At 41.8% G+C, this 72,089-nt stretch overlaps 3 protein-coding genes across 5 annotated transcripts in view; 2 read left to right on the top strand and 1 right to left on the bottom strand.

Annotated features, from left to right (window-relative positions):
• The window catches only part of LOC139420973 (CLN3 lysosomal/endosomal transmembrane protein, battenin), a 24,429-nt gene extending 14,829 nt beyond the window's left edge, over positions 1-9,600 (top strand). Inside the window, exons 12-15 of the mRNA XM_071171418.1 lie at positions 145-200; positions 3,187-3,280; positions 8,704-8,844; positions 9,008-9,600. Of these exons, the coding sequence (XP_071027519.1) occupies positions 145-200; positions 3,187-3,280; positions 8,704-8,844; positions 9,008-9,124 (408 nt within the window). The 3' untranslated portion in view covers positions 9,125-9,600. The remainder of the gene's footprint in view (positions 1-144; positions 201-3,186; positions 3,281-8,703; positions 8,845-9,007) is intronic.
• A 6,032-nt stretch (positions 9,601-15,632) lies between these two features.
• LOC139420986 (serine/threonine-protein phosphatase 4 catalytic subunit B) lies at positions 15,633-30,478 on the top strand. 3 transcript variants are annotated; one of them, XM_071171436.1, is made up of 9 exons: positions 15,633-15,768; positions 16,271-16,544; positions 16,629-16,680; positions 26,005-26,055; positions 26,260-26,361; positions 26,695-26,868; positions 28,350-28,476; positions 28,668-28,857; positions 29,066-30,478. In XM_071171436.1, the coding sequence occupies exons 2-9, from the start codon at positions 16,435-16,437 to the stop codon at positions 29,193-29,195; spliced, it is 936 nt and encodes a 311-aa protein (XP_071027537.1). In that variant the 5' UTR covers positions 15,633-15,768; positions 16,271-16,434; the 3' UTR covers positions 29,196-30,478. The 3 variants fall into 3 exon arrangements, with proteins under 3 accessions (XP_071027537.1, XP_071027538.1, XP_071027539.1); XM_071171437.1 differs by having other exon boundaries at positions 15,635-15,805; XM_071171438.1 differs by having other exon boundaries at positions 15,669-16,054.
• A 6,054-nt stretch (positions 30,479-36,532) lies between these two features.
• LOC139420957 (matrix metallopeptidase 25a) lies at positions 36,533-67,660 on the bottom strand. The gene is made up of 10 exons (XM_071171394.1): positions 67,256-67,660; positions 66,520-66,652; positions 65,736-65,883; positions 46,562-46,872; positions 45,905-46,084; positions 45,670-45,766; positions 45,469-45,551; positions 39,953-40,102; positions 39,451-39,732; positions 36,533-37,075 (listed from the first exon to the last, which is right to left on the bottom strand). The coding sequence occupies exons 1-10, from the start codon at positions 67,355-67,357 to the stop codon at positions 36,813-36,815; spliced, it is 1,749 nt and encodes a 582-aa protein (XP_071027495.1). The 5' UTR covers positions 67,358-67,660; the 3' UTR covers positions 36,533-36,812.
• Positions 67,661-72,089: the final 4,429 nt, after the last annotated feature.

The following is a 72,089-nucleotide window of genomic DNA, read 5'->3' as shown; positions in this document are numbered from 1 at the left end:
CTGTCGCCCCTTGGCAGTTTATAGTGTCACTGCAATTAGTTGATATTCTCACCATCACTTCCATTCTCATTGTATAGTATGGATGACCCCCAACTTCTTGTTACAGTTTGAACTCATTTCCTAATTTTTCAACTTTCTTTACAGTTGGAACTCCTATATTTCCCAAACTTCTATCTCTCCCATGCAGAGCAGTATCGCTGGTCAGTACCATTCAGAATATATACAGTTGAAGTTGGAAGTTTACATGCGCTTAGGTTGGAGTCATTAAAACTCATTTTTCAACCACTCCACAAATTTCTTGTTACAAACTATAGTTTTGGCAAGTCGGTTAGGACATCTACTTTGTGCAGGACACAAGTAATTTTTCCAACAATTGTTTACATACAGATTATTTCACTTAGTCACTGTATCACATTTCCAGTTGACTGTGCCTTTAAACAGCTCGGAAAATTCCAGAAAATGTCATCATTTGAGTCAGTTGGAGGTGTACATGTGGATGTATTTCAAGGCCTACCTTCAAACTCAGTGCCTCTTTGCTTGACATCATGGGAAAATCAAAAGAAATCAGCCAAGACCTCAGAAGAAATTGCCCACAAGTCTACAAGTCTGGTTCATCCTTGGAAGCAATTTCCAAACGCCTGAAGGGAACACGTTCATCTGTACAAGCAATAGTACGCAAGTATGAACACCATGGGACCACACAGCCGTCATACCGCTCAGGAAGGAGACGCGTTCTGTCTCCTAGAGATGAACGTACTTTGGTGCGAAAAGTGCAAATAAATCCCAGAACAACAGCAAAGGACCTTGTTAAGATGCTGGAGGAAACGGGTACAAAAGTATCTATATCCACAGTAAAACGAGTCCTATATCGACATAACCTGAAAGGCCGCTCAGCAAGGAATAAAAAAGCCAGACTACGGTTTGCAACTGCTCATGGGGACGAAGATTGTACTTTTTGGGGAAATGTCCTCTGGTCTGATGAAACAAAAATATAACTGTTTGGCCATAATGACCATCGATATGTTTGGAGGAGAAAGGGGGAGGCTTGCAAGCAAAATAACACCATCCCAACCGTGAAGCACGGGGGTGGCAGCATCATGTTGTGGGGGTGCTTTGCTTCTGGAGGGACTGGTGCACTTCACAAAAAAATGTTCCTCTGTCATGATGACATCTATATGGATATTTCGAAGCAACATTTCAAGACATCATTCAGGAAGTTAAAGCTTGGATGCAAATGGATCTTCCAAATGGACAATGACCCCAAGCATACTTCCAAAGTTTTGGCAAAATGGCTTAACCTTTCTAGGGCAGGCTAGCGGAACCCCCTCGACAACATTCTGCTGAAAAGGCAGTGTGCAAAATTCAAAAATATTTTTTTGAAATATGTAACTTTCACACATTAACAAGTCCAATACAACAAATCAAAGAAGCTTCTTGTTAATCTACCCATCGTGTCTGATTTCAAAAAGGCTTTACAGCGAAAGCACAACATATGATTGTTAGTGCATAGCCAAGTAAAAAAAAACAGCCATTTTTCCAGCCAAAGATAGGAGTCACAAAAAGCAGAAATATAGATAAAATTAATCACTAACCTTTGATCTTCATCATAGGACATCATGTTACACAATACATATATGTTTTGTTCAATAATGTGCATATTTATATCCAAAAATCTCAGTTTACATTGGCGCGTTACGTGAAGTAATGTTTTGATTCCAAAACATTCAGTGATTTTGCAGAAGTACTCAATAAACATTGATAAAAGATAGTGTTACTCACAGAATTAAAGATAGACATATCCTTAATGCAACCGCTGTGTCAGATTTTTTTTAAACTTTATGGAAAAAGCATAATCTGAGTACGGCGCTCAGTGCCCAATCCAGCCAAAGAAATATCCGCCATGTTGGAGTCAACAGAAGTTAGAAATAACATTATAAATATTCACTTACCTTTGATGATCTTCATCAGAAGGCACTCCCAGGAATCCCAGTTCAACAATAAATGACTGATTTGTTCCATGAAGTCCATTATTTATGTCCAAATAGAGACTTGTTGTTAGCATATTCAACCCAGTAATCCATCTTCATGAGGCACGAGCACTACGTCCAGACAAAAACTTGAAAGGTTACGTTACAGGTCGTATGAAACATGTCAAACGAAGTATAGAATCAATCTTTAGGATGTTTTTAACATAAATCTTTATTAATGTTCCAACTGGAGAATACCTTTGTCTGTAGAAAAGCAATGGAACGCGAGGTAACTCTCACATGAACGCGAAGTCACAAGCCCATGGCACTCTGCCACACACCTGGCTCATTCCCCTCTCATTCAGCCCCCCTTCACAGTAGAAGCCTCAAACAAGGTTCTAAAGACTGTTGATATCTAGTGGAAGCCTTAGGAAGTGCAAAATGACCCCACAGACACTGTATATTGGAAAAACTACAAACCTCAGATTTCCCACTTCCTGGTTGGATTTTTCCCAGGTTTTTGCCTGCCATAGGAGTTCTACTCAAACAGTTTTAGAAACTTCAGAGTGTTTTCTATCCAATACTAATAATAATATGCATATATTAACATCTGGGACAGAGTAGGAGGCAGTTCACTCTGGGCACGCTATTCATCCAAAAGTGAAAATGCCCCCTATCCCAAAAATGTTAAGGACAACAAAGTGGAGGTATTGGAGTGGCCATCACAAATCCCTGACCTCAACCCTATAGAAAATTTGTGGGCAGAACTGAAGAACCGTGTGCGAGCAAGGAGACCTACAAACCTGACTCAGTTACACCAGCTCTGTCAGGAGGAATGGGCCAACATTCACCCAACTTATTGTGGGAAGCTTATGGAAGGCTACCCAAAACATTTGACCCAAGTTAAACAATTTAAAGGCAATACTGCCAAATACTAATTGAGTATATATAAACTTCTGACTCACTGGGAATGTGATGAAAGAAATAAAAGTTGAAATAAATCACTGTACTATTATTCTGACATTTCACATTCTTAAAATAAAGTGGTGATCCTAACTGACCTAAAACAGGGAATTTTTACTAGGATTAAATGTCAGGAATTATGAAAATCTGAGTTAAAATGTATTTGGCTAAGGTGAATGTAAACTTCTCTGATTAAGTGGTGTAAAGCTATTAACTCACATTCTTTGTGTGTGTGTGTGTGTGTGTTTGTGTTCAGGTACCAGACACTGTACCAGGTGGGGGTGTTGGTCTCGCGATCCTCTCTCTGCTGTGTGAAGTTCAGGAGAATCTGGGCTCTCTCTCTGCTTCAGGTGAGTGAACAATAGATGAGATACAGTACCTGTCAGAAGTTTGGACACCTACTCATTCCAGGGTTTTTCTTTTCTTTTTACTATTTTCTACATTGTAGAATTATAGTGAAGAGATCAAAACTATGAAATAACACATGGAATCATGTAGTAAACAAAAGTGTTACACATATATAGATTTATATTTGAGAATCTTCTAAGTAGCCACCTTGATGACAGCTTTGCACACTCGTAGCATTCTCTGAACTAGCTTCACCTGGAATGATTTTCCAACAGTCTTGAAGTAGTTCCCACATATACTGAGCACTTGTTGGCTGCTTTTCCTTCACTCTGAGGTCCAACTCATCCCAAACCATCTCAATTGGGTTGAGGTCGGGTGATTGTGGAGGCCAGATCATCTGATGCAGCACTCCATCACTCTCCTTCTTGGTCAAATAGCCCTTGAAAAATGACAGTCCCAAACCAGATGGAATGGCGTATCGCTGCAGAATGCCGTTTTAGCCATGCTGGTTAAGTGTGCCTTGAATTCTAAATAAATCAGTGTCACCAGCAAGCGGTGATGAAATTGTCGGTCATTACATTTTATCAGCCGGTAACTGTTATGCAAATTACTGCCTGTCTCACGGTAATATTCCTTTTAAATAACAAAACGTTTAGCATCTTTGGGCTTCCACGCATAGCCTACAAGCCACTCTGATGCAGATCTTTGGAACATCTGCATTTTAAAAAGTCTAATAAATCCATTTAATATAGCCTACACCATCACAATAAATTAATTATTTTAAGTAGATCTAAAGAACCATTATATGAAGAAAATGTAGCCTATACCGAAGAACAGAACAGCATATTTTGAGTTGTCCTCATGTTAGGCCCTGATCTGGCTCTGCCATATGGCTGTGGGCTACACTAATTATTTTTACAGGATTTTCTTAGAATTCCGTGGCATTATTTGATAGGAAGAAGAATATAATAGAAAGGATATTGACTTCAGAGGGTGTGCCCACAAAATGGCTATTCTGTGTTGTGGTTAACAAAGTGATCATTTGAAACAGGTCCTTCTATATGCTGAATATGTAGTTATGTATGCAACTTTAGTTGAGTGACTAATGATGATTTGAAAAGAGTTGGATGAAAGGCATGCGCTCTGCTGTTTCTTGCTCAGGTTGCACACACTTCATCAGTCTCTCATCCACAATTTGACAAGTACTTGATAATATTCTCAACTATCTGACTATTCTCAATGTAATCTGGTGTTTACATATTTGTGCATTTTTTTTATTTTTAGAATGGCCCACACAAAAAAAAATCAGTAGCCTGCACTCAAATAGAAAGAACGTTACGTGCGATTACATTTTTTATATGCCAGGTAGGCTACACTGGTCATAAAGAGGATTAATGTGCTTAATTTTAAGAATTGAGCAATAAATATAGCATCACAAGAAAGCTGGGATCCTCTTTTAAATGGTGGCCAGTCAAAACTCTGTTCACACGCCATAGCGCAATGACTGGGCTTATAAGAACACGGTTCACCAAGTTCTGTTGGCTATGGGCTCTCCAACCCTGTTCCAGGGGTCCTAGGCTTATAGGCTACTTTTTGAGTAATTTGGCCATGATACAAACCTTATCAAAACGTATAGGCTTATGAGCTGAAAAAGTTTTAAAATAATGCATGCGCTGTTTTTCTTTAGACTGCACACACTGGGCATCATTCACAAGTGATAATATTCTCACCCATTAGACTATTCTCAATTTAATGTTGTCTTTACATACTAAATAATATACTGAACAAAAATAAACACAAAATGAAACAATTTCAAAGATTTACAGTTCAGTTCATGTAAGGAAATCCGTCAATTGATATGAGTTCACATGACTGAGAATACAGATACCTTTAAAAAAAAAGAGGCTGGATCAGAAAGCCAGTCAGTATCTGGTGTGACCACCATTTGCCTCATGCAGCGTGACACATCTACTTTGCATAGAGTCAATCAGGCTGTTGATTGTGGCCTGTGGAATGATGTCCAACTCCTCGTCAATGGCAGTGCAAAGTTGTTTGATATTGGCGGGGACTGGAACACGCTGTCGTACACGTCAATCCAGAGCATCCCAAACATGCTCTACGGGTAACATGTCTGACTATGCAGGCCACGGAAGAACTGGGATATTTTCAGCTTACAGTAATTGTGTACAGATCCTTGCGGCATGGAGCCGTGCACGACAATGGGCCTCGGGATCTCGTCACGGTATCTCTGCATTCAAATTGCCATCGATAAAATGCAATTGTATTTGTTGTCCGTAGCTTATGCCTCCCCATACCATAACCCCACCATGGGGCACTCTGTTCACAACGTTGATATCAGTAAACCGCTCGCCCACACGATGCCATACACATGGACTGCGGTTGTGAGGTCGGTTGGACGTATTGCCAAATTCTCTAAAACAATGGAGGTGGCTTATGGTACAGAAATTAACATTTAAATTATTTGACAACCGCTCTGGTGAACATTCCTGCAGTCATCATGCCAATTACATTCTCCCTAAAAATTTGAGACATGTGGCAACTGGCTCTAACCAGAATAGAAAGAGTGGGAGGCCCCGGTGCCCAACTGATCAAGAGGACAAGTACATTTAGTGTCTAGTTTGAGAAAGAAGCCTCACAAGTCCTGAACTGGCAGCTTCATTAAATAGTACCCGCAAAACACCAGTCTCAACGTCAACAGTGAAAAGGCGACTCCGGGATGCTGGCCTTCTAGGCCATTTTTATTTGGTACTATGCCTTAAATGTATTCACACCCCTTCGATTTTTCTACATTTTTATTGTGTTACAGCCTGAATTTAAAATGGATTCAATTGAGATTGTCACTGGCCTACACACAATACCCCATAATGTAAAAATTGAATTATGTTTAGAAATTTTTACAAATTAATTAAAAGCTGAAATGTCTTGAGTTAAGTATTCAACCCATTTGGAAGCATAGATAAGTTCAGAAGTAAACATTTGCTGAACAAGTCACACAAGTTGTATGGACTCACTCTGTGTACAATAAGTGTTTAACGACTACCTCATCTCTGTACCCCACACATACAGACAATTGTAAGATCCCTCAGTCAAGCAGTGAATTTCAAACAGATTTAACCACAAAGGTTTTCCAATGTCAAGGCAGCAGCTAATGGGGATCCATAATAAATACAAATTATGTTCTAACTTCTAAAAGTAACTGTATCCACTGGCAAATTGGGAGAGAGTGAGGTGATTGCCGTGTAAGATCCAACATAATATTTTGCGGCAGTGTTGCCTGTCAGCATTAATCAACTCTGATTGAGAGATTCAAGGAGCTATCATCGTTAAGTAACATAGATGCAAAGCATTGAATTTACATTCATGCACTTCTAAATTAAATTTGTATCTTTGCCAAGAAGCATTTAACTGCAGGGTACACCCACATATGGAGGAGTGTGCTTACCTGATTTTAGGAGTTGGGGTCAATTTAATCGTAAAACGATTCCTCAGTGTTAAATACAGTGTGTGAACAGACAATGTATAAATTGATGGTTCAGATTACGGGATGCCAAAGTCATGTTTTTCAATGTTCTGTTCCAGTTAAAGAGTTGTTCCGATTTCAATTTGATCTGTGGACCATTTTTTTATGACTAGCTCAGAATGAGCTTTCCAAAAGTGCTCTATATTATAGAGATCAGTCCTTTTCAGGAGCCCAGATCATTTATTTCTAAATCCCAGCATTGGATGGTTCGGTAGTTGGGTTTCCCAGGGGACTCCATAGGCCAGCAAAGCTGAACTAAATTGTAAATATAGAAAAAAGATTTGCCTGGTATGTATCTGTCTTTCAATTCTTGGAATGTTCACAAACCATTACTATCCATGACATCAGCAAGGGTATGGATTTCACATTTGGACCATTGGGAGGGATGCAAAAGGCTACCCTCCAGATCACAAGGCATTATTGTGAAATATTGGAGTATAGGCATGTCATTTTGAATCCCAGTTATATCGATTTTCAATTTGACACCATATAGACATTGTGTGATCAATAATAGGACCAAAGCGTAGTTTACATTTGTTTAAGGGTTATATCAGTGAAGACCACCTCTTCCAGGGCAATAGGAGACACACCATATTTCACTCTATACTCCGCAACGGGGCAGAAGATTCATGTCTAAACCAATTTATGATGGAACGAAATGCTAGTGCCTGGAAATACAATTTAAAGTTCGGTACGGATAGTCCTCCTACGTCTTTCCCTCTTAAAGTTTTTTTCATTTGATCCGGGCTCGCTTATCCTGCCATATATATTTAAAAACTGCATTATGATTTTATCCAAATAGCCAGAAGGGGAAGCATTGAACTCAGCCATGGAAATATATTCATTTGGACAGATATGCCATTTAAAGCTACTGAGATATTAGTCAGTCTCATCTCACTGTCAGAGCAGCTCACAGATTACTGCACCTGTACATAGCCCACCTATAATTTAGCCCAAACAACTACCTCTTTCCCAACTGTATTTAATTAATTCATTTATTTATTTTGCTCCTTTGCATTCCATAATTTTTATTTCTACTTTGCACATTCTTCCACTGCAAATCTACCATTCCAGTGTTTTACTTGCTATATTGTATTTACTTTGCCACCATGGCCTTTTTTTGCCTTTACCTCCCTTATCTCACCTCATTTGCTCACATCGTATATAGACTTGCTTATACTGTATTATTGACTGTATGTTTGTTTTACTCCATGTGTAACTTTGTGTCGTTGTATGTGTCGAACTGCTTTGCTTTATCTTGGCCAGGTCGCAGTTGTAAATGAGAACTTGTTCTCAACTTGCCTACCTGGTTAAATAAAGGTGAAATAAAAAAATTAAGTGTTTGATTAGATTTTTGGAATGCATTTGCATTGAAATAGAGGGACAATAGTGCTGAGTACCAGGTCATTAGCGACTGGCTGTTAGCAAGTTTGGTAGGCTACAAATGACCATCGGCACCATCAGAGTGCAGTTTTGGAGAAGCATAGTTACCGTGACTCAACTGTCATGTGGAATTTGACTGCGGTCATGACTCGTGATTGCAGGTGTGGTGGTAATACGGTCAGCGTAACAGACCTAGTGGTGGAGCTATAACTTTCTCTGATCTTTCTCTCTCTCCACCTGGCTTTATATTTTCTTCTTCCTCCCCTCTATCTCCCCCACCATCCCCACCACTACCTTTTGTACCCTTGTTCATAAAGCGTCTCAGTGTAGGCGTGTTGATCTAGGATCGGGTCCCCCCTGTCCATGTCATTTTATCGTCCTAGATCAGCACTCCTACTCTAAGATGCTTTGTGAATACGGGCCCTGGTCCCTCAGTGTGTGAACGCGGTGTTGCTCTGTCTCCCTCAGTGTGTGAACGCAGTGTTGCTCTGTCTCCCTCAGTGTGTGAACGCAGTGTTGCTGTTATTGTCGGTGTACTACCAGTTCCTGCCCAGTGCATGGCTGGTGTTTGTGATAGTCCTCTACGAGGGGTTGCTGGGAGGAGCTGCATACGTCAACACATTCTACTTCATCAGCAAGGAGGTCAGTCACCAGGGTGTGTGTGTGTGTGTGTTTGTTTGTTTGTCAGCCTGCATATAAGGTTGTGTTTATGTCAATATATAACATTAGCTGGAGGGTCAGCCATCGGACATGTTTGTGTGTGTTTGCGTGCCACACCCCTTACCTTTCCCCTCTCTCCCTGCAGACTGGAGACAGACAGAGGGAGTTTGCCATGGTGGCCGCCAGTGTAGGAGACAGTCTGGGCATCGCCATCTCCGGCCTCATAGCTTTCCCAGTCCACAGATACTTCTGCTCACTATGAGAGATAGTAGAGGGAGAAAGACTGGTGGGAAGTGCAAAAGAGGTAGTATCATGTTTTGAAGTGCTTGATATTTCCTTGGAGGTCTGAAGAAGAGACTCTCTGCAGCTGGGGTGGATGGAAATTGCTGATAATTATTGTTATGCTTAAATTAGAGGTTAGCCAACTAACTTTAATATTTCTGCCAACACCAAGGACATTTGTCAATGTGCCTTTGATAATTATCAGGATTGTATGTTTTAATATATTTATCTTTTCACTACATTCCAATGTCTAGTATCCTGCTAATATTTTTTTTTAATTTAACCACTAACTTTTTCTTTGCTGCTATTGTTGAGTTACTGTTATAAAATTGTGAATGCTCTAACTTAGCTCTACTTACAGTGTTTACATGTGGTGGGCTTGTATGATCAATGTTCAACTTTTGAAAAATGACCTGAGATTCTACAAGTGATTAAAAAAAAAAAAAAGATTTTGAATCAAATGTGTGGTTTATTGTTCTGTAGGCCTACTTTGTTTTTAAATAAGATAAATTGCATAATTAAAGCTAGAATCCTTAGTTGCTACATCCATTTTGACTTAAATACAATTATACAATTGAAGTCAGAAGTTTGCATACACCTTAACCAAATACATTTTAACTCAATTTTTCACAATTCCTGACATTTATTTCCTAGTAAAAAATTCCCTGTCTTAGGTCAGTTAGGTTCACCACTTTATTTTAAGAATTTGAAATGTCAGAATAATAGTAGAGAATTATTTATTTAAGCTTTTATTTCTTTCATCACATTCCCAGTGGGTCAGAAGTTTACATACACTCAATTAGTATTTGGCAGTATTGCCTTTAAATTGTTTAACTTGGGTCAAATGTTTTAGGTAGCCTTCCACAAGCTTCCCACAATAAGTTGGGTGAATTTTGGCCCATTCCTCCTGACAGAGCTGGTGTAACTGAGTCAGGTTTGTAGGGGTCCTTGCTCGCACACACTTTTTCAGTTCTGCCCACACATTTTCTATAGGATTGAGGTCAGGGCTTTGTGATGGCCACTCCAATACCTCGACTTTGTTGTCCTTAAGCCATTTTGCTTTGGAAGTATGCTTGGGGTCATTGTCCATTTGGAAGGCCCATTTGTGACCAAGCTTTAACTTCCTGACTGATGTCTTGAGATGTTGCTTCAATATATCCAGATAATTTTCCTCCCTCATGATGCCATCTATTTTGTGAAGTGCACCAGTCCCTCCTGCAGCAAAGCACCCCCACAACATGATGCTGCCACCCTGTGCTTCACGGTTGGGATGGTGTTCTTCTGCTTGCAAACCTCCCCCTTTTTCCTCCAAACATATTGATGGTCATTATGGCCAAACAGTTCTATTTTTGTTTCATCAGACCAGAGGACATTTCTCCAAAAAGTACAATCTTTATCCCCATGTATAGTTGCAACAAGTCTGGATTTTTTATGGCGGTTTTGGAGCAGTGGCTTCTCCCTTGCTGAGCGGCCTTTCAGGTTATGTCGATATGGGACTTGTTTTACTGTGGATATAGATACCTTTGTACCTGTTTCCTCCAGCATCTTCACAAGGTCCTTTGCTTTTTCTTTTGATTCTCCCATGATGTCAAGAAAAGAGGCACTGAGTTTGAAGGTAGGCCTTGAAATACATCCACAGGTACACCTCCAATTGACTCAAATGTTGTCAATTATCCTATCAGAAGCTTCTAAGGCCATGACATTTTCTAGAATTTTCCAAGCTGTTTAAAGGCACAGTCAATTTACCCACTGGAATTGTGATACAGTGAAATAATCTGTAAACAATTGTTGGAAAAATGTCTTGTGTCATGCACAAAGTAGATGTCCTAACCGACTTGCCAAAACTATAGTTTGTTAACAAGAATTTTGTGGGGTGGTTGAAAAATGAGATTTAATGACTCCAACCTGTGTGTAAACTTCCGACTTCAACTGTTTATACCCCTTGATTATTGAAGAATATAACTTATAAATGCCACATGAGCTAAGTTCAACTGTCGTACCAAGTCAGAACCCAAACTATAGGCTTGTTTACTCCCAATGTTTAAAAACAATGTAAATGTAAACAACCATTTCATAGCCTCAAAACATGGTTAAAACGATCATTTTGATATCGTGGATAGTTGGGCGTCTAAATCTGAGCGTGGTTACATTTCTCCAGGCCACTTTGTTATTGTTTCAATTAAGTAATCTAACTTTAAACAGACACAATGTGGATCGATGTCCACTTCGGTTCGCAAATTACATTCAGAGGTACTAAAGTAATCTCAGCCAGGGTTTCCCCTCCCATTTCATGACTAAGAGATGTGCTTCCCTGACATCGGAAGTTGACTGGTTCCCAAACTGTGGGTCGACCCAGCCCAACTGGGTCGTGGGATGACCAAAGATTTACAGTGCATTTGGAAAGTATTCAGACCCCTTGACTTTTTCCACATTTTCTTACGTTACAGCCTAATTCTAAAATGTATTAAATAGTTTTTTACCTCAACCCACACACACAATACCTCAATTTAATACATAAAAAAAATATATATACAGTGCCTTGCGAAAGTATTTGGCCCCCTTGAACTTTGCGAACTTTTGCCACATTTCAGGCTTCAAACATAAAGATATAAAACTGTATTTTCCCACAACAAGTGGGACACAATCATGAAGTGGAATAACATTTATTGGATATTTCAAACTTTTTTAACAAATCAAAAACTGAAAAATAGGGCGTGCAAAATTATTCAGCCCCTTTACTTTCAGTGCAGCAAACTCTCTCCAGAAGTTCAGTGAGGATCTCTGAATGATCCAATGTTGACCTAAATGACTAATGATGATAAATACAATCCACCTGTGTGTAATCAAGTCTCCGTATAAATGCACCTGCACTGTGATAGTCTCAGAGGTCCGTTAAAAGCGCAGAGAGCATCATGAAGAACAAGGAACACACCAGGCAGGTCCGAGATACTGTTGTGAAGAAGCTTAAAGCCGGATTTGGATACAAAAAGATTTCCCAAGCTTTAAACATCCCAAGGAGCACTGTGCAAGCGATAATATTGAAATGGAAGGAGTATCAGACCACTGCAAATCTACCAAGACCTGGCCGTCCCTCTAAACTTTCAGCTCCTACAAGGAGAAGACTGATCAGAGATGCAGCCAAGAGGCCCATGATCACTCTGGATGAACTGCAGAGATCTACAGCTGAGGTGGGAGACTCTGTCCATAGGACAACAATCAGTCGTATATTGCACAAATCTGGCCTTTATGGAAGAGTGGCAAGAAGAAAGCCATTTCTTAAAGATATCTATAAAAAGTGTTGTTTAAAGTTTGCCACAAGCCACCTGGGAGACACACCAAACATGTGGAAGAAGGTGCTCTGGTCAGATGAAACCAAAATTGAACTTTTTGGCAACAATGCAAAACGTTATGTTTGGCGTAAAAGCAACACACCATCCCCACTGTCAAACATGGTGGTGGCAGCATCATGGTTTGGGCCTGCTTTTCTTCAGCAGGGACAGGGAATATGTTAAAATTGATGGGAAGATGGATGGAGCCAAATACAGGACCATTCTGGAAGAAAACCTGATGGAGTCTGCAAAAGACCTGAGACTGGGACGGAGATTTGTCTTCCAACAAGACAATGATCCAAAACATAAAGCAAAATCTACAATGGAATGGTTCAAAAATAAACATATCCAGGTGTTAGAATGGCCAAGTCAAAGTCCAGACCTGAATCCAATCGAGAATCTGTGGAAAGAACTGAAAACTGCTGTTCACAAATGCTCTCCATCCAACCTCACTGAGCTCGAGTTGTTTTGCAAGGAGGAATGGGAAAATATTTCAGTCTCTCGATGTGCAAAACTGATAGAGACATACCCCAAGCGACTTACAGCTGTAATAGCAGCAAAAGGTGGCACTACAAAGTATTAACTTACGGGGGCTGAATAATTTTGCATGATTTGTTAAAAAAGTTTGAAATATCCAATAAATGTCGTTCCACTTCATGATTGTGTCCCACTTGTTGTTGATTCTTCACAAAAAAATACAGTTTTATATCTTTATGTTTGAAGCCTGAAATGTGGCAAAAGGTCGCAAAGTTCAAGGGGGCTTTCGCAAGGCACTGTAGTTGTCCTTCAGGAAGGTTTTCCCATCTCCACAGAAGAACTCTGGAGCTCTGTCAGAGTGACCATTGGGTTCTTGGTCACCTCCCTGACCAAGGCCCTTCTCCCTTGCTTGCACAGTTTGGCTGGGCAGACAGTCTTGGTGGGTCCAAACATCCATTTAAGAATGATGGAGGCCACTGTGTTCTTGAAGACCTTCAATGTGTCAGACATTTATTGGTACCCTTCCCCAGATCTGTGCCTCAACACGATCCTATCTGAGCTCTACGGACAATTCCTTTGACCTCATGGCTTCGTTTTTCCTCTGACATGCACTGTCAACTGTGGGACCTTATATAGACAGGTGTGAGCCTTTCCAAATCATGTCCAAATTTACCACAGGTGGACTCATCAAGTTGTAGAAACACCTCAAGGAGGACAAATGGAAACCGGATGCACCTGAGAGAATTTTGAATCTCTTAGAAAAGGGTCTGAATACTTGTAAATAAGGTATTTTCGTTTTTTGTTGTTAATGCATTGATATAATTTCACTTTGTCATTATGGGGTATTGTGTGTAGATAAGGATGTATTTTTATTTGATCAATTTTAGAATAAGGCTATAAAGTAACAACATTTGGAAAAAGGGAAGGGTCTGAATACTTTCCGAATGCACTATATATATATATATATATATATAAATATATATATATATATATATATATATATATATATATACATACATACACACACACACACACACATACATACATACATACATACATACATACACACTAGATGGCGAACAGGGGGCTTTGCCACTGCGCCTCCATGTTGGCACTCCCCCACAATGTAAAAAAATATTTTGGAAGCTATAGAAATGTATGTCTACATTTGTTTGTTCCACTTTTATTATATTACAGACACCTTAATGCATTCTTTTAAATAATACACTGAACAAAAATATAAACGTGACATGTAAAAGTGTTTCATGAGCTGAAATAAAAGATTCCAGAAATGTTCCATATGCACAAAAAGCTTATTTCTCTCAAATTACTGTTAGTGAGCATTTCTCATTTGCCAAGATAATCCATCCACCTGACAGGTGTGGCATATCAAGAAGCTGATTCAACAGCACGATCATTACACAGGTGCACCTTGTGCTGGGACCAATAAAATGCCACTAAAATGTGCAGTTTTGTCACACAACACAATGCCACAGAGCTGTTGCCAGAAAATATGTTAATTTCTCTACCATAAGCTGCCTCCAATATAATTTTAGAGAATTTGGCAGTACGTCCAACCGGCTTCACAACCGCATACCACTTGAATGGCGTTGTGTGGGGGCGAGTGGTTTGCTGATGTCAACGTTGTGAAGAAAGTGCTCCGTGGTGGTGGGGTTGTGGTATGAGCAGGTATAAGCTACGAATAACAAACACAATTAAATTTTATCGAGATGGGATTCTGAGGCCCATTGTCATGCCATTTATCTGCCGCCATCACCCCATGCTTCAGCATGATAATGCACGGCCCCAAGGATCTGTACACAATTCCTGGAAGCTGAAAATGTCCCAGTTCTTCCATGGCCTGCATACTCACCTGACAGGTCACCCATTGAGCATGTTTGTGATGCTCTGGATCGACGTGTATGACAGCGTGTTCCAGTTCCTGCCAATATCCAGCAACTTTGCACATCCATTGAAGAGGAGTCGGACAACATTCCACAGGCCACAATCAGCAGCCAGATCAACTCTATGCGAAGGAGATGTGTCACGCTGCATGAGGACAATGGTGGTCACACCAGATACTGACTGGATTTCTTATCCTTGCCCCTACCTTTTTTTTTTATGGTATCTGTGACCAACAGATGCATATCTGTCTGTATTCCCAGTCGTTAAATCCATAGATTAGGGCCTAATTTATTTATTTCAGTTGACTGATTTCCTTACATGAACTGTAACTCAGTAAAATCTTTTAAATTGTTGCATGTTAAATTTATATTTTATTATGTGTGCTAAACAAAAAAACTAAATATATATACATTTTCCTTAAAGTTTATATATATTTTTAAGTACTAATGTTAGTATCTGCACTACAACAACAAAAAATGCTTAAATACATGTAACATTGTCCTTACAACATTCAATTTAAATTCCGTAGAATTCCATCAATTCCTTCTGGGGAGTGCCAATGGCTTCAAAGCCTCCCATTGGCCAATACATAGAAAATGCAATCGGGGGTCCATATACATCAATGGGGATGAAATTGTTTGTGGATAGCAAATATATTGTTATTATTTGACATTTTCAGATGGGAAAAAATATTTCAGTGGCAACTTAAACGACTAAAACCAAATAGAAAGTATGTAGAAAATTTGCTTAAAAACTGAAAAATTCCCCTCCCGTTTCATGACTGCGAAATGCGCGTTCCCGACAGCGGAAGTTGCAGACAGAGCCCGTCCGGCTGTGGTTTGGTGAACCGGTGAAAAAAGATAACCGTGGTGGAACGGAAAAATTGCTTTTACGTGGAATAAAACAGCTATATGTATGTATCTCGAGTTCTTCTTCCCCAATATTCAAAGGTATTTATGTTAGTTTTGGATTACGCCGTTTCGACTAGAACACATTGGTAACAGCTAGCTAGCAAGCTAAATTAGCTAGCTAAGCAACGTTAGCATGTTGTAAGTACCTGATAAACAGGCCAAGATTGTTAGCTAATCCTAACAACGCAGTTCTCTTTTCTACCACAAACTATCTGAGTATTACATATGAATACAAATATAGCCATAATACCAACCTTAATGAAAAGACCAGCCAACTAGCAGACTGAGGTAACGTTACCAATTAACTAACGTTATTTATTATGTTAATGTTTAACTCACTTCATGCTAACTAACTCGCAAACTTCGCTAGTAACGCTAACTATTACGCTAGTTGGTTTATTGGGGTTTACACTATTTGAAGCCCTCACATTGAACAGGACAGACATATAACAATGTCTACATGTTACCATGCTCTAAAAAATGTATTTTCTTACTCTTCCATAGATCCCTCTATCTGCCGCTCTCTCTTTGTAACTGCCTGAACAGCGAGTGTGTGTGTTCCGGACCAGGGTGACTGTGTGTGAAGAATACACTCTGTGTTTGCGAGGCCCTGTAGGTGACTCCTCCAGACCCCAGAGTGAGGATTGTGTGTGAGCCTCTCGCTCCATATGTGTGTGACAATGGGGGACATCAGTGATCTGGACAGACAGATAGAACAACTTAGGCGTTGTGAACTTATCAAGGAAAATGAAGTCAAAGCACTGTGTGCCAAGGCCAGGTAATTAAACACAAATGCCATATTACTATAAAATTTCTGATACTATCTAAATCTTCATCACTATCTTAATCGTTTGTGTTACAGGGAGATTCTGGTAGAGGAGAGTAACGTACAGAGGGTGGATTCTCCCGTTACTGTGAGTATTTTCAGAATAGAAGACACCTTGGTTACTTCGTAGATCTGCCTAGACTGCCATTATTTGCACTTCCCAATCTGAGCCCTCGTGTTACGTGTAATGTTGGATGGCTGAATACATTAAGGGAGAATGGAAACACTAGGCTTTAGAACCCCAGTTAACTGTAAAGTCTAGTTCATACTTGGTCTACATGTTTGTAGGCAATTAGAATGCGACCAGTGTCACTGGTCAAAACAACATTTGATTTATACTCAGGTGGAATGTCTGTAGACCGTCACTTTCCTTGTCGCACAGACGTGAAAAAAGTTTACTTCTCTGCGACTCGCAGTGTCTGTTGATGTGGTTACCGTACTGTCACAGCAACCAGACCAAATCCTCCTTTGATGATGATGCTGTTCTAAAAATTCTCAGAATGACCAACTTTTATTTTGTCACACTATGGCACTAAGCTATTTCTGTAAGCTCGCAATTACCTTGTAAATAATTAGGTTGGTTTACTTTCCTGTAATAATGGATCACAAGTAACTAAAGTTTAGACGTTGTCAGCTATACTCTGGTCATTATTTGAACTGGCTAGACAACGAACCAAAACATTGTTTAGAAAATAGCTTTTTAGTTGCATGGCTTGCTAGGTTGACATTTACTGAATTCATTTTTAAACGGATGGGTTTTATTGGTGATAAAATAAAGTATGCTATTTGGAGCACTGGGGTGCTGATGTCATGCAGAGACTGTTTTGTTTATACTTTTTCATAAGTATAAAGTTTGATGTCGGACGACGATAGAATGTTCATGATGTCGCTAAGACAATTGTCTGCAGACATGTCGATAGACAGACTGTAAACCTGACTTGATTGTAAATCGCCATATTGGCATTGTTGCATCATCGGTTGGAGAGTTTTGAAATTCCTGAATTTACTGAGATCTTGCATACCTAAATGAGCTTTACTTTGCTGGTGTCAAACCATTATGAAAGCATGATACATATTTTGAAAGCTGAGAAAGAGCCCTTTCAAATGATATGATGTAAATCAAATGGTAATCAGTCTAGAAAAAACACCTGTGAAAATGTGCCATACACTTTTTTTTCCAAACAACTGCAATTTACACTTCCTAATGAAGATAGAGAAACACTTAGAATATATTGAGTCTTCCTTGTTTTGTAAAGATTGACTGATATCCGAATAGTAATACCTTTTAACTGTGAATGAGTTACAGCTGTTTTAAAGACCCGTGGTATTTTTGTAGAATTTTATGGAATGTTCTGCAATCAGACACTTTCTTATTTGGATAGCATAGTAAATGCATATATGCACCAAAACATATTACAACTGTCATTTAGTCTTACATTTGATAAGAAAAGACTTTATATTACTTAAGGGAATACATGATCTCATTCCACCCTGAAAACAAAGTGCAAGTTACATCATGCTATCCTAACCATAACATTATATACAACTTTCATCTTTGGGATATTGTCATCAAAATTTTACTGGAATTACAAAATATAAGAATGAAGCATATAATAACAATTTGCTTTTACAACTTAAATTTCTTCTTACAAACATTCTACTAGGCATATAGCCTAACACACGAAGAGTCAAAAAGGGAACAAATGAAAAGCATGCAAGAAAGGGCAAATGACAAGTGACAATCTAAGCTATTGGGTGAAGACTAGGAGTCACTTCACTAGTACCTATGTATATCTATGTATCTGTCCTGCGAGTGTGTGATTGTCCCTCAGCACTGTTTGCAGCATGTTGTCCAGTCTCTTCAGCCCCTGCCTCTCCTTGTCTCTACTGTGGGTTCAACTATTGACTGCCTGGTGCACAGGTGACATGTCTATAGTGTTGTCCTCAACACAAAGGTCTGAGAGCTGACAGTGCACCACAGTGTCATATAGCGAGTGAGTGTTTAGAAGAAAAAAAAACATAGGCCTAATGGTACATAACAATAATCATTGACAGTTACCTTCCAGTCAAAAAGCTTGGCAGAGGCAGCTGTATTACGTGGTGGCTCAAACTTCCTCCTGCTCGTCCATTTTCAATCTCGTCCTCATCTTCCCCAAGTAATGATGACCCTTCAGCACATAAAAAATGGAACAATGAATGGAAGGGAGTTGTACAAGTTATCAAACGGCTTGCAAGGTGACAGTTACATTTTATTGTCCAAAGGTTTTGAGCAAACATGTAACATTTCATATCTGATTGTCCATAATCCTTAAATCTATTGATGCACCTGTGAGTCAATCTAACATAATACACAAATTCCCATCAAAATCATTCAGTTTAAGCTATATAAGATCCGTCTCAATCCACCGCATCTGCCTGTCGGCCTTCCACATCTACGGTGGAAAGTGGCAGAGCTACAGCGCTGTTTGTCAGAACAGGAGACATCCCATCTCTTCTCATGAAAACGTCTATAGCGTCCAAACGGGTTTGAAAAATGGAAAGTTAAGACTCTCAGGAGCACAGTGATGTTCACTGTTTTGCTCTACGACCACCAGAAGCCACACGGACTCGTCTGAAGTCAGTACTGCGCCGGTCTGTGCGGCGCAAGACCCTGAGACTGAGAGAAGAGAGAACACAGGATGGAGAGAGATAGAAAGCAGTTGCTTCGCGAGCCTGAAAATACATGATCTAAGGGATTGATAGTTGGTATTCAGCATTCATAAAAGTAGGCTATGTCTTTATTTACTTTGAAAAACTACTAAAATAGTGATTTTTGTCAGACCGCATAGGCAGCAGCTCTATATGAAATGATGACTTGGAATGAAATAATAAACTCATCAAATATTTTTATTAATGTAGATAAATGGTTAGTAAGCAGTAATGGGCAGTCATTACCGTCATGCGATTTTTATTAATTATTTTATTCTGTGTTACAGCATTCAACCCACATAATGCATTTAATGTAAAAAATAATAATAATAAACATTTAAAGTGATTTATTTAACTAAACTGACCTAAAAAAAAGAGCTAATCGCTCAGCACTGGCCAACAAAAAAGGGGTTAAAAATGTCCAAAGAACACAAATATTTCCTGAGCATATCTCCTATATATGACAGACACTTCAAAACCTTAGTCAAAAAATAAATCATAAGGAATGTCTGTTTTGCCATTTATGAATGTGTTATTCAATGCGTTTTAATGGGCTATAGTAGTGAAAGCCAAATTCAATATTTTCTGTTGCCTACAGGGGCCCTAAAATAAAATATCTAAATGATCCATGGTATGACCATCTTTAAACAAATCCATATGTTGGCTTAGTAGAACCTCCCTCGAAAGGTTTAGACTTCGCAATAACAAAGTTGGTGAGCTTAGAGCAAGGGGGCCTGTAACATACTTTGTTTCACAGAAACATGGCTCTCTCGGGATACTCTGTCAGAGCCGGTAAAGCCAGCAGGATTCTCAGTACATCACACAGACTGGAATAAATTTCTCTCCGGGACAGAAGGGTGTTTTTCATGATTAATGACTGGTGTAATTCTGGAAACATACAGGAACTCAAGTCCTTTTGTTCACCCGACCTAAAATACCTCTCAATTAAATGCAGACCATATTATCTCCCAAGAGAATTCGTCATCGCCACGGCCGTTTACATCCCACCTCAAGCTGTTACTTCGACGGCCCTCAAGGAACTTCACTGGACTTTATGCAAGCTGGAAACCACGTATCCTGAGCCTGCATTTATTGTAGCTGGGGATTTTAACAAAGCAAATCTGTGAACTCGGCTGTCGAAGTTCTGTCGACATATCAACTGTACTACTCACGCTACTAAGACTCTCGACCATTGCTATTCAAATTTCCGGAATGCTTACAGGGCCCTCCCCTGTCCGCCTTTCGGCAAATCTGACCACAACTCCATCTTTCTCCGTCCTATAGGCAGAAACTCAAACAGGAAGGACACATGCTTCTCACTATTCAGGAATCCACGCTTCAGGATTGTTTTGGTCACGTGGACTGGAATATGTTCCGGGCAGCTTGCGAAAATAATCAAGACCCATACACGAATACTGTGACTGAGTTTAGGAGGAAGTGTATAGGAGATGTGGTACCCGGTGTGACTATTAAAACCTACCCTAACCAGAGACCGTGGATAGATGGTAGCATTCGCGGGATGGAAATATGGAAGAATATATATAGTGTAGTTATTCACTCCGCAAGGAAATCAAACAGGCAAAACGTAAGTATTGAGACAAAGTGAAGTCTCAATTCAACGGCTCAAACGATACGTTTATTGACATAGCTCAGCATTCAACACCATAGTACCCTCCAAGCTCATCATTAAGCTCGAGGCCCTGGGTCTGAACCCTGCCCTGTGCAACTGGATCCTGGACTTCCTGACAGGCCGCCCCCAGGTGGTGAAGGTAGGAAACATCACCTCTACTCCGCTGATCCTCAACTCTGCGGCCCCACAAGGGTGCATGCTCAGCCCTCTCCTGTACTCCCTGTTCACCCATGACTGCATGGCCAAGCATGCCTCCAACTCAAAGTTTGCAGACCACACAACAGTAGTAGGCTTGATTACCAATGATGACGAAACAGCCTAAGGTGAGGGCTCTGGGAGTGTGGTGCCTGAAAAACAACCTATCACTCAACGTCAACAAAACAAAGGAGATGATCGTGGACTTCAGAGGGTGCACCCTCTGCTATCTACATCGACGGGACCGCAGTGGAGAACGTGGAAATCTTCAAGTTCCTTGGCGAACACATCACTGACAAACTGAAATGGACCACCTACACAGACAGTGTAGTGAAGAAGGTGAAACGGAGCCTCTTCAACCTCAGGAGGCTAAAGAAATTTGGCTTGTCAACTAAAACCCTCGAACTTTTACAGATGCACAATTGAAATCATCCTGTCCGGCTGTATCACAGCCTGGTATGGCAACTGCACCGCCCACAACCGCATGGCTCTCCAGGGGGTGGTGCGGTCTTCCTGATGCATTACCGGGGCAAGCTACCCGCTCTCCAGGACACCTACAGCACCCGATGTCACAGGATTGCCAAAAAGATCATCAAGGACAATAACCACCCAAGCCACTGCCTGTTCACCCCACTACCATCCAGAAGGGGAGGTCAGTGCAGGTGCGTCAAAGCTGAGACCGAGAGACTGAAAAACAGCTTATCTCAAGGCCATCAGACTGTTAAACAGCCATCACTAGCACATTAGAGGCTGCTGCCTATAGGCATAGACTATAAATCACTGGCCACTTTAAGGAATGGCACACTAGTCACTTTTAATAAGGTTTACATATCTGGCATTACTCATATATGTATATATTGTTTTCAATACCATTCTATGGTATCTCATTCACTTAATGTTTACATATCTTGTATTACTCATCTCATATGTATATGCTGTATTCTATACTATTCTACTGTATCTTAGTCGGTTCCGCTCTGACCTTGCTCGTCCATATATATATATATATATATATATAAACTGCTCAAAAAAATACTTAAACAACACAATGTAACTCCAAGTCAATCACACTTCTGTGAAATCAAACTGTCCACTTAGGAAGCAACACTGATTGACAATAAATTTCACATGCTGTTGTGCAAATGGAATAGACAACAGGTGGAAATTATAGGCAATTAGCAAGACACCCCCAATAAAGGAGTGGTTCTGCAGGTGGGTTATTTTCTGTAGTGTTTCTTTCTGTAGTGTCAATCTTGTTGCCTTTGAACACTGTCATCCACAACGGTGAGCTCTGCCCTGCACATCCAGTAATCCTGTATTCTCCTTGGACAGTTGTTTTCCTGTGCGGGCTATCCTATCAGTGTTGTTTCTTTCAACTCTATCATTGTTTGGTCAGCTGCAGCTTCTCTTTTGATCTGCTCCATTCTCTCAGAAGACACAGGAAGTGATGCTACGATCATGTCGACGTAGGCCTGAATCTGTGTGTTTCTGTGTTTCAAAGCTCTCTTTCTTGTCGACTGCTTGAGAAAGAGTGTCGGCGGCGAACAAACTTTCCCGGGGTATAGATCGTCTTCACATTATACTTTTGCTGTCTGGTCAACATTCTTTGGATTCTCATTGGACAATCATTCAGTGGCTTAGACATGATTGACACCAATGGTTTGTGGTCGTGTCTACTTTGAAGTCTCCCAAGCCAAACTGACGCGTCTGCAGAAATCCTTGTGCTTTTCTCTGGATCGTAGAACTTGATCACGGGCTCTTCTGTGATTGTCTTTGTTTTTCAAGCAGTTTTCCTGTTCATGGGACCATTCCCATTCATTTTTCTGTTCCAGAAAACATCTGAGTGGAGCGGACTTTGCTAACAGTTGCGGAATGAACTTTGCAATGTAGGTGATCATGCCCATGAAGCGTCTCATGTCGTCCTTTTTCTTCGGGCGCTCCATGTTGTTGATGGCTAATGTTTTCCTCAGGTCTGGTTTGACTCCATCCTTTGAAAGTACGTCTCCCACGAAGGTAAGTGTTTTCACATCAAACTCGCATTTGTCCTTGTTTAGTTTTAGGTTGACTTTCCGTGTCAGGTCCAGCACTTGTCTCACTCTCACGTCGTGTTCTTCTTTTGTGGACCCCCAGACGATGATGTCATCCATCATGGTCTCCACTCCTGGAATGTGCTCGAAGATCATGTGGATTGTCTTGTGGTAGACCTCTGACGCTGAGAGAATCCCATATGGTAGATGAAGAAATCTGTACCTGCCCTCAGGTGTGTTGAATGTGCATAGCCTTGAGCTTGCATCGTCGAGCTTCATTTGCCAGAATCCTGATGAGGCATCCAGCTTACTGAACCACTTTGCTCCAGCAAACTGCGACATTCTCTTCTCTTGTTGGCAACTTGAAATGCTCTCTCTTTCTTTGTTGAGATCTCTTGGGTCTAGACATCCTGAGATCGCTGTTCTTTTTCACCACCACAACCAGTGAGCTTACCCAGTCTGTAGGTTCGTCCATTTTTGTGTCCGAGTTCCTCCTTGAGCTTTTTCCTCAGTGCAAAATGGAACTTTTCTGCATGCATGCACAACTGGAGTAATTTTGTCATAAGTACGTATTTTGTGTTCTCCTGGTAAACATCCAAGACCCTCAAACACGTCCTCATACTCGGCCAGTAGCGATTCTTGGTCATTTTCAGTCTGTAATGTCAATACATACACTCTTTTCAACAAATTGAGCTTTTCACATGCATTGATTCCTAGAATAGAATGTACACTTTTCCACGATCAGCAGCTGTGCTTTGAACTGTTTTCCTTTGTGCTGTAAAGTTCCTATGCAGCTTTCTTTGACTGGTACGTTCTCCCCAGTATAACCAGTAACCTTCATTTTCACCAGATGTATTTTGCTCTTCACCTTCAGTGTTTTGTAGTCATCCAGTAACAATAGGTTTACCTGTGCTCCAGTATCAAGCTTGAATGGTATTATAGTTTCACTCACAGTGAATGGCACAATCCATTCAGCTTTTACTGCGTTGCCTATTTCCACAGACTCAACAAAGATTTCTTCAATCTCCTTGACTGTGTGAACCATTTTCTTTGTAGCCTCAGCTTTGCAGCATTTTGTAAAATGATTATTTTTCCCACTGTTACATGATTTGCCATATGCAGGGCAATTTTTTTGCTTGTGGATAAATCCACATTTTCCACATGTAGTGTTTTGATTTCCCTCTTTTGCTTGTTTTTTGTTTTGTAAGGTGTTTGTGTGTGTGTGTGGTGCTCCTCTCTTTTTATTGCATGCACTGATGTCTCATCCCTGTGCAGCTCTTTAGCTTGTGCTCTGGTGGTTTCGGCTGCTGGACACACATTCACTGCTTTATAAGTATGCCACAGACAGGAAAGTCTTTCACTAGTGAGTCTTTCAGTTTTTCAAATTCACACGTTTTGCTCAGTGTGTTCAGCTCAGCCAAATACGGGTCAAAACTGACACCCTGTTTCTGATCATGAGAGAAACTTGTATCTCTCAAACGTGACGTTCTGGCATGGTACAAAGTACTCCTCAAATTTAGCACAGTCAATGTCAAGTTTGCCTCGTCTTGCTGAAAGCTATTGTAAATGTCCAATTCATCCTCTCCAATAACATGCAGAAAAATGGAAGCCTTCCATTTGTCATCTCCCCCTGCTCCACTGGCTGCTAGGTAGAAATTGAATCTCTGCTTGAAATGTTTCCAACTGTCAGCTAGATTTCCTGTTAACTGTGTAGAAGGACTAGGCCTATCCATGACGGAGAACAGGAACAGTGTCAATTTCTCTTACTTCAGTATGTTGCTCATCAACTTGCTCGTCAACAGATTCCAATGCAGCCTCGCTCTCGCTACTGTCACTCTTGCTGCTGTGGCTCGTTGTCCTCGCTCTTGCAAGCTAGCATCTTCGACTACTCACGTCACTTCACTTGTGGTAGAATGTTCAATTTTCATCACGGAAATTTGTGGAGTACTGCTTTCTTTTCTCTTTGTCTCGTCATAGCGACTACCGATTTGACACCATGTTATGTTTGTTCCTTGTATAATGACAAACCGGGGCGTAGGTTTAACTACTTTTAATGAACATGTACTTAAGCTAAACTCCTTGTTTAGCCATGCAACTCATTCTTCAACCCCCCCCCCCCGTAGTCTAAATGTTATTAACACATAACGGGTAGTATCATATGAAACGGCACTATGGTGTTCTAAAATGTTGGTATCCATAAGTATCATGATGTTTTGGTACCGTGGTACCAGTATACCATGCATCACTTCTTCATATTTAACTTAATCATTAGCCAGTTTGTGTTATCTAGGTCTAGCTCATACCTAATGACAAATGCTCTTCAAAGTGTCAGGAGTATTTTAGTTTGTAGTTATCAATGAAAATATTTACATAAAGACAAGTTGAGCTCAATCAAGTAGGCTGGCTAGCTAGTTATTAACTACTTTGCCTCATTTTTGGCTGATTTGTCTACTCAGCTTGTTGTCAATTTCATTTCACCGACTCATCAACTGAAAAAATACTCTAAAGTGTACATGTCATTACATCAAAATTAATTGTATACCGTTTCATTCCTTAATATTGTTGTCCTGATCTCAATCCAGTAGAGGCGAGGAAATTCCCAGTGGCAGCATTCACTTGCAGTCTCTGTGCCAAAACTCACAATCTGCTAACTCCTACCAATGCAATGACACATCGGCGCTACCATGGCAATTCAAGATAGCGCTACCCTTACCTCCTAATAAACGTTGTTAAAGGTCAAAATACAAAAAATATGGATTTTTCTATGTTACAAGCACATGTTTAGTATTAGTGGATTAAATACATTTTTGCTCAGCTTTACTTCCTGAATTGTTTCCCTTTAATTCCCTACAATTCTCCTTTTCTATCACAGGTGTGTGGGGATATCCATGGACAGTTTTATGACCTGAAGGAGTTGTTTAGAGTAAGTTGTCTCCTTTTGTCTGCATTTCATCTGTATGATTTCTGAGTGCTGCTCTGTGCGGTGTGTGTGTACAGTTCCAAACTCAACATATGCACCATTTTTCTTCATAATGCCATAAACTCGATGTAATTTACATACATGTTATATTCTACTGTGCCCTTTTTGCTGTGTCATTATTTAACACTTCAATTACGTGTGTGCAAGGTTGGGGGTGATGTTCCAGAGACAAACTATCTCTTCATGGGTGACTTTGTGGACCGAGGCTTCTACAGTGTGGAGACGTTCCTGCTGCTGCTAGCTCTCAAGGTACTCGAGAGAAGCCAAATCAAAGCTATTCAATTATTTGTATTCTTCTGACTCTCTTTTACCGCCTCTGTAGTAGTGTTTCTAATGCTATGCAAGGTGGGCGTTAATTCAATTTAAACTTATGTAAATTCAGGAAATGCAATGATTGGACATTTTTGTGTACTTCTTCATTATACTGTGCGATGTGTGCCCTTTGTGTCTAGCCCTACTACTAACCTAAGCTCTCTATAGGTCAAAGTTGGACCTATCACCCCTCTCATTTGCTTTTTAGCCAGTAGGGTCCCTCTGAAGGACCCATTCTAACACGTAACTTACCCCCTCCTCCTCCCACAGGTGCGGTATCCAGACAGGATCACTCTGATCCGAGGGAACCATGAGTCACGGCAGATCACACAGGTCTACGGCTTCTATGACGAGTGCCTCCGCAAGTACGGCTCGGTCACTGTTTGGAGATACTGCACCGAGATCTTTGATTACCTGTCCCTCTCTGCCATCATCGACGGCAAGGTGCGCTCCCCGGCCCCTTCAGTCATATTTCTCTGCTTCTCTCTGATTGTTATTTGTGCCATCTTACCAACTCCTATGGTCATGCCCAAGTAGGGACGTGACAATGAACATAGGAGTTGACAATTCAGAACAAATAGATCTGGGACCAGGCTAGATTGTTATGGTTAGATGGCTAAATAGCTCACTAAATAGCTAGCTCTCACTGAAACAACATGACTCGTTACAATCTCCCCTCTTTATATCTTTCCTGCTAGCTCTAGTTTTCCTCTGTAATTGTTAACTCTGTAATTAATGCAAGTAACGATCGCAATTGCACTCATCGGTTCAAACATGTTTTGCTGCTGTATGAGGAAGAATGTTTTTAAAGAAACCTGTTTCTGGAGTTGGATTGTGTAAGGCCTTAACTAGACTGAACAACAATATAAACACAACATGCAACAATTTTTAATATTTACAGTTTATATAAGAAAGTCAGTCAATTGAAATAAATAAATTAAGCCCTAATCTATGGATTTCACATGATTGGGAATACAGATATGCATCTGCTCACAGAAACCCTGGAAAAAATCAAATTGCCTCATGCAGTGCAACACCTCCTTCGCATAGAGTTGATCAGGCTGTTGATTGTGGCCTGTGAAATGTCTGACTCTTCTTCAATGGCTATGTGAAGTTGTTGGATATTGCCAGGAACTGGAACACGCTGTCATACACGTTGATCCAGAGCATCCCACAGATGCTCAATGGGTGCCATCTCTGAGTGTGCAGACTATGGAAGAACTGGGATATTTTCAGCTTCCAGGAATTGTGTACAGGTCCTTGCGACATGGGGCCGTGCAATTTCAGGTGATGACTGCGGATGAATGGCACAACAATGGGCCTCTGTGCATTCAAATTGCCTTTGATTAAACAAAATGCTATTGTGTTCGTTGTCCATAGCTTATGCCTGCCTATACCATAACCCTACCGCCACCATGGGGCACTCTGTTCAAAATGTTGATGTCGGCAAACTGCTCGCCACACGACGGCATACATGGGGTCGGCAGTTGTGAGGCCTGTTAGATGTATTGCCAAATTCTCTAGATGTTGATGGCTTATGGGAGAGAAATTAACATTCAATTCTCTGGCAACTGCTCTGGTGGACATTCCTGCAGTCAGCATGTCAATTGCACAGTCCCTCAACTTGACATCTGTGGGATTGTGTTGTGTGACACAACTGCACATTTTAGGGTGGCCTTTTATCGTCCCCACCACAAGGTGCACCTACCTGTCTAATGATCATGCGGTTTATTCGGCTTCTTAATCCGTCCACCTGACAGGTGTGGCGCATCATCTTGGCAAAGGAGAAATGCTCACTAAAGTTGTGCACAAAACTTGAGAGAAATAAGCTTTTTGTACGTATGAAAAATGTCATGGGTCTTTTATTTCAGCTCATGAAACATGGGACCAACCCTTTACATGTTGTTTATTTTCTCTTTGTGTAGATATTCTGTGTGCACGGCGGCCTTTCTCCATCTATTCAAACTCTGGACCAAATCAGAACTATCGACAGGAAGCAGGAAGTGCCTCACGACGGCCCCATGTGTGACCTGCTGTGGTCTGACCCAGAAGGTAAGATACTGGTACTGTCCAGAAACAACCCCCTAAATAAACTTCTGCCCCAAAAACGTGTAGCTGTAAGCAAGATGGTGAAGATTCCTCCAAGTCATCCTGTCACACATTGTAGCATCTATGCCCCAACGAAAAGGAATGAGATGACTCCAGTAGCAACCAGAATGTCTCTCTGCTCCTCTCTCTCCCAGACACCACAGGGTGGGGTGTGAGCCCTAGGGGGGCGGGCTACCTGTTTGGCAGTGACGTGGTGGCCCAGTTCAACGCAGCCAACGACATCCACATGATCTGCAGGGCCCACCAGCTGGTCATGGAGGGATACAAGTGGCACTTCAATGAGACCGTGCTCACTGTGTGGTCTGCACCCAACTACTGCTACAGGTCTGTGTCCTGTCTCCATCTTTTTCTTGCTCGCTTGTCTCGTTTTCTTCTCCCGTCCTATATATTCTGTATTTGAACTGCTGAGTGTTTGGCCAAACTCTGCTGTGTATGCATGTGCTTTGTTAGCTTATAACAATGTTTAGGTCGCAATAGCAACCACCTCTCTCTCCTGCCCCCTTCTGTCTCTCTCTCTCTCTGTGACAAACAGATGTGGTAATGTGGCGGCCATCTTGGAGCTGGATGAGCACCTGCAGAGGGAGTTCATCATATTTGAAGCCGCTCCGCAGGAAACCAGGGGCATTCCCTCCAAAAAGCCAGTGGCAGACTACTTCCTGTGACCTCTCACCCTGGAGGGAATATGGCGCCTTTGGTCGCGTTCCCCTGCTTAGACGTTGCGTGCATCAACCAATGGTTACGTGCCACGTCATCGACTGTCGTCAATTGCTATAACTTGATGCGTCGTTTGCTATAACTTGATGTGGTTAGCTGATACTTAAAATACCTATCCAGGGGTTGTAAGATCTGGCATGCGTCAGCAATGCCTGGGCAGAGGAACGCGCCCTTTATGTTAGGATGGATTCTAGTGTCTTGAATCTCTTCAGTTCTGTTTCAAACTGACCCCTAGACCAGGGGTAGACAACCCTGTTCCTGGAGTGCCGCAGGTACTGTACAATTGTCTCAAAGAGCCACACTGAGCTACTAAGCTTATTGTTCAGTGATTGCCTAAATTCAACACACTTGGTCTTCCAGGTCAGTTTAATCAAAAACAGGAAGTGTCTGCCGCACTCCAGGACCAGGGTTGCATACCCCACTCTAGACACTTCTTGATTCCCCACTGGAGAAATGAAAGCGCTGTGTTGGTGTGAGCAATATGGCAGAAACTCTACCTAGCCCTCTATCTACCGTATCAGAGGATGAGGTAGAGCTATTACCATACTGCTGATACTGTCCAGACCTTGGTCGGAAGATCATGAAGTATTTAGTTGTGGCCGCTTTGGGTCCGTTTGAAACTGTGCCCATGACTGTTGTTATTTCAGCTCTATAAAATGGCCATCACGGAGTTCTCCTTTTTCTTCCTCCCTTCCTATTAACTTCTCTTATCCCCTCTTGCCGCCATTGAGTTGTTTGGTATTTGTCATTCCCCCTAATCTTGTAGTATTTTTACATTTGAAAATGGGAACATTGTCCTACAGATGTCGGGATACTTGAAAGGAGATGAGAATATTTTAATCTGCAGATATAGGAAATTAACCCCATTTCTGGGTTGAATTTTCCATATGCATAATTTCTTACACATTTTTCTTTTCTTAGATTTTTGTATAACTGTTGTGTAAAGGATGAACTGCAAAAATGATTTTTGCTCCAGTTTGCTATTTCAGTTTACTGTTTGCTTGTGTTTTGTCTCCAACTCAGTTTTCAAAAACATTGTTCTCAATGCTACTCAGCATGCACCTACACTCAAACTAAAATAAAGTAACTGGTTAAATGGGATCACTACACACAACTGTTTATTTTTTTTCTCTCTACCCTGTTGATGCCTATTGATCCACAAATCTCTGTAGGGTTCACTGTTGACTTTTGATATTGTGAAAATAAAATCTTTTTGTATCAATCTCCTTTATCTGCTGGAGGTTTCAAGTTCTGTTTATTTAGCCAGTTGATGCATGGATTGAAGAAAAAAACAGTTTTTGACCTACTTCAATTATGTATCCAGACATGATATACTGTTGGGTGTTGTTCCCAACAAATCCTAATAGCAATATTACAGAATGCATGAAATTAGTAAGTGTGGTGATTGTAGATAACATTTTAGTAATTTAGCAGGCACACTTGTCCAGCGTGACTGCTATATATTTCCACATATATGTTTATATATTTAAATATGTGGAAATTCAGAGAAACATTCAGAGAGAGCTAATGAGCAGATGGGCTCCTGCATTTTCAGCATGTTTTTACAGAAAGATGGATTAAGAGCTAGATAGTTTTGTTTTTCTGCAAGGACATATACAGGATTCTACCCTCCACAACATAACCTTCAATCCAAATCAAAACTCCAAACCTGCAACCTTATTTTGGACAGAATTGCCTGGAAGGATTCCTACTACCAAAGATTATTTCCTAGGTATATACAACGAATGCGCTGGCAAACTAACTACCAGCAAAATAAACACAAGAAACCTGAAAAAACCATCTAACCTGGAACTGAGTAATTTTTAGTCTGAAGTTACTTTTAAAGCCAAGAAGAAAAATAAATATGAATTATATATTTTACTTTATAAGGACAATGCGAAGTTAAGGCTACCAAGCTTGCTAGGACAGATCAGATCAATTAGCACAAGTGTGAAGTGAGAGGTGTCAAAGCCCTTGAGCCCAACAATGGCAGGAGAGTTTCACAGCCTCCCCCACCCAAATGCAGAGGCCTTTGAAGCCCCCCCATCTGTGCAGAGGTCCTTACAATACAGTATCCCCTGGATTTACCTCTATTTTGAACTGATATGCTGCAAGGACACTTCAATTGTTAATTACATCAAACTATTTTGTTGCTTTGATCACATCAGAAAATATCCTCCCCGCAATCTCCAAAATACAACAGCCGCAGGACAACTTTGTTTGGAAGTCATAAAGGACGATTCGCCAACACTAAAGAGATATAGCTAGCTAACGTCCTCCTTTTCCACGTGGAAAAAAACAGTGGACAAAGACTTGCTAGCTGGGAATTTCTACAAGGAACCCGAAAAATCTTCTCCCAAGTGGGGTTGACACCTACTCCCGTTGCCTGCTACACTGCTGCTTGGATTCCACCTGGCGATCTGTTCACCGTCTGCCCTAGCCTGTCTGGGTACCTGTGCCCTCCCCCTGTCTGGTACAGGTACCCCCGCCACACTCCCCCCTTTCTCCCAAGCTTTCACTCGCCTCCAGCACATGCACTGTTGGGGCGAGTGACTCTTTGCTAGCCCCAAGTTATATATTTTGTCTTGTGCTTTAAGCTATTTGCCTCATGACTCCTGTGTGCTTGATTGACTATGAACTTCCTTGTTTACCCAACCGTGGGACAGACTACTTTTGTTTCCACACTCGGTACGCCAACTTTGTACTCATGTTACCTGATGAAATTGCTGTACAATATGATCTTGTTGCCATCCACATTCCACATTCAAATGTCATAAATCAACACTACAGAGCTCTCCCTGTCCTCTGCCGTGCCCTGATTGTATTACTGCTGATGATATCTGGAAATGTGCATGTACACCCTGGTGCATCTACTGTTGCTAGCCCTAATTCTCACTTGTGCTCTGGCAATCTTTACCAAGGAACACCTTCAGTGCTTTCTTGTCTCCACAAATTCTTTCTCCAGACAATTTGATTTGCTGTTTTTAAGCATTCAACTTTCAAATAGCTCTTGACTGTTTCTGGGTATTATCGTCCTCCATCAGCACCGGCCTGTCCTCTAATTGCCCTAAGCGCTCTCCTGGACCCTTACACTAAGTCTGAATGTGTCCTGTTAGGTGACCTAACCTGGGACATGCTTAAACCACCTGGCCAAGTCCTAAAGCAATGGAAAGGCTAATCTCGTTGATGTTATCCTCACAAAGAATCCTGATAGGTATCAGTCTGGTGTTTTCTGTAATGTCCTTAGTGATCACAATATTTACAGCCTGTTTTCGTAATGGCTGCTCAGTGAAACGACCTGTCCTGATTTGTCATGAATGCCTGCTAAAAAACTTTAATGAGCAAGCCTTCCTTCATGACCTGGTCTCTGTAAATTGATGTAGAAACAGCTTTATCCCCTCTGTCGAAGACGCCTGGACCTCCTTTTTTTATATTTTCAGTCGTACTGTTCATGTCCATTACATGAAATCCAATCCAATCCAATCCAATCCGAAATCCAATAAAAATGTATTCAAATTACAGGTTGTAATGCAACAAAATAGGGAAAATGCCAAGGGAGATGAATACTTTTGCAAGGCACTGTACTCCACCTCAAGAATACCATTTGGCGAAAGGCTCGGCACACCCATAGTTAGGCTGACTGGCTCTCGTTCAGGCAAATGAGAAATAAGTGCACTCAGGCTATCCGGAAGACCAAAATTAGTTACTTTAAGGAGCAGTTCTCTCTCTGTTGGTCTAACCCCAAGAAGTTATGGAACACGGTTAAAGACCTGGAGAATAAACCCTCCTCTTTCCAGCTACCCATGTCCCTTAATGTCGATAATGTGGTTGTTACTGACAAGGAGCACATGGCTGAGCTCTTTAATCACCATTTCATTAAGTCAGGCATCATATTTGACTCAGCCATGCCTCCTTGTCCGTCCAGCATTTCCTCATCTTCCACCCCTTCTAATGTGACTATCCTTGATGCTGCTCCTCTTTTTCCCCTGCCCCGCTACAAAGTTTCTCCATGCAGGCAGTCACTGAGTCCGAGGTGCTAAAGGAGCTCCTTAAACTTGACCCCAAAAAAACACCTGGGTCAGATGGTTTATACCCTTTCTTTTTTAAGGTTGCTGCCCCTATCATCACCAAGCCTATCTCTGACCTTTTTAACATCTCTCTCCTCTCTGGGGAAGTTCCCATTGCTTGGAAAGCAGCCACGGTGCGTCCTTTATTTAAAGGGGAGATCAAGTTGAGCCTAACTGTTATAGGCCAATTTCTATTTTCCCTGTTTATCAACAGTGTTGGAAAAACTTGTCAATGATCAACTGACTGGCTTTCTTGATGTCTATAGTATTCTCCCCTCCGGATTTTGTGTTAAACGCTCTGCAACAAAGCTTTCTCTGCCCTTAACCTTGTTCTGATCACCACCAAAACAAAGGTCATGTGGTTTGGTAAGAAGAATGCCCCTTTCCCCACTGGTGTGATTACTACCTCTGAGGGTTTACAACTTGAGGTAGACACCTCATACAAGTACTTGGGAGTTTGACTAGACAGTACACTGTCCTTCTGTCAGCACATGTCAAAGCTGCAGGCTAAGGTTAAATCTAGACTTGGTTTCCTCTATTTTAATTGCTTATTTTTCACCCAGCTGCCAAAGTAACCCTGATTTAGGGGACCATCCTATCCATGTTAGATTACAGTCGCTCGTCTTTCAGTTCGTTGTATCTAGTGACTGGAATGAGCGGCAAAAAAACACTCAAACTGGACAGTTTCATCTCCATCTCTTCATTCAAAGACTCAAACATGGACACTCTTACTAACAGTTGTGGCTACTTTGCATGATGTATTGTTGTCTCTACCTTCTTGCCCTTTGTGCTGTTGTCTCTGCCCAATAATGTTTGTACCATGTTTTGTGCTGCTACCATGTTATGCTGCTGCCATGTTGTGTTGCTTCCATGTTGTTGTCATGTGTTGCTGCCATGCTGTTGTTGTCTTAGGTCTCTCTTTATGTGGTGTCTCTTGTGATATGTGTTTTGTCCTATATTTTTAATCCCAGCCCCTGTCCCCGCAGGAGGCCTTTTGCCTTTTCGCAAGCCGTCATTGTAAATAAGGATCTGTTCGTGACTGACTTGCAGAGTTAAATACATCCCAAATACATTTTGACAGCATGCTATGGTAGTTAGTCAAATATAATCCAACATATTTTTCATAAATACTGTGCATTGGGAAAGTATCCAGACTACGTTTTCTAAAATGGATTACATTTTTGAGAAATGTTTGCAAAATAAAATAGAAATACTTAATTTACATAAGTGTTCAGACCCTTTGCTATGAGACTCTAAATTTACGTCAGGTGCATCCTGTTACAATTGATCATCGTTGAGATGTTTCTACAACTTGATTGGAGTCCACCTGTGGTAAATTAAATTAATTGGACATGATTTGGAAAGGCACACACAGTGGATGTCAGAGCAAAAACCAAGCCATGAGTTCGAAGGAATTGTCCGTAGAGCTCCGAGACAGGATTGTGTCTAGGTACAGATCTGGGGAAGGGTACCAAAAAATGTCTGTGGCAATGAAGGTCCCCAAGAACACAGTGGCCTCCTTCATTCTTAAATGGAAGACTCTTCCTAGAGTCAACCAAACTGAGCAATCGGGGGAGAAGTGCCTTGATCAGGGAGGTGACCAAGAACTCGATGGTCACTCAGACAGTGCTCCAGAGTTCCTCTGTGGAGATGGGAGAACCTTCCAGAAGGACAACCATGTTGTCCAACCAGCACTCCACCAATCAGGCCATTATGGTAGAGCGGCCAGATGGAAGCCACTCCTCAGTAAAATGCAAGCTCGCTTGGATTAAAGGACTCTCAGACCATGAGAAACAAGATTCTCTTGTCTGATGAAACCAAGATTGAACTCTTTGTCTGAATGCCAAGTCTCACGTCTGAAGGAAACCTAGCACCATCTCTATGGTGAAGCATGGTGGTGGTAGCATCATGCTGTGTTTTTCTTTTTCAGTGGCAGGGACTGGGAGACTAGTCAGGATCGAGGGAAAGACGAACGGAGCAATGTACAGAGAGCCTCTGCGCTCCAGTGCGCTCAGGACCTCAGACTGGGGTGAAGGTTCACCTTCCAACAGGACAACGACCCTAAGCACACAGCCAAGACAATGTAGGAGTGGCTTTGCGACACCTCTGAATGTCCTTGAATAGCCCAGCCAGAACCCGGACCTGAACCCAATCGAACATCTCTGGAAAGACCTGAAAATAACTGTGCAGTGACGCTCCCCTTCCAACCTGACAGAGCTTGAGAGGATCTACAGAGAATGGGAGAAACTCCCCAAATAAAGGTGTGCCAAGCTTGTAGAATCATACTCAAGAAGACTCAATGCTGTCATCGCTGCCAAAGGTGCTTCAACAAAGTACTAAGTAAAGGGTCTGAATACTTATGTAAATGTGACATTTTTATTTTATTTTATTAGCAACAAAAAAACATTATGGGGTATTGTGTGTAGATTGATGACAGAGAAAAAAACATTTAATCTATTTTAGAATAAGGCTCTAACCTAACAAAATATGGAAAAAGTGAAGGGGTCTGAATCCCTTCCGACATTACATTAAAATGTGTTGAAAGTGTTTATTTTTAAGGAAATAGTATTTCACAGTTCACTAGCTTCATGCTAACTGAATTTAGCTTCGCCAATCTCTAGCTAGCTTTAGGCTATTAAGTTTCAGCTATTGTTAGCTCACATGTTGACGGTTTAGAATGTAATGGTTCTAGCATTGTTTATCTCATACCGTCAGTCATTTGTAGCTTCATGGGAATTGACACTGCTGAGTTCTATATAATGTTACCCGCAACACTATTGCTAATCATTTGTTTTTGTTAGTGATGATTCATTTGCTTTTGGATCATGAAATATGTTTGTGAAACTATATGGGAACATTTACACACTTTGCATTCAGTATTTTCACAACACATCTTGTGTTTGGGACTTATTGTTCATATGTTTATGCCCCAAAAAATCTCAGCCTTTTTAATTTACATTTCTTGATTTAAAAAAAAAAATACAATCTAAGAGGTGAACCTGCAAGAAGGCATTTAATTGTACACCATGTGTATCCTGTGCATATGACAAATACCTGTTGATTTGAATTACATAATTTTTCTCGATATCTATCTTTACCAACATCTCTGTGTTCTTGTTCGCAAATGTAGCAAAACATTCAATCAACTGAACGTGCCCCTAAGCTAAGTTCAGAACGACTAAATAATAATTGAACCAATCATGGCATTACACAGGATAGGATAGAATAGTATAATTTAATATCCCATATGGAAATTGTCTTTGCAACAAAGGACAGGCATACTTGGTGTACAGATAACATACATCATATCAGGTGACATACAGTACATCACAAGACCTAATGACCAGATGGACATACTTAAATACACTGTAAATGTCTTATAGTCTTCTGAGCACTGAAATCATCACAACCGTCTGTCTTTTTATCTATTTAATTTTCACCAAATCATTGTAATCATTGTAGTTGACAGAGAAAAAAAAACATTGAAAACAGTGAATACTAACATACAGAAACAGAAAATAACAACAAAACAGAAACAGACACTATGATTAGCCAATAAGATGCTTGTATTGTTACAGTTCTGCTCCGGTCACAGTCTCTGCCTGTAGGGTGAGGCATCTTGGGTAAGTGGGTGGGAGTTGGTCCACCAACCTTACATTTCATCCAATCCACTGCTGTGGATTTTGGAGTGATACTTCCCTGGTCCAACCCTCCTCTCTTTAGCACCCAGTAGGAGGTGTCCTTGAAGAAATAAGCATCTCCTGAGGGGCAGAGGGAAGAGAGTGATTGTGGTATGGTTTGTGTACTTCAAGGAGAGATGTGGTCAACTAAACATATTGGGAGATTCTCAATTGGTATTGCTCGACTCCTCGCTTCATCTCCTCGCCTCCTTTTGAAAAAGGTCGAAATGTAATCTAGGAGCGGAGGCGAGAAGAGGATACGTTGAAAGAAATGCGCTTGTATGAAATTAAACTCTCCTCCACTCGTGCGTCATCAGGCAAATTACATTTACAGGGGAGGAATCCAAAAATAAAATGGTTATATAACTACTGTATAGTTTTTAAATGTGTGCATGCTTTTCTCCTTCGAGAGGGTGTGGTAGATTTGTTTTTAAACACTTCTGCGCTAGCTGCAAGGAAGAAACTCTTGTGCATCCTCTGCCGAAGTAGGTAATCGAGGAAGAGAGCATACTCCTCCATTTGCTTACAAACAAATTGACACTCTCCTCCATGACTCATCGGTTTTGGGGTCACAGAGGAGAGGAGGATGGAGGGGTCAAGGAGAGGACAGACTTTTCAACAAATGAGAATCTCCCAATATCACACTCTCAGTAAAGTTGCATATAATATATTTATATTCTATTCGTGTGGGATTTGTCGTAAGGATGGTATACAGAAGACAGCCCTATTTGGTAAAAGACAAAGTCCATATTATGGAAAGAACAGCTCAAATAAGCAAAGAGAAACGACAGTCCATCATTACTTTAAGACATGAAGATCATTCAGGAAAATGTCAAGAACATTGAAACTTTCTTCAAGTGCAGTCGCAAAAACCATCAAGCACTATGATGAACCTGCCTCTCATGAGGACTGCCACAGGAAGACCCAGAGTTACCTCTGCTGCAGAGGAGAAGTTCTTTAGAGTTAACTGGGCCTCAAATTGCAGTCCAAATAAATGCTTCACAGAGTTCAAGTAACAGACAAATCTCAACATCAATTGTTCAGAGGAGACTGTGTGAATCAGGCCTTCATGGTCGAATTGCTGCAAAGAAACCACTACTAAAGGACATCAATAAGAAGAAGAGACTTGTTTGGGCCAAGAAACACGAGCAATGTTCATTACACAGGTGGAAATCTGTCCTTTGGTCTGATGAGTCCAAATTTGAGATTTATGGTCCCAAACACCATGTCTTTGTGAGACGCAGAGTAAGTGAACGGATAATCTCTGCATGTGTGGTTTCCACCTTGAAGCATGAAGGAGGAGGTGTGATGGGGTGCTTTGCTTGTGACACTGTCTGATTTATTCAGAATTCAAGGCACACTTAACCAGCATGGCCACCACAGCATTCTGCAGTGATACACCAACCCATATGGTTTGCACTTAGTGGGACTATCATTTGTTTTTCAACAGGACAATGACAATGACCCAAAACACAAGGGCTATTTGACCAAGAAGGAGAGGGATGGTACTGCATCCTGGCCTCCACAATCACCAGACCTCAACCGAATTGAGATGGTTTGGTGTGAGTTGGAATGCAGAGTGAAGGAAAAGCAGCCAACAAGTGCTCAGCATATGTGGGAACTCCTTCAAGACTGTTGGAAAAGCATTCCTCATAAAGCTGGTTGACAAATTGCCAAGAGTGTGCAAAGCTGTCATCAAGGCAAAAATATATTTAGATTTGTTTAACACTTTTTTGGTTACTACATGATTCCATGTGTTATTTCATAGTGTTGATATCTTCACTATTTTTCTACAATGTAGAAAATATTTAAAAAATAAAGAAAAACCCTTGAATGAGTAGGTGTGTCCAAAGATTTGACTGGTACTAAAAGTGTCCCAGAACTACCCTTTACTAAGCCTTAAGGACCTACAAAGCTTCTCTCGGAGTACTGTAGTGTGATCCTGTATTGGTCAGTTGGTAGAGCATGGTGCATTTTGCTATGGGGCGTAGAGAAGATTTTGCAATTTCATAACTCATTTCATGCAATTCTACTCATTTTGCGAAGGGGCGGGGAAAATAATTTGCAGTTTTACAGCTAATTTCCTGCAATTCTACACATTTTGCCATAGGTCGGTAATTCGACCATGCTTACTACAATTTTAGATAGCTGGCCACTAGACTAATTTACCAATCTAAAAAATGTTAGCTGACATGGGCTACTGTAATTGAGTGACTGTCAGTGACTGACATAATAGAAATTATGCAACATTTTGAAATAGCACCTTTTGTATTCCATGTTCCAGCTCTCAACAGTAAGTTGCGACCCCAATTGAGTTCCTAAAACAAATGGATCCGCAGGCCTACAAAAGTGGCAGCCAGTTGCCCATTTCTGGGTAAAATGGTTGGATTGGGTAAAGGCCAATCTGATCCTGGATCTGTGATTAGGTGCAAACACTAACTTAGCGTATTTCTTACCGTCTCCCCAGCTGATGATGTCATCTGGGTCAGAAGGCACCCCTGTCCAGAGGGAGGCCATTTTGGGGTACCCCCCCTCCAGTTTCCTGTCCTGCCCCCCTTCGTCAAATCTCCAGAACTCCCCTCCGCTGAACACGTACGTTTTCCCATTGTGTGCCCACACAAACACCGCCTCCACCCTCTCCAGTGGCCGACCCTCCATGGTATGCATGCCCCATTCCTCTAGGGAGCGTGGGTACCCAGGCAAAGAGGCCCTGTCTTTGAACATCCAGTACTGGGCTCCTGCACAGAGAGAAGAGAGGACATAGGACAACCAGAGAGAGATTAATCACATTGAAAGATATCATTTATCAGACATAAACAGATAGAAGACGCTCATTTGGGCATTCATATACTACTCACACAAGCACAACAGTAAGCAATATACAATTGAGAATACTATATATTTACGGTATAACATATCATATTATGCAGTATTATATATTTTTGAATATATTCTCACCAATGAAGAAGATGATGTGTCCGTCACTCCTTTCATAGACTGTGTCGATCCGGTCCAGCCTTAGGGGGAGCCCAACCCAGAAGTTGTGTATCAATGCTGGGATGAAAGACACCAGAGAACCCCACTGCTGAGCACGCCAGAAAAAAGCACCTGAGAGAGGGAGAGAGAGAGAGACAAAGGGAGAAGCACAGGTTGGGGGGAGAGAGTGTGTTTTGGGTGTACAGTATACAGTAAGTGTATGCACTATGCATATGTATTTGTGTACAATGTATGGGTTACAGTTGACTTTAGATGTGACAATGGAAAAGTTGCACGATAGACAGTATGATAGACAGTATGTTCCACAAATCTAACAACGTAAATGTATTGTATTTTATCTAAACAGTCTTCATGCAAAAATATATATACACTTATATTTTCGCAATGTGATTTACATTTATCAAAAACTCAGATACCAACAATACGTTGGGCTTTGACGTCAAGAAAGGAAAAGCCTGCTGGTGGCTTCGGTGATGGAGGCGAATTGGGTAAGTAGGTACTAAATTGCCCAAAGAGTTTGGTCATGTTATGTTGCTAGTAGATTTTTTTTTAAAACAGTCCATGCAAAACGAACTGGCCCACTCAGATCTAGCATGGTGCTTGGGGATGGAATAGGCTAGCTAGCTAGCAAGCAAGCTACAACAACTCCATCAACACTGCACGTTTTGCAAAAATAAATGGTCAAATACCAATTGGATTAATGTCATCTTTTGTTTCAAGGTATGTCTTTATTTTTGCTGAATTGTGATCTTTATTGGCTGATATATGTTGCAGAATATCATGGTAGCCAATGTTGGGTCAGCCATTATAAACTCAGCAAAAAAAGAAACGTCCTCTCACTGTCAAATGTGTTTATTTTCAGCAAACTTAATATGTGTAAATATTTGTATGAACATAACAAGATTCATACAACTGAGACATAAACTGAACAAGTTCCACAGACATGTGACTAACAGAAATGGAATAATGTGTCCCTGAACAAAGGGGGGGGGGGGGGGGGGTCAAAATCCAAAGTAACAGTCAGTATCTGGTGTAGCCACCAGCTGCATTAAGTACTGCAGTACATCTCATCCTCATGGACTGCACCAGATTTGCCAGTTCTTGCTGTAATATGTTGCCCCACTCTTCCACCAAGGCACCTGCAAGTTCCCAGACATTTCTGGGGGGAATGGCCCTATCCTTCACCCTCTGATCCAACAGGTCCCAGACGTGCTCAATGGGATTGAGATCCGGGCTCTTCGCTGGCCATGGCAGAACACTGACATTCCTGTCTTGCAGGAAGTCACACACAGAACGAGCTGGTGGCATTGTCATGCTGGAGGGTCATGTCAGGATTAGCCTGCAGGAAGGGTACCAAATGAGGGAGGAGGAAGTCTTCCCTGTAACGCACAGCATTGAGATTGCCTGCAATGACAACAAGCTCAGTCCGATGATGCTGTGACACACCGCCCCAGACCATGAGGAACCCTCTCCCTCCAAATCGATCCCGCTCCAGAGTAGAGGCCTCGGTATAACGCTCATTCCTACGACGATAAACGCGAAACCGACCATCACCCCTAGTGAGACAAAACCGCAACTCGTCAGTGAAGAGCACTTTTTGCCAGTCCTGTCTGGTCCAGCGACGGTGGGTTTGTGCCCATAGGCAATGTTGTTGCAGCTGATATCTGGTGAGGACCTGCCTTTCAACAGGCCTACAAAGCCCTCAGTCCAGCCTCTCGCAGCCTATTGCGGACAGTCTGAGCACTGACGGAGGGATTGTGCATTCCTGGTGTAACTCTGGCAGTTGTTGTTGCCATTGTGGAAGGACCACCAGAGGGCAGGCTGGGCTCATGGTTAGTAGCCCAACAAGGCATGGGAGACAAGGTAACCAGAGGCAATTAAGCACAGCTGACGGTACTAATGACATACCCTCCTTCCCCTATAAGAGAGAGAATGGAACCAGCAGAGAGGGGGGGGGGAAACTATCTCTGGAAGATGGCCAGAGATATCCAGGAAGAACCACTAAGACGGTGACAATCCCGTGACTTTTTGTTGTAGTTTAAAGATAAGCCTATTGTGTTCCTGTTTCATCTGGAGAAGAAGATGTATGTTTTTCCTTGGAAGATTTTCATTGATTATGTTGGAATGTTTGTGTTGACCAAATGCCCTCAATAGAGAACTGTGTTCAATCAAGAAAACCTACTCCTGACTCGTTTATTCCACCTTCCCGCTTTAGAGTGACGCCCAATTACTTGGTCCGCTCACACCATCCTGTACCTGTCCCACAGGTATGATGTTCGGATGTACCGATCCTGTGCAGGTGTTGTTACACGTGGTCTGTCACTGCCACTGTCAGCTGTCCGTCCCGTCTCACTGTAGCGCAGTCTTAGGAGTCTCACAGTACGGACATTGCAATTTATTGCCCTGGCAGTCCTCATGCCTCCTTGCAGCATGCCCAAGGCACGTCCACGCAGATGAGCAGGGAACCTGGGCATCTTTCTTTTGGTATTTTTCAGAGTCAGTAGAAAGGCCTCTTTAGTGTCCTAAGTTTTCATAACTGTGACCTTAATTGCCTACCGTCTGTAAGCTGTTAGTGTCTTAACAACCGTTCCACAGGTGCATGTTCATTAATTGTTTATGGTTCATTGAATAAGCATGAGAAACAGCATTTAAAACCCTTTACAATGAAGATCTGTGAAGTTATTTGTATTTTTACAAATTATCTTTGAAAGACAGGGTCCTGAAAAAGGGATGTTTATTTTATTGCTGAGTCTACCTGGATTTACTGTTACTGCTGCTAGTAACATTAGCACTCCGTTTAGTATGTGGTTAGCTATAGCTACCATCGGCAAAGAACAGTTTTAGCCAGTTTGGTTATCGACGTTCAATGTCTACTATGATGATAAAGGTTTATTTTGATTTTGTATGAGAAACGCTGATGTGCTGAACTTCTAATAAGTGATGTGTTTCAAGGCTGCTAGTGGTTAGCTAGTAGGGCTAAGCCAGCAGGGGTGTAAAAGGGGTTATGCTAAAGGCTTGCGCACTGTACAAGTGCCACAGTGTATTCTCTGTTTAGGGCCAAATAGCATTCTAGTTTGCTCAGTTTTTTGAATTATTTCCAATGAATCAAGTAATTATCTTTTTGTTTTCTTATGATTTGGTTGGGTCTAATTGTGTTGCTGTCCCATGGCTCTGTGTAGTCTGTTTATGTTTGTAAACAGAGCCCCAAGACCAGCTTGCTTAGGGGACTCTTCTCCAGGGTCATCTCTCTGTAGGTGATGGCTTTTTTATGGAAGGTTTGGGAATCGCTTCCTTTTAGGTGATTGTAGAATTTAACGTCTGTTTTCTGGATTTTGATAATTAGCGGGTATCGGCCTAATTCTGCTCTGCATGCATTATTTGGTGTTTTACGTTGTACACAGAGGATATTTTTGCATAATTCTGCATGCAGAGTCTCAATTTGGTGTTTGTCCCATTTTGTGAATTCTTGGATGATGAGCGGACCCCAGACCTCACAACCATATAAGGCAATGGGTTCTATAGAAGGCCCTTTTTGCCTTGTCTCTCAGCTTGTTCACTGCTTTGTGAATGTTACCTGTGGCGCTGATGTTTAATCCGAGGTATGTATAGTTTTTTGTGTGCTCTACGGCAACGGTGTCTAGATGGAATTTGTATTTGTGGTCGTGGCAACTGGACCTTTTCTGGAACACCATTATTTTTGTCTTACTGATATTAACTGTCAGGGCCCAGGTCTGACAGAATCTCTACAGAAGATCTAGGTGCTGCCTTTGTTTTGGTTTGTTTCTTTGTCAGTTAGGGTGCCGTCTAGCATACAGTAATTTGGCAAAAAAGCCAATTTGACATTTGCTCAGTACATTGTTTTCACTGAGGAAATGTATGAGTCTGCTGTTAATGATAATGCATTTTTCCCAAGGTTGCATATCCCACGGTAGTGATTGGGGTAACATTTGTCTCCACTTTTGTGGATTGGGGTGATCAGTCCTTGGTTCCAAATATTGGGGAAGATGCCAGAGCCAATGATGATGTTAAAGAGTTTAAGTATAGCCAATTGGAATTTGTGGTCTGTATATTTTATCATTTAATTGAGTATACCATATTTTGTCCTGTAGTTCATTCAATGTAATTGGAGAATCCAGTGGGTTCTGGTAGTCTTTAATAGGTGATTTTAAGATTTGTATTTGATCATGTATATGTTTTTGCTGTTTGTTCTACGACCAAAAAGAAAGGAGAAGTTATCAGTTTTGGATAGATAACTCTTCGTATTGTTGTTTGTTTAGGGTTTTCCAATTTTCCCACACGTGGTTAGACTATGGATTTTTCAATTACATTGAGCTGCTTTCTGACGTGCTGTTTCTTCTTTTTCCGTAGTGTATTTCTGTATTGTTTTAAGTGATTCACCATAGTGAAGGCGTAGGCTCAGGATTTCTGCATCTCTATGTTTAGGTTGGATAGGTTTCCCAATTTCTTTCTTAGGTTTTTGCATTCTTCATCAAACCATTTGTCATTGTTGTTCATTTTCTTCGTTTTTCTGTTTGACATTTTTAGATTTGATTGGGAAGCTGAGAGGTCAAATATACTTTACACCTTCACTCTTACAGTGGGACGTTTTGTCCAGGAAGTTGTCTAAAAGGGATTGAATTTGTTGTTGCCAATTTGTTTTTTGGTAGGTTTCCACACTACTTTCCTTCCATCTATAGCATTTCTTAATATTATTTAGTTCCTTTGGCTTTGATGCCTCATGATTGAGTATTGCTCTGTTCAAGTAGACTGTGATTTTGCTGTGATCTGTGATCTATCAGTGAACGCAGTGACTGTGAACGCTCTGAGAGACTAGGTTGAGGTCAGTGATAAAGTAGTCTACAGTACTACTGCCAAGAGATGAGCTATCAGTGTACCTACCATAGGAGTCCCCTCGAAGCCTACCATTGACTATGTACATACCCAGCGTGTGACAGAGCTGCAGGATTTGTGACCCGTTTTTGTTGGTTATGTTGTCGTAATTGTGCCTAGGGGGGCATATGGGGGAGGAAATGCTGTCTCCTCCAGATAGGTGTTTGTGTGTGCTGCGGGTGTCAGGTTTCTTTCCAGTTCTGGAATTTAGGACACCAGACTAGTGCATGTCCCTGGGCTTGGAAATGATTGATTTCCCCCTCCAAGATAGAGAAGCTGTCCTCATTAAAGTAGGTGGATTCTAGTGGGAGGATATAGGTAGTACACAAGAGGAAATGTTCCTGTGTTTTTTTCTCCCTCTGCTGTGTGTGCATCTTGCTAGCTATCACTCAAATGATTTCTCTCTCTCATTTTACTAGCTGTCACTCAAATGGCGAGGGACTGAAGGTCACCGACTGAAACTCAAATTGCTAGGAGGCTGGACCACGTGGGAGAACATTTAGAGAAAATGGCGCCACACAGACACTGACAGTCCCAAACCCATACATTTTTCTATAGTTAACATGAAAAATAGTTGTTCTTCTTACCCTTGAAGAAGAAGACTTCTCCTCTGATGTTGGCAATGGCATCATATTTCCCCTCACAGCGATCTGGCAGAGCAGGGTCTGGGCTGTGTTTGTAAGGGGCGAGGGTACTGTATCTTTATGATGTTTTCATGATATTGTCATATAGTATCTTAACCATAACAAGTTGTAGTATTTGCAGTATTTGTCCAGTTATACACTCACTGTGGTGTTAGTCTTGGGGATGGAGGACTGGGCAGGAAAGGTAGGTTGGGAGTGGTTGGGGCCGGAGTGGGATGCGTGGCAGACCTTCTTCTCTTTCCTATGAAATACCATTTCAGTATTTTTTTGCATTTGTGTTCCTGTGTCTCTGCATATGGGTCTTTCTAATATTTCCCTTTGTTGAGGACCCAAACAAAGACTTCAAATGTGTGTGTGCACTGTGTGTGATTGTGTGTACCGTATATAGCCTGTATTCCCAGCCTGTCATCTGTAGGTAGTGTGTAGCTCTGGATGTCCCCCACAGTCCCCTGGTAGTATGGCCTCATGATGGAGGGATTGGAAGAGGTATGTGAGAGGCCCAGGGCGTGGCCAAACTCATGCACTGCTACCGTGAAGAGATCAGTGGTGCCAATGTCATCTGAGAGAGAGATGGAGAGGAGAGAAAAAGAGACAATAGATCTCAAATCAAATTGTATTTGTCACATGCTTCGTAAACAACAGGTGTAGACTGTAATATTTACTTACGTGCCCTTCCCAGCAATGCAAAGAGAAAATAATAACACAAGGAATAAAAATAGAAATTGTAACAATAACTTAGCTATATTACAAGGGGTACCAGTACCGAGATGATACATATACTGTAGGTATAGGCTATTTGGTGATAGGGAGAGAATGACAGAAATGGAGGAAGGGGAAAAAAAAGCGAGACAGAGGTTGGGGGAGCTAAAGATGAAGAGAGAAATGGAGGGGAGAGAAAGGGAGAGAGTGTAAGAGATGTTGGCAGGAAATGAGGTAGATGGATAGATAGGGAAAGATAAAGCAATTAAAATCTCATTATGTTGTTCACAGAAGTGCACACCGTTTGTGTGTTACGCCCTATAAGCCTCTCCCTCACCTCCATACCCGTAACTCCAGCTCTCCCCATTGTCAAAGTGGGTGTCCCCCGCCATGTCCGCCGTCCCGGGGAAGAACGCGTGAGCCAGGGTGCCCCCTCTGCCATCGAAGGGGTACCCGTCCTCGTGGTAGGAGCTGGGAAAGGACACCCTGAAGTCCCCCTCTTGGTTGGGGTGGTCCCGGGAGGGGTGAAGAAGTTGGAAGTTGAGGGGGGTGGGGTTGCTCCACACACGGAGGGCATAGGTGAGGATGAGATCCACCAGTTTGGGGTGGAGGGAGGGGGACAGGGAGGGGGAGGGGTAGCTGAGCACACTGGAGTGGGGGAGGATGAGGGAGGGCATGAGATAACTACCATAATTATCTTTCAAGGGTTTTATGTAATCTATCACAAGACATCTAGTGGCTCATTAGGGCACTTCAGAATATGAACCATCAACTTAGTGAATACCATTGGTGTGTAATATGAGGGATTCAAATCAAATCAAATTGTGTTAGTCACATGCGCCGAATACAACAGCTGTAGACTTTACAGTGAAATGCTCACTTTCGAGTCCCTAACCAACAATGCAGTTGAAAAAAAATATGAGTAAGAACAATAAATAAAAGTAACAAGTAATTAAAGAGCAGCAGTAAAATAACAATAGCAATACTATACACAGGGGGTACCAGTATAGATTCAATGTGCGGGGGAACCGGTTAGTTGAGGTAATATGTACATGTAGGTAGAGTTATTAAAGTGACTTTGCATAGATGAAAATAACAGAGAGTAGCAGCGGTGTAAGGGGGGGGGGGGGTAGTGCCTTACGGTCGGAGGCCGAGCAGTTGCTATACCAGGCAGTGATGCTACAAGTCAGGATGCTCTCGATGTCTCTTGAGGGGGAATAGGTGTTGGGTCCTTTTTTTCATCCAGGTGGGAAAGGGCAGTGTGGAGTGCAATAGAGATGGCATCATCTGTGGATCTGTTGGGGCGGTATGCAAATTGGAGTGGGTGTAGGTTTTCTAGGATAATGATGTTGATGTGATCCATGACCAGCCTTTCAAAGCACTTCATGGCTACAAACGTGAGTGCTACGGGTCAGTAGTCATTTAGGCAGGTTACCTTAGTGTTCTTGGGCACAGGGACTATGGTGGTCTGCTTAAAACATGTTGGTATTACAGACTAGGACAGAGAGAGGTTGAAAATGTCAGTGAAGACACTCGCCAGTTGGTCAGCTCATGCTTGCAGTACACGTCCTGGTAATCCATCTGGACCTGCGGCCTTGTGAATGTTGACCTTTTTAAAGGTCTTACATTGACTCTGGAGAGCGTGATCACACAGTCTTCTGGAACAGCTTGTGCTCTCATGCATGTTTCAGTGTTATTTGCCTAGAAGCGAGCATATAAGTAGTTTAGCCTGTCTGGTTGGCTCGTGTCACCGGGTAGCTCTCGGCTGTGCTTCCCTTTCTAGTCTGTAATGGGTTGCAGGCCCTGTCACATCCAATGAGCGTCGGAGCAGGTGTACTACGATTCGATCTTAGTCCTGTATTGACGCTTTGCCTGTTTGATGGGTCATTGGAGGGCATAGTGGGATTTCTTATAAGCTTCCGGGTTAGAGTCCCGCTCCTTGAAAGCAGTAGCTCTAGCCTTTATCTCAGTGCGGATGTTGCCTGTAATCCATGGCTTCTGGTTGGGGTATGTATGTATGGTCATTGTGGGGATGATGTCATCGATGCACAAATTGATGAAGCCAGTGACTGATGTGGTGCACTCCTCAATGCCATCGGAGGAATCCCGGAACATTTTCCAGTATGTGCTTGCAAAACAGTCCTGTAGCTTAGCATCTGCTTCATCTGACCACATTTATATTGATCGAGTCACTGGTGCTTCCTTCTTAAAATGTTTGCTTGTAAGCAGGTATCAGGTGGATAGAATTATGGTCAGATTTACCAAATGGTCTCCATGTGTGGAGTAAAGGTGGTCCAAAGTTTTTTCCCTCTAGTTGCACATTTAACATGCTGATAGAAATTTGGTATTACTGATTTAAGTTTCCCTGCATTAAGTCCCCTGCTACTAGGAGCGCCGCCTCTGGTTGAGCATTTTTCTGTTTGCTTATGGCGGAGTACAGCTCATTCAGTGCCAGCATCAGTCTGTGGTGGTATGTAGACAGCTACGAAAAATACAGATGAAAACTCTAGGTAGATAGTGTGGTCTACAGCTTATCATGAGATACTCTACCTCAGGCGAGCAAAACCTCAAGACCTCCTTAGATATCGTGCACCAGCTGTTATTTACAAAAATACATAGTCCGATGCCCCTTGTCCAACCAGACGACGTTGTTCTGTCCTGCCGATACGGCGTATATCCAGCCAACTGTATGTCGATAATGTTGTCATTCAGCCATGACTCCGTGAAGCATAAGATATTACAGTTTTGAATGTCCCGGTAGTTTAATCTTCCGCATAGGTCATCGATTTTATTTTCCAAAGACTGCACGTTTGCTAGCAGAATGGAAGGAAGTAGGGGTTTCGCCTACGAATTCTCAGAAGGCAGCCCGCCCTCTGGCCCCTTTTTCTCTGCCTTCTCTTCACACAAATGATGGGGAACTGGGCCTGTTCCTGGGGAAGCAGTATATCATTCACGTCGGGCTCATCGGACGCGTTAAAGGAAAACAAATAATCATAGTACTGATGTCCAGAAGATCTTTTCGGGTCATAAGAGATGGTAGCGGCAACATTATGTACAAAATAAGTTTTAAAATAAGTTACAAACAACGCAAAGAAACAAACAAAAAAACGATTGGTTAGGAATATGTAAAACATCAGCCTTGTTCTCCGGCAATCATCTTGATTCTGAATGAAATAATCATTTTTTAAATCCTTTTTTCACACTTTTATTTATTTTACTATGTCAGTATGTATTTTGTCAATGTTTTGGCATCAAGCTGACGGCAGCTGTGAAAGACATTAACAGTTGGAGGAGTTGCAGAGTTAATTGAAAATAATGCCATTGTTGATTAGATGCTTTTTTCATTAGGATATTTGGTCTATCTACTATATATATGGAAACAGTATTGAAACAGATACAACAGAAATTATACTATATATAAATTTTAAAAAATTGTTATATAAATATAAATGACCAAAGTTATGATAGATTGCCATAGACTTTCTGTTAATTACCAAAATGACTGAAGATTCCGGTAATATTGGTAAACTACCTGTGGTATATTAACGAGGCAAGATGCAGCCATGCTGTTTAGCATCAAGTTTAATAACAGAATGAATTGACATGTGCATTCTCATAATGCACTTTGACCTTGACTATGGTACGTACGGTGACCTGCGTGTACCAATATTACTATTAACCCTATAATGTAATACCATAATTGAACCATGTAGTTGTTATAGGCTAATTAATACACTACATCATCTACTCATTTTAGTCTGAGAAACAGTAACAAATGATCCCTATTAAATGGGCGGCAGGTAGCCTAGTGGTTAGAGTGTTGGACTAGTAACCGAAAGGTTGCAAGATTGAATACCAGAACTGTTGAACACAAAATCTGTTGTTCTGCCCCTGAACAAGGCAGTTAACCCACTGTTCCTAGGCCATTGTTGAAAATAAGAATTTGTTCTTAACTGACTTGCCTAATGAAATAAAAGTTTTTTGAAATGCTTGTACTGTAAACAACTAAAATAGTATGTATCTTTTAAACATTTCAATGAACAGTTTGACATCATGCGTTTATTTTTCTTACAACCTTTGTCCATACATCTTTTCACATCATAACAATTCTTTCTCTTTTTTTCAGCCTCATCAGTGTGAATGCGTGTGTGTAAAAGTCTTTAAGCGCTGTAATGCTGGGGTGGTCTGATGACCCTGTGAGAGCAACGCAGGCTTTGTGTGTCTGCGTTCAAATGTCCTTAACTGACACTGTACAGGTGAGACGAGTCAGTCAAAGAGTCAGTTACCACCAGAGATGGTGTTTCAGGAGCAACTCATGCTCTCAACTGATCCCTGTGTCATATGTGGACGGTCAGTGTCTCTGCCTATCACTTTGTAAGATACTGGACCTGTCTGTTGTGTGACAAACTCAGGTATCCATCTCGGTCCTCCTCACGTTGTATTTCGCAGGTACACGGCATCATCCAATCCAAATTACCTTTCCACTGTACGTTGGTCATGGTTAGAGCATTGGGCCAGTAACTGAAAGGTTGCTGGTTTGACTTACTCAAGCCAACAAGGTTAAAAATCTGTCGATGTGCCCTTGAGCAAGACACTTAACCCTAATTTGCTCCCAGGGGGTGGTATTACTATGGCTGACCCTGTAAAACATCACATTTCACTGCACCTATCCGATGTATGTGACAATATTTTCATTTGGTTTGACTTGTACTGCTTCCTGCGAAGCACAGCATTGCGAACATGTCTGCTCAAGAAGAGGTCAGCAGGCGTTTGTCCTGTTGTGTAGTCCGTTGTGGTGCGGTACTGCAGTCAGAACAAGGAGATTTTGTCCTTTATGTCCAGAGTGGTACTGGCAGGCTTTATTAAAACAATTTTTGAATGTCTGAACATACCTCTCTGCCAGCCCTTTTGAAGCTGGGTGTCCATGCGTGCTGGTGGAGGGCAGGATTCCGTTCTACCTCACAAACGTCTGGAATTCGTTTGACATTAAAGTCTTCGCATTGTCCGTTACGATTTTCTCAGGTAACCCGAATGATGAGAACAACTTCTCAGTCTGGTTATGGTAGCATGTGAAGTGATTTGTGACATTCTGAACACTTCTAACCATTTAGAGTGTGCGTCAACCACTATCATAAACATGGGCTTGCAAAGTCTGTGTAAACACTCACCATGGAACTCCCATGGATGCAACAAAACCTGTCATGGTATTTCACACTCCTTGCAGACCGGGTCCACTTCTCTAATATCGTTCTGGCCACCTGACATAAAGTATTTGCGAGCAAGTGGTTTCGTTTTTACAATGTCCTGGTGTCCTGTGTGTATTGCCCCTTAAGAAACATCCTCGTTCCCCCGTGTGTAGAATTTCAAATTTACTTCAACCTGTTCAAGCCAACTCTCCATTATATATTTGTAGACTTTTGAGAGCTCCCTCTCCATGTGTGTTGCCCTGGCTATTTGTGTAGCATTCAGCAGTGCTTACTCAAAGTGCTCTGTTAGCAGTGCGTGAATGTGAGCTGACACAGTTCCGGCATTACTGGTCTCAGGTAGTAGTCATACGCTGACAAAATGTTGGCCTACCGCTGGATGCAATCGTAGGGAGGCTCTTGTGCTCCCCAAACATGGTAAGTAAGGGTTTGTGATCAGTCAATAAGTTAAATTGTCTCCCCCACAGATACTGATGGAACTTTTTTAGTGCATAGATTAGTCCCAAGGCTTCCTTTTCAATCTGTAAGCATTTCTTCTCAGCTGGGGCATCTCTATTTGGCATAATGTGCTGGATGATGGCTTCAATACTGTACAATGCGTCACAAGCCAAAGAAAGAGGTACTCACGAGGCACAGTCAATTCAATGTCTATTCCATGTTGGCTCAATGTAATTTCATTGAAATGACGTGGAAACAACATTGATTCAACCAGTGTGTGCCCAGTGGGTAGTTTTGAGTCACAGTGGACTAAGACCTGATCACTCGTTAACAGCTCTTTTCATTTGTTGAAGGTATCCTGTTCTGGTTGTTTTCGACGCCAAGTCACTTGGTCTTTCAGCAACCTGTACAGTGGCGCTAGAACTGTGCTCTGCTGTGGCACAAAACGCCAATAGTCGTTAACAAGACCCAGAAAGGCCCTCAGCTCCTACACGCAGGTGCCCCCTTGGATAGCTTTGATTTTCTCTGTGGACGGGTGGATTCCTCTGTTATCCAACACATGACCTAGATACTTGATCCGTGTTTTCTCAAATTCACATTTGGACTTTTTCACTTGGAGTCCGTTCTCCTGAGGTCGTTGCAGGACCTTTTGTAGGTTCCCCGGGTGCTCCTTTTCATTCCATCCAATCAAGATCCTTCATCAGATTTTCCATAATCCTCTGAAAGATAGAAGGGGCGGAGCTTACCCCGAAAGGTAACCTATTGTGCATTCAGAAAGTATTCAGACCCCTTCACTTTTTCCACATTTTGTTACTTTACAGCCTTATTCTACAATGGATAAAATAAAAACGTTTCCTCATCAATCTACACACAATAGCCCGTAAGCAAAAACAGGTTAAGAAATGTTGGCAAATTTATAAAAATTCAACAAAAAAATGAAATACCTTATATACATATGTTTTCAGACCCTTTGCTATGAGACTTGAAATTGAGCTCAGATGCATCCTGTTTCCATTGATCATCCTTCACCTGTGGTAAATTAAATTGATTGGACATGATTTGGAAAGGAAAACACCTGTCTATATAAGGTCGCAAGTTGACAGAGGGTGTCAGAACAAAAACCAAGCCATGAGGTCGAAATAATTGTCTATAGAGCTCTGAGACAGGATTGTGATCTGGGGAAGGGTACCAACATTTTTTTGCAGCATTGAAAGTCCCCAAGAACACAGTGGCCTCCATCATTCTTAAATGGAATATGTTTGGAACCACCAAGACCCTTCCTAGAGCTGGCCGCCCGGGCCAAACTGAGCAATTGGGGGAGAAGGGCCTTGGTCAGGGAGGTGACCAAGAACCCGATGGTCACTCTGACAGAGCTCCAGCATTCCTCTGTGGAGATGGGAGAACCTTCCAGAAGAACAACCATCTCTGCAGCACTCCACCAATCAAGCCTTTATGGTAGAGTGGCCAGACGGAAGGTAAGTATCTATGTACGAGCTCATCTGGTGCAACTAGGGCTTTTGCAGTGACCGTATTTCCGCCACACCGGCGGTCACGAGTCATGAAGGCAGTCAAATTCCATGTGACTGTTTAGTCACGGTAATTAGGCTTCTCCAAGCTCTGATGCTGCTGATGGTGATTAGTAGCTGATCAAACTTGCTAACTCCTTGGTACTCAGTAATCTATTGTCCCTCTAATCACTCTGACATCTATGCAAATGTATTAAAAAATCTAATCAAACACTTAATGAGAGCCCATGAGCTCACGTTGTGCAATATTTCTATAGGCTATGCAACTGTGCAAAAAAACAGAGTGATAGCCCCTACTAAAAAAAGGAGGATCCATTCAGCTTTCTATAGACTAGGCCTACTATATTTTTTTCTCAACTTTCCTAATATTAAGCACATTGTTTATCTTGTCATGACTGTCCTGCTCAGATCCAAATAGGTCAGATCAGGTTTGCAATGAATGACTGCAACCACATGCCCTCTCACCCGCAGAAGGGGGAGGAGGAAACTGATGGGGGTTAACTCACACCCTGTTGTAAATCAAGGTAGAAGATTCAGGTCTCACTCTCCAAATTCATTAAAGGAATGTGCCAATTTTTCAACAGACTTTTCCCGCCGAAACTCTAATACGTTCCAAAGCGAATACTGGAACAATATTTCGAACATAGAACGTGGGGAATGGTCAGAGGTGATCTAAAGAACACTAATGTCATTTTGGTTGTTATTTTGTGATGTCATAAAAAATGCCATTTGCTATTTACATGCATATTTTTCCCGCCGACCCTGTTGAGACAGGTGCATGATAACGGTCCATTCTAAATCAAAACCAATTTCACACATATATTATTTAGTATATGTAAAGATTAAATCAAGAATAGTCTGTTGGGTGACAATATTAGCCTATCACGTGTGATGTCACACCCTGATCTGTTTCACCTGTCTTTTCAGGACCTTTTGCAGTTGAGTGACTATTGGGCTTGTCTCCACCCTAATCTGTTTCACCTGTCTTTGTGCTTGTTTCCTCTCCACCTTGATCCGTTTCACCTGCCTTTGTGCTCGTCTCCACCCCCTCCAGTTGTTGCCCATCTTCCCCATTATCCTCAGTGTATTTATACCTGTGTTCTCTGTTTGTCTGTTGCCAGTTTGTCTTGTTTTGTCAAGCCTACCAGCGTGTTTCTCTGTTTTTTAGCCCTCCCGGTTCCGACCTGTTCTGCCTGCCCTGACACTCAGCCCGCCTGCCTGACCCTTCAGCCTGCCATGACCTTGAGCCTGCCTGCCACCATGTACCTTTTGGACTCTGACCTGGTTAATGAACTTCTGCCTGTCCTCGACCTGCCTGCCCCTTGTATTCTAATAAATATCAGAGACTCTGACCATCTGCCTCCTGTGTCTGCATCTGGGTCTTGCCCTGTGTTGTTATATGAATTATATATTATCACTTGAATGATGCCCAGCATAAGAGACTGCTTTTTTCCCCTAAACTTTTTAGATTCATATTTGCACACCTCATGTAGCCTAGCCCATAGGCCTATATGTGGCCAAATAACTTCTTAAAATGAACCACATTAATCCGCTTTACAAGGGGTTTAAAGCCTAACTGACTTACATAAGCAGGGCATGAGTTTCAAGTTAGGGAAAGATCATTTTCACCATAAAAATGCAACTTTATAATGAAAGCATTACGTGCATAATCTCATTTGAGGTCACTTTTGATAATGGTGTTTTCTCGCTAATGGAACATTCACGCTTAGCCTACTGCCATGTGTGCATTGCTGCGCTTATAATGTGAAGAAATAGCCTAATAGTTTATCAACATTTTAAGCTAAACATTCTGATCTATTGCGTCAGCCACAAAAAAAATGCTAGTGGCTATATTCATTTGGGATCTATTGAACCCCACAACTGTCCCAGGCTATTGTTTGGAATATTTATTTATCGCACAATGGGGTCAACTTTTGTACTATGGGGGACAGTAGGCTAGTGCTTTTGCTGTACGTTAGACCTACTCATCTTGTTGGCTGACGATAAGTAAATGATAGACAGTTCTTCCAGTATCTTCAATATGCACCTCGGAATTGGATAAGGACGTGCACAGTTGTGTCCCCGGTGTGTCTGTCTTCACTTGTAGCCTGTGAGAAAGACCTGATCACATGTCGGAGAGCCATTTGAGTGAGAGGCACTTCGGATTGCACAACACTCAGGGAGAAGGGCACAATGCATCACCAGGCCGCAAAAAGCATGTATTTTTTATAGGGTGCATTACGACAACAAAGGCGATGCCGCCGTGAAATTTGAGGCATTATCAAGTGCTTGTCAAATTGTGAATGAGAGACTACTGCGCAAAAAAAAACAAAGCAGAGCTCATGCCTTTCAAGCGATTTTTTTCAAGTCTTAAAAATCATAACAAAGCCCAATGTTTGTAGAACAACTAAAGTTACATTAATAACTCTAAATTAAGCATATTAGGAGTTCCTATGTCACGTCTGCTCCCATTCTTCCCTCCCCCTCGTGCTTGAGGGCACCAGGTTGTCCTGCATCACGCACTCCTGCCATCCATCACGCACACCTGCCTTCCCTCGTCATGTGCATCAGCGTTATTGGACTCACCTGGACTCACTTATCACCTGTTAATTTCCTCCCTCTATTCCCCGCTTCTGCACTGTATTGTTTTTTTCTTTAGTATTAGATTGCTGACGCTGTTCCTGTCTCGTTCCATGTCCATTTTACTCCCCGTACCTGCTTTGTCTCTCCAGCGTCATCTCATGTGACAGAATGCAGTAGCCTACATACGAAGCAAGAGTACTGGCGTTCCGGTTGGTATGGTGGCATCGGTGGCATCAGGGTCACCACCGATGGAACCGGGGGTGCCTAGCCAGCTCGTCGGGCTTCCATGCCCTAGCTGGCTCGAGAGTTCCTTGCCCTGGTTGGGTCGGATGGCGCCCATCCCACGTTGGGCCTCAGCCGGATCGTCACTTCTTGTTCGCCCGGCCGGTCCAGGAGTTTTTTGGTGACGTCGGGGTGGATTCCGCTGCCGATGGAACCGGGGTTGCCTAAGCCAGCCTGTCGGGCTTCCACGTCCTGGCTGGCTCGAGAGGTTTCCTTGCCTCAGTTGGCTCTGCGGCTTCCCATCCCATGTCACTCTCCACCGGATCATCGGGCTCTCTCTCTGCAGCGGGATCGACAGGCGTCTTGCCTCAGCCGGATCGTCAGGCTCCCATGCCTCAGCCGGCTCGCCAGGCTCTTACGCTCCTGCCGGTTCGTCGGGCTTCCACGCCCCAACCGGCTTGCCCAGCGCCCATGTCTCCGCCGGTTCGCCCAGGTGGGACGCCGGGTGGCACCCAAAGAGGGGGAGGGGGGGTACTGTCATGTCTGCTCCCGCTCTTCAAACCTGGCGCTTGAGGGTGCCAGGTTGCCCTGCATCACGCACACCTGCCTTCCCTTGTCACGTGCATCAGCGTTATTGGACTCACCTGGACTCACTTATCACCTGTTCATTTCCTCCCCTATATTTGTCAGTTCCCCAGCTCTGTTACCTGCTGCTGCATTGTATTGTTTTTGGTCTTTCTTATTAGTTTGCTGACGCTGTTCCTGTCTCATTCCATGTCCGTCTTTATTAAATGTTTTACTCCTCGTACCTGCTTCGTCTCTCCAGCATCATCTCACGTGACAACCTATTTCTTTGTTAACCGCTCAACACAGAATAGCCGTATATGCGCACTCTCTCAAATCGTTTGGAGAAAATATTTGTTCAATTGTTTTCTTCATACTATAAAATAATGCCACATGAATTCTAAGCAAATCTTGTTTTCTAAATTAACTAGTGTAGCCCACAGCTGTTTGGCATAACCACATCAGGACAACTCAAAGTATGCTATTCTTTTTTTCTGAAATAATGGAATTTATTGTGAAGGTGTATGCTATATTACATGAATTAATTAGACTTTTAAAATGTAGATGTTCCAAAGGTCTGCATCAGTGGCTTGTAGGCCATGTGTGGAAGCCAGGAGATGCTGAATGTGTTAATGTTAATTAATGGTCAATTTAGAGTGAGACCGCCAGTTATTTGCTTGACAATCACCGGCTAACGAAATTTCGTGACCGGCACAGACCTAGGTACAACCACTCTCGAGATGGTATCATCTGTCTCATAGTTTTGACTCTCAAGGCATAACACCCCATTCTTCACATGTAATGTCCCCCACAGTTGTTTGAAAGTCCTGAACTTTGGCTCCGATTGCAACTCCACAGGGAGCTCTGCTCTACCCTATTTTTCAATTTGTTTAACCGGGAGACCACTGGGTCTCTATCCTGTGCATACAAAAGGAAAGCTGCATTTGTGGGGACTGCCTGGCTTGTTTGAGTTCCAACTACAGGCTCAATAGTGACATCCTGAGGATTGTTTACGATGCCTCTCAGATTGGCAGTGGCCTCCTGTGAGTCAGCTGTGTCTACACTCTCTGTCTGTGTGTGTTGTGTGACACACCATCTGCATTACTGTGCAGTCTCTCTGGCCTGTGGACAATATCATTGTCAAACTGATCCAGTTTCTCCAACCATCTAGCCAACTGTCCCTCAGGTTGTTTGAAGTTACTCAGCCACCTCAGTGAGCTTTGATCAGTTCTCATTATACATTTCCTCCACAGCAAAAACTGTCTGAAATGTTTAAGAAACACTACCACAGCAAGAAGCTCCTTCTTGGTAAGTGAATACTTCCTCTCCTGTTTTGACAGTGACCGACTGGCATGTGCTGCTACTCTGTCTCTACCCTCGTGTTTTTGGAGAGGACTGCCCCTATGCCTGTGTCACATGCGTCAGTATCCATTATGAAATCTAGATTTGGGCCAGGGGAAGCAAGTATGAGGGATGTGGTAAACTTGGAATTTAATTTGTTAAAGGCAACTTCATACGCTGCGTTAAACTCAAACATTTTCCCCTTATCTGTCAAACTGTACAAAGGCTCCGCCATAGCTGCAAAATCTGGTATGAACCTCCTGTAGTATGACGCCAGGCGTAAAAAGCTTCTGTCTCCATTTTCATGGGGTCAGTCGACACTATCAGCCGAGATGATGTGTCCCAGGTAGCTCACCTGAGACCTGAACAAATGGCACTTACATGGCTTCATCTTAAGTCCTGCATGATCCAAACCTTGTCTAAACACTTCACGTGCTCTTGGAATGTACGACCAAACACTATGATGTCGTCTAAGTACACCAAACATGTTGTCCACTGTAAATCAGCCAAAACCAGGTCCATGAGACCCTGGAAGCTGCTTGGAGCATTTGTCAACCCAAACCCCATTATCTGGAACTCGAAAAGTCCTCTCATTGTCATAAAAGCAGTTTTGCAACAATGCTCGGGGTGCATCTCGACTTTCCAGTAACCACTGGCAAAGTCTAAAGTGGAAAACCACTGAGCACCGGAAAGCAAGTCCAAGGTCTCATCGATCATAGGAAATAGATAAGCATATTTTAGTGTTCTCATTTAACCTTCTGTAATCCGCACAGAACCTGATTGAGCCGTCCTTCTTTCTTACTAACACCACTGGTGCTGCCTATGGACTGCTGGATGGGTAAACTATTCCCCTTTCTAACATATCCTGCAAATGCTCGTCAAACTCTGCTTGCAGATGAACAAGCACCCGCCTCAATGCTCGTTTGATAGGCCTGGTGTCCCCTGTGTCAATCCTATGCTGGACTAGTTTAGTGCAGCCCAAGTCAAAATCACCAGTGCTAAACATTCCCACATACCTCCCCACCATTTCCTTTACAGCTCTCAGCTGCATCGCAGTTAGCTGGCTGCAATCTATAAAAGATAACTAACGAGACTGCCCCAGGAGAGCTCCTGATCGACATGTGTACTTGGTGCATTGAGTTGGTTGGAAAATCTCCAGCACGCTGATAATAAATCATTATTAATTTAAGTGTAGAATTTCCATGACACTACCAACAGGTTACTTGTATCAGTGACTAACGCAGGGCTCAAGAAGACCCTCAGTTTTGTCATTTTTTTACTGTACCTCAACTTTACCAGTTATAAACATTTCACTTCTGGATGGGATAATTGTGCCATTCATCAACACCACTTAACACACTCCCCCTGCCACTCCCCTGAAAATCAAGGGAATCTGCTTCCCCAAAACACGTGTTTTCTTTTTCACGTCAAGTACAGCCCCATATTTTACCAGAAAGTCTGTCGCTATCAGTACACACTGGTCTGCGTTGCTAGCAACAACAAAATCCCAGGTCAGATTCAATGTTCATGACTGTGGACCAGGTCTCCAAGACTGAGAGAAACTGTCCATTTGCTACTTTAAAAACTTCTCTAGGATAGGGGGCATCATTTGGAATTTTGGATGAAAAGCATGCCCAATTTCAACTGCCTGCTACTTATGCACAGAAGATAAGATATGCATATTATTAGTAGATTTGGATAGAAAACACTCTAGTTTCTAAACTGTTTGAATCATGTCTGTGAGTAGAACAGAACTTATGTAGCAGGCGAAACCCTCGAGGACAAACCATTCAGATTTTTTTTTTGAGGTCACCCTCTTTTCAATGAGGTTTCATTGGAATTCCAGATTTCTAAGGGACTTGCTTGCAGTTCCTACCGCTTCCACTGGATGTCACCCGTCTTTAGAAATTGGTTGAGGTGATTCCTTTGTGTAATGAAGAAGTACGGCCATCTTGAACAAGTGTCACATCATGTGTACTGTTTGATAGAGGCGCAAGACCAGAAAGCATGCTTGAGTTTGTTGTCTTCCTGTATTGAACACAGATCATCCCGTCTTCAATTTTATCGATTATTTACTTAAAAAAATACCTAAAGTTGTATTACAAAAGTAGTTTGAAATGTTTTGGCAAAGTTTACAGGTAACTTTTGAGATTTGCGCAAGTTGGAACCGGTGTTTTTCTGGATCAAACACGCCAAATAAATGGACATTGTGGATATATATGGACGGAATTAATCGAACAAAAGGACCATTTGTGATGTTTATGGGACATATTGGAGTGCCAACAGAAGAAGCTCGTCAAAGGTAAGGCATGATTTATATTTTTATTTCTGCAGTTTGTGTCGCGCCTGTAGGGTTGAAATGTTCTCTCTTTTGTTTACTATGTTGCTATGCTCAGATAATAGCATAGCTTGCTTTCGCTGAAAAGCCTTTTTGAAATCTGACATGTTGGCTGGATTCACAACACGTGTAGCTTTAATTTGGTATCTTACATGTGTAATTTCATGAAAATTTTATTTTTATATGAATTTATTTGAATTTGGCGCTCTGCATTTTCTCTGGCTTTTGACGTTAGCGTCCCACATATCCCAGATAGGTTTAACCATGCTTTGGTATGGTTGCAATGTACCACATATCTCCAGTAGCATTTTTCCATACCTGTTCATGTTCCATGGAAACCTGGACCCCGAGTCCACCACGACCTCATACTCGGCAAATTTGCACTCCAGGTAAACCCCACTCTCCACCACACTTGATGTAATTCTCGCTGTGGACTGGTCAGCTGTGCATGTAGTTGAAGCCAATGCTGTGCTGACATGGAAAAGGAAAGGACAGTTTTTTCATGTGCAATGACATTTCCATATTGGTCGACGTAGGTCATCCTCTGTCGCTCCCGGGGAAGCTAGATCTCCCTCTCCCCGGTCCGGTCTGTATCCTCCCGTGGCGTTTGCCGTTGCTACTGTAGAAGACCCTGGAAACACTCTGCTGCTTTGGTATGTCCGCCTCTCATGTGGCTGCCAAATACTGCACCTTAGTCCGCAACTGTGCAACACTCTCACACAATGACTCAAACATCTCTTTTGGAACTCTGACATTCTCTCCAACTGGAGGCAGAGTTACCTTGCTTGTCCCACACATGTTCACTTTTTTATTGTGCAGTGTCTTCACTTTCCAGCATTTCTAGCTGCTTTATCTGATCAAGCTCTGTAGCCATGCTAATGGCCTCTTCCAACGTTTCTGGTACTGCCTTGCGCAGGTGCATACGCAGATCACTGCACCCAATGTGTGTAATAAAACGGTCTCGTGCCAGCGAATTGCGTGTGCCCGTGCTATAATCTGGATAAGTCTTTGAAGCTAGCCTGCTTAAATCATGCCCAAAGTCATGAATGCACTCAACGACTTGACCTTTTCTGTCCTGAAAAAATGAATGATTCCAGTCAGCATGTGCCGGTGGCTCAAAATGCCTCTGCAAAGCCACATTCACACTGTTCTAATCCTTCTTGGTATCCTGAGGTAAAGTACTACAAAATCTCTGCTCATTTCCCCTCAGCAACAGCATGAGAAAGTTCAAACGATCTACCGCTCACCATCCATTCACTTGCGCTGCTAACTCAAATTGTTAAATCCAAACAGTCCATTCATCTTCTTTCCGCTCGAAAGATTCTGACATGAACACTGGCTGGTCAATCCGACTGTCCATTGCATCTGGCTGATCCACCACCGGCTGTTGGTCGGCCAGTGGTTGTTGATTGCTGTTCCCGGGTTGTTCAACTTTTCCCTCCATTTTCCAATGCAGCTAACCAGCTAAAATTAGCCAAGCTCGTAAGTTGTTAGCTAGTTGACGTGCAGATCCCACCATTGCCACCAATTTGTAACGAGCCTGTAAAGCCAACGAAAACCACACGTAGTTTGACTAGCGTAAACAGTCCTAGGACACTGATTTCCCATAAATAACCAAGTTGTAATTTATTTGGATGAACACAGACAGTGCACCCCAGCACTGACCCGCCGCACAATCGCCTCACCAAAGACTCTCCCTCAGCATGCTCCAGCATCCTCACATACAGCAACTAATTTGCATAACATTGTGTGATAGCCTGAGAGACTTTTGAATGTGTAAAACATTACACTATGAAAGAGCAAGTTGATAAAGATTTTGGATTCCCAGTAGATTACAACGGCATTGGACAAATAGTTGCTTCTAGCTCTGTCAAGTTGGTTGTTGATCATAGCTAGACAGCCATTTTCAAGTCTTGCTGTAGACTTTCAAGTCAATTAAAGTCAAAGCTGTAACTAGGCCACTCAGGAACATTTAATATCGTCTTGGTAAGCATGTTATAGTCCTGCTGAAAGGTGAATGTCTCCCAGTGTCTATTGGAAAGCAGACTGAACCAGGTTTTCCTCTAGGATTTGGCCTGTGTTTAGTTATATTTCATTTATTTTTATCCTATAAAAACTCCCTATTCCTTGCCGATAATAAGCATACCCATGACATGATGCAGCCACCACCATTCTTGAAAATATGAAGAGGGGTACTTAGTGATGTGTTGTGTTGGATTGGATTTGCCTCAAACATAACACTTTTTATTCAGGACATAAAGTACATTTATTTAGTGCCTTATAGCAAACAGGATGCATGTTTTGGAATATTTTTATTCTGTACAGGCTTCCTTCTTTTCACTCTGTAATTTAAGTTAGTATTGTGGAGTAACTACAATATTTTTGATATATCATCAGTCGTCTCCTATCACAGCCATTAAATTCTGTAACTGGTTTAAAGTCACCATTGGCCGCACGGTTTCCTTCCTCTTCGGCACCTGAGTTAGGAAGGACGACTGTATCTTTGTAGTAACTGGGTGTATCCCAGTATCCCACCATCCAAAGTGTAATTAATAACTTCACCATGCTCAAAGGGATATTCAATGTCTGATTTTTATTTTATTTTTACCCACCTACCAATTGGGGCCCTTCTTTGCGAAGCATTGGAAAACCTCCCTAGTCTTTGTAGTTGAATCTGTGTTAGAAATTCACTGCTCGACTGAGGAACCTTACAGGATTTTATGCGTGGGGTACAGAGATGAGGTATTCATTCAAAAAACATGTTAAACACTATTATTGTAAACAGAGTGAGTTCATGCAACTTATTATGTGACTTTTTAAGCATATTTTTACTCCTGAACTTCTTCAGGCTTGCCATAAGAAAGGAGTTGAATATTTATTGACTTTTAGCTTCAAATTTTGTATTCATTTGTAAAAAGTTCTAAAAACGTAATTCAACTTTTACATTATGGGGTATTTTGTGTAGACCAGTGACACAATCTCAATTTAATCAATTTTAACCCACAAAATACTTTGAAGGCACTGTAAATGCATTAACTATTTTTAAAAATAAATCTATTCGTGGTTTATAAACTCTGTTTACAAACTTGAAAGCTGTACTTTTAGTTTATGGTTGACACAGCTTGTTGGCCATTAGCCAATCTGTGTTTCTCAACTAGTTAAAATCACATGGGTTTGGTGAACTGATACACCGCTAACTGGTATTTACAAATTCACTACTGGTAAATTTCCACCTCGCACATGGTTAAAAACACAGCATCAGAGTGAAAGCGTTACTTTTTTTGTACCTTACTTAACTAGGCAAATCAGTTAAGAACACATTCTTATTTACAATGACGGCCTACACTGGCCAAACTCGGACGACGCTGGGCCAATTGGGCGCCGCCCTATGGGATTCCCAATCCCAGCCGGTTGTGATACAGACTGGAATTGAACCAGGGTGTCTGTAGTGACGCCTATAGCACTGAGATGCAGTGCCTTAGACCACTGTGCCACTCGAGGGCTCTACATTGCCCAATATAACAATACGGTCAGAGCAGACAATGCAAGGAACATTGTGAATGCTGAACATTGTTTTCCCACTGTAACAAAACCGAACTGTGAACGTAAAACCACAATACCTACTGATACGTGGGTTTGGTGAACTGATACACCGCTATTAGGAACTTTAAAAAAATAATATATGTTTCAATATGAACATCTCCACATAGCCTATCTTCCCTATAGGTTTACATTAAAATGAAATGAAAATGCAAAAATACAGTTCTAAAAATGTAATACGTCTTAGTTTGTATCGATGGATGTTCGTCTTATCTCAATCGCCCACTGGAGTTTATAGTTTACTAATTACCCACTTTTTTTACCACTACATCACTGATATTAATACAAAATCTTAATAGTCTAATGTTTCATGTGAATGTGATAATGCAATGACTGTGTGCTCCATTGATGTCTGTTTGTGCGGAGCTTGATTAGTAATGCCTAGGAATAGAAACGTGAACGCTATGTAATTTGAGAAAATAACTATGTGAAGGGTTGATGATTTTATACAATTCATCATTGCAACTGACTGAACAGTTGCTGATTCTGTGTGTCATTGTGAATAATGAATCATATTTCCCCCCTTTTAGGGGTATAACATTACAATTGTATAGCTAATAGGCTATGTGTTCGTAGATTCCTCTCTTTCCGGACCTCACTAAAACTCAAACCCTGGTAAATGGCTCTGCCTGCATATACAGTACAATTCATAAGACAAAAACAATGAAAATACGATACAATGTAAAACAAAATAAAATACAGCACTACACAAATATTCTAGAAAAACTTACATTCTTCAGTAAGAAGGTCCCCAAGCAATATTAAATTACCGAGCTGTACCAGAACATCCAATTCTAATGTATTTTGTAGTTGGTTCCAGCAATGAGATGTATTAAAACTAAAAGCGGATTATCCTAGTTCGGTGAGGACCTGAGGTTTGGTATCTCATGATTTTATACTTTAACAAGTTAGGTAAATCGGAAGCTTAGTAGTAGAGCTTTGGAAACAAAAAGGGAGTAAAGAAGTGATCTACGGGATTTTAATAATGAGGACCAGCCAACCTTTTGATACAGGATACAGTGATGAGGATTAAATCAGTCACCTGTGATAAAATGAAGGGCACTATGGTAGATGGTTTATGAGTAATGGCTGCTGCATTCTGGTAAATGGTGTCACAATAGTCAAGAACTGGCAGGAAAATTGAATGTACTGTACAATTGGCTTCTTGCTGTTTAGGGACATGCAAGAGCCATTTCTAAAAAAAAAAGAAGCCCACTTTAAATCTTAGCTTTTTAACTAGCACGTCTCTGTTTTTTTAAATGTTCAATCGAGTGGAGATTATTATGGCCTAGTATGTGCCATGTAAACAGCTGGTAACTGAGTTGTTTCGAAATCTGGTAACTAAGTTCATTCAGAATCTGGTAACTTGTGTTCTAGACATTGTCCACAAACATGGTGTATAATTGAGCAATAAAACCAGAGGAGGTGTAGTATATTGCCAATATACCACGGCTAAGGGCTGTTAATATGCACAGCGCAACAAAGAGTGCCTGGATGCAGCCATTAGCCTTGGTATATTGGCCATATACCACAAACCCCCGAGATGCCTTATTGCTATTATAAACCGGTTACCAACGTAATTAGAACAGTAAACAGTCATTTATTGTCATACCTGTGGTATACGGTCTGATATACCACGGCATTCAGAGCTCAAACCAACCAGTTTATAACTAGTATTTTTCAGCGACATCATACCTCCAGGTGATATCATTCTTTTTCCAGCTCAGCCCGGTCAAAGCATATCTCTTTTTCCTCTTCCTCCTTCTCTTCCTCAGGTCTTCCGTTCCGACAATGTCAGGCAGGGAACAGCGAGGGGTCTTCATCAAAGAAAGAGTAGCATGGTCTGAGGGAGGAGAGGGAGGGGGGCCAGAGAGAGGGGGAGAGATAGAGGACATTCATATTTTTATAATTATATTATATTCTTTCATCAGTGTGTACAATAACAGTTAGGGTGGAGAAACAAAGATGAAGTTATCCAGGCTCACTCTATATATATATATATATATATATATATATATATATAATTACACACACACACTACTGGTCAAAAGTTTTAGAACATCTACTCATTCAAGGGTTTTTCTTTATTTTTACTATTTTCTACATTGTAGAATAATAGTGGACATCAACTATGAAAGAACACATATGGAATCATGTAGTAACCAAAGAAGTGTCGAGATGAGATTCTTCAAATAACCACCCTTTGCCTTGATGACAGCTTTGCACACTCTAGACATTCTCTCAACCAGCTTCTCCTGGAATGCTTTTCCAACAGTCTTGAAGGAGGTCACACATATTCTGAGCACTTGTTGGCTACTTTTCCTTCACTGTGCAGTCCGATATATATATTTGAATAAAACATTTTTTTAAACTATTTTGTTTAATAACATTTAGGTATTTTGTCCATTTAGCAATAAAACATGTTTTTTTTCCAATTAAACATAGACTCAGCGTTGCAAAAGTATGCTAAAGAGTTTACCCAGTGTTCCTGTCTCCTCTAGCCCAGCAAACCTCTGCATCTGGCGGAGAGCTTTCTGGATGCCCTCCCTGGTCTGGAGCCTCTCTGTGCGGGGGTCCGGAGGGGGCAGGTACCCATACCGACTCAGCCAGTCCTCCACAGAGAGAGAGACACACATACATGCACAGAGTGATTCCTAATTCCTTGATATATTACAGAATAAGTAGTGATTAAGTGTGTTTGCATATGTGGAAGAAATACAAATGTTTGTGGAAAAAGACAGCTCAAGAATGATACCATACACGCACTTTGTACACACACACACACTGTGAAACTATCTCCAGTATGCATATACACTGGCCTCAGTTTCAAGGAATATTGTAAACATGCACCACTATATGCAATTTATTGTTAAACATTAGCCTGCCCACATTTGAGTCCAATGAGCTTTTCTTTTGTTTAAAACACATAACTGAAACATAACATTTATGGGCAACACCACAGTCAAATAATTCAATGCAAATGGCAGTATGGATCTAGTGTAAATCATTAGTAGAGTCCCAATACTAGCATTGAACGTAGTATGCCAATCTGGCTATTTGAACAATGCCTATTGTATGAAAACGTATTTAATATCTAATGTGTACACCTCACATGTCATATGAATCTGAGGGAATGTCATAAATGTGAATAATGAAGGTTATTAAATTGGTTGTCATTACCGGACTGGAAGAAGCGTGTAGGGTTTCCTACTTACCACTCCACGAGAGTACTGGTCAGCCGTTGGGGCACACAGCCCGATGGAGATTGTTAGAAGGAGCCCTGCTCCGCTCACCAAGAGCAGACGATGATAACACATAACTAACCTGAAAATGCGTTTGCTCACCACGACCTCTCGTAAAGATGGGCTACACAGGATGTCCGTTTCATTCCACAGAGTGTGTGACCACTTGAGCAGTCAAATGCTTGACTCATAACCGTTGGCTTCTCGGTGGACACTCAACCTGAAACCTTTGCAGCTCTCTGGATAACTCTGATGAATCAAATAAATAAATAGATATAAACAACCTTTTTCCTGAGTAAACAGAGAAAGCACAAGATGGGGAGAACAGTTCCTCAGAATAGTTGAAGATGCTTCTTTAGCAGAGCTCTGTCTCGGTCTGTTTTTCTCTTGCAACATCCCCTGAGACTAGGCTGGGCCTGCGCATGGATGGACATACTGTATAGATCAATAGGATGCACTTATGGTCAGCAGCCCCACCCCACCCTTTTTCTCTGGGTTCATTTTCTCATCCACTCCATTCTGGTAAACACACACACACATACACTTTTTTGTTTCCTCTCACTCTGCAGAGCACTTGTTTAGAAGGTGGACATGTAAACAGCTTGTCCTGTATATTGCTCTATATACCCCATCCTGAAAAGGAGCTGTCCCACACTGCATCGAACCCATACTCCGCCTCTGATCCGGGGATGATAAGTTCAAGAGTACAAACGTCTTCATAGAGTATGTCCAAATTGATGCCAAACGATGATGTCATCGGCGTACAGAGGCGACGGCAAACCGGCAAGAGAACTGACCCTGTGTCATACACATACCCACATGAGTTCAGCAGAACCCACAACACAGACGGTAACAGTATTCACCACATATTTTTCATTCAAAGCAGAGAGATGTGTATCTTTTTGTGTCACCACTGTAAAGGGCCAGACGAGATGAAGGAGAGAGGAGGGATGGAATGTAAGAAATAATCAATAGAGGGTCTGAGAGAGGATATGAATGGGGGCGAAGTATGGAAAGTGGGGGGGGGGGTGAGGTCCTGAAACAGTGGGTTCCACTCCTTCCTGTTTGCTGGGGCTGATGTTTGACACTCCCCGGGGAGAATTCCAACCTGTTGAGTATTGTGTTTATAAAAATAGATTAGATAGAGGATGTTTATGAGGAAGATTAAAACAGAGGAAGACAGCTGGGGATTTACCGAAAGAAAGAACGCAATACATACACTACATGACCAAAAGTATGTGGACACCTGCTTGTCAAACATCTTATTTCAAAATCATGGGTTATTATGGAGTTGGCCCCCCCTTTCCTGCAATTACAGCCTCCACTCTTCTGCGAAGGCTTTCCACTAGATGTTGGAACATTGCTGCAGGGACTTGCTTCCATTCAACCACAAGCGCATTAGTGAGGTCAGGCACTGATTTGGGTGATTAGGACTGGCTCACAGTTGGCATTCCAATTCATCCCAAAGGTGTTTGATGGGGTTGAAGTCAGGGCTCTCTGCTGGCCAGTCAAGTTCTTCCACACTGACCTCAACAAACCATTTCTGTGTAGACTTTGCCTTGTGCACGGGGGCATTGTCATGCTGAAACAGGAAATGGCATTCCCCAAACTGTTGCCATAAAGTTGGAAGTACAGAATTGTCTAGAATGTCATTGTACGCTGTAGCGTTAAGATTTCCCTTCACTGGAACTAAGGGGCCTAGCTCGACCCATGAAAACAGCCCAAAACCATTATTCATCCACCAAACTTTACAGTTGCAACTATGCATTTGGGCAGATTGCTCAAATAAACAGCAAATTTGGTTGAAAAAAAAAAACAGATAAAGCAACACCTTATGGCAAAAAGCCTCTCCCCTATTTGACTTAAATAGTTTCTGTGTATGCATTGATATGTAGGCTGTGTGTGCCTTTTTAAAAAAAGTATGTAGTTCTGTCCTTGAGCTTTTCTTGTCTATTAATGTTTTGTATTATGTCATTCTGTATTATGTTTTATGTGAACCCCAGGAAGAGTTGGGATCCTAATAAAATACCAAACCCAGATTTGTCTGTCGGACTGCCAGATGGTAAAGCGTGATTCATCACGCCAGAGAACGTGTTTCCATTGCTCCATAGTCCAATGGCAGTGAGTTTACACCACTTCACCGAAGCTTGGCATTGCGCATGGTGATATCAGGCTTGTGTGCGGCAAATCGGCCATGGAAACCCATTTCATGAAGCTCCACATGAACAGTTGTTGTGCTGATGTTGCTTCCAGAGGCAGTTTGGAACTCGGTAGTGAGTGTTGCACCCGAGAACAGATGATATTTACGCGCTACCCACTTCAGCACTCGGTGGTCCCATTCCGTGAGCTTGTGTGGCCTATCACTTTGTGGCTGAGCCGTTGTTGCTCCTAGACATTTCCACTTCACAATAACAGCACTTACACTTGACAGGGGCAGCTCTAGCAGGGCAGAAATTTGGCAACAGCACACCAGACAACCAAATTAAAAATCTAAGTTAATTAGGCCAGTCTGCATGTGTGTTTGTATTTAGTATCTTATTCTAGAACACAAATGGAACATTTTAATTGGAACAAGAATCAACCACCTTTATGCATATAATTTGATTTCCATGTACTGTACCTTACTGAACTCTCGAGCAGGTGACTTGATGGTTTGGTGTGCTATGTTTTAGGGATAAAAAAAATGACCTCCTATGCCACTGACTCTAGAACACAGCAGTGTGTGTGTGTGTGTGTGTGTGTGTGTGTGTGTGTGTGTGTGTGTGTGTGTGTGTGTGTGTGTGTGTGTGTGTTAGGGATGTGTCACGGTCGTCCTTCTCTTCATCTGAAGAGGAGAAGCGAGAAGGATCGGAGGAATGGGGCGTGGTATGGGGCGTGGTATGTGTTCATGATGAATATTTAATAAAAGAAAGCACTGAACACTGAATGCAAACTATACAAAAACAATAAACAAATAACGACTGTGAAGCTACAGTGCCTTGCGAAAGTATTCGGCCCCCTTGAACTTTGCGACCTTTTGCCACATTTCAGGCTTCAAACATAAAGATATAAAACTGTATTTTTTTGTGAAGAATCAACAACAAGTGGGACACAATCATGAAGTGGAACGACATTTATTGGATATTTCAAACTTTTTTAACAAATCAAAAACTGAAAAATTGGGCGTGCAAAATTATTCAGCCCCCTTAAGTTAATACTTTGTAGCGCCACCTTTTGCTGCGATTACAGCTGTAAGTCGCTTGGGGTATGTCTCTATCAGTTTTGCACATCGAGAGACTGAAATTTTTTCCCATTCCTCCTTGCAAAACAGCTCGAGCTCAGTGAGGTTGGATGGAGAGCATTTGTGAACAGCAGTTTTCAGTTCTTTCCACAGATTCTCGATAGGATAGGATAGGAAGAGATTGTTTAAACTTGAATGTAGCAAGAACCATTGAATAACCAAAAATACTGTACATTACATTATTTAAGTAATGAAAAACTATTTCAGTAATACTTCCAAGAATTGGAAATTGCTTTCATTGTTCAAATTCCCGACTTTCCCTTCACTACCATCCTATCTTCTCTATCGTTCCAATTCATTTTTTCGCAAAAATAAGGAACACTTCACATATTAATTGGTGGTTGCACACCAGTCATAATTTTCCTGCATATGTAGCCGATGTGAAATTGCTAGCTAGTTAGCGGTGGTGCGCGCTAGTGGCGTTTCAATCGGTGACGTCACTTGCTCTGAGACCTTGAAGTAGTGGTTCCCCTTGCTCTGCAAGGGCCGCGGCTTTTGTGGAGGGCGGCAGATTTAGGGTCATAAAATATTGTGTTGATGAAATGTGGGTGGCGGGAGGATTTGAATAAAGAGAGAACAATACCTTAAATATATCTTCAGGCTACAGGTTTTTCTTTCATTATTTTAGGCTCTCTCGCATTAGTGCGGTAAGCCTAAACTTTAGGGCCTGACATAGGCTTACAAGTGCCAAATAGCCTACCCAATCGCCAAATGCTTTTTGGGAATGGTTAGAAAAAGTTCATATAGAAGAAAAAGAAACGCACACCTATTATGGCGAGGTGCTGGCTAGCAGAGTAGAACACTTGAAAATAAAAGGGAGCAGGGAGCTCGGATGCAAAAATTTAATTACCAACGTTTCGACAACCAAGCTGTTTCCATTTTAAAAAACTTTATTTAACTAGGCAAGTCAGTTAAGAACAAATTCTTATTTTCAATGACGGCCTAGGAGCAGAACGACAGATTTGTACCTTGTCAGCTCGGGGATTTGAACTTGCAACCTTCCAGGTTACTAATCCAACGCTCTAACCACTAGGCTACCCTGCCGCCCCCATCATCAGGGTATAATCACAAACACTGCGGTATGACTCGTTGATATAGTGCCAAAAGACACAGGTGTCTGTAATCATGGCCAAGAGTGGCCTAATATCATTGGTTAATTATCAAATATTAAAATGGCATACAAAGAACAGCATTCAAACAAGAAATGGATAGCATACGATCATAAATTCATTTTCGACTACACAAGCTTACAAACAATTACAATGGCAAAGTCACAATAATCACAAGAATGGCTTCAGATCCAAGTCTACGTATAGTCACAATGCATCTACATATAGTCACTCTTAGTGATTATGTGCGTCAAGTCATTATTCCACGGGGACCCAGGTGGCAAAAATAACCATCATTGGGACAGCGCACAGATGATTTCTGTGAGCGCTGGTGTGCCATCCTGAACAAATGCTCTATTGATTTAATGACATTAAATTGTTGACCAGTTGAAGAAGGATTTTATTTAAATGGATAACA

The sequence above is a fragment of the Oncorhynchus clarkii genome, chromosome 12, assembly GCF_045791955.1.
Source record: "Oncorhynchus clarkii lewisi isolate Uvic-CL-2024 chromosome 12, UVic_Ocla_1.0, whole genome shotgun sequence".
Lineage (NCBI taxonomy): Eukaryota > Metazoa > Chordata > Actinopteri > Salmoniformes > Salmonidae > Oncorhynchus > Oncorhynchus clarkii.
This window is presented reverse-complemented; position numbering and strand designations above follow the sequence as displayed.

Excerpts from the sequence above, each read along its gene's own strand:
- LOC139420986 (XM_071171436.1), top strand. The coding sequence starts at position 16,435 with ATGTGTGTGACAATGGGGGACATCAGTGATCTGGACAGACAGATAGAA. Across the intron at positions 16,545-16,628 it reads GCACTGTGTGCCAAGGCCAG|GGAGATTCTGGTAGAGGAGA; the intron begins GTAATTAAACAC and ends TTTGTGTTACAG. Across the intron at positions 26,869-28,349 it reads CTGCCATCATCGACGGCAAG|ATATTCTGTGTGCACGGCGG; the intron begins GTGCGCTCCCCG and ends CTCTTTGTGTAG.
- LOC139420957 (XM_071171394.1), bottom strand. The coding sequence starts at position 67,357 with ATGTGTTATCATCGTCTGCTCTTGGTGAGCGGAGCAGGGCTCCTTCTA. Across the intron at positions 66,653-67,255 it reads ACCAGTACTCTCGTGGAGTG|GACTGGCTGAGTCGGTATGG; the intron begins GTAAGTAGGAAA and ends CTCTCTGTGGAG. Across the intron at positions 37,076-39,450 it reads CATCATCAGCTGGGGAGACG|GAGATGCTTATTTCTTCAAG; the intron begins GTAAGAAATACG and ends TCTGCCCCTCAG.